General features: G+C 37.3%; 1 protein-coding gene across 2 annotated transcripts; it reads right to left on the reverse strand.

Moving 5' to 3' along the window:
* Positions 1-3,103: 3,103 nt before the first annotated feature.
* On the reverse strand, positions 3,104-52,945 carry LOC131032441 (uncharacterized). 2 transcript variants are annotated; one of them, XR_009103448.2, is made up of 5 exons: positions 52,226-52,945; positions 26,180-26,404; positions 25,584-25,970; positions 3,325-4,035; positions 3,104-3,221 (listed from the first exon to the last, which is right to left on the reverse strand). XR_009103448.2 is itself a non-coding variant. In XM_057963412.2 (4 exons), the coding sequence occupies exons 1-4, from the start codon at positions 52,736-52,738 to the stop codon at positions 3,544-3,546; spliced, it is 1,617 nt and encodes a 538-aa protein (XP_057819395.2). In that variant the 5' UTR covers positions 52,739-52,945; the 3' UTR covers positions 3,104-3,543. The 2 variants fall into 2 exon arrangements, 1 of the variants encoding a protein (XP_057819395.2); XM_057963412.2 differs by having other exon boundaries at positions 3,104-4,035.
* Between the last annotated feature and the right edge of the window lie 19,144 nt (positions 52,946-72,089).

Raw genomic sequence — 72,089 nt, forward strand, 5'->3', positions numbered from 1 at the left:
GTGCAATAAACATTTTGAAAAATCCAATTATACATTTAAGAGCAAAACATTTCAATCGAATATCACTACTTAAGGGAGAAAGTTGTTGAGAAGGAAGTTCAATTGGAGTACATTTCTACAAAAGAGCAGGTTGTAGACATTTTCACTAAGGAGTTGGCAAAGAATACATGTGAGTTTCTTCAAGAGAAGCTTGGGGTTATTGCCCCTCCTTTTAGCTAGGTGCATTGTGGAGGTCCATCTTTCTAGGGGGAGCTTTTATGCTTATTTCTTTTCCTAAATTGATGTTGTGGTTGCTCTCAGAGGGAACAGTGGTGTGTGTAGTGTTGTTGTGGCCTTTGTCCTTGATGGCAAAGAGAGAGAGGTAGAGATAGAGTTAAAGAAGTTTTTGTTTTGGGGGGAGATATAGAGTTAGAGCAGTATTTGCAACATTTTTGACAAAGCAGTATTGTTTTGCAATTTGGTCAAGTTTTGGTTGCATGTTGAATTTAATCAAGTGTTGTCAAGTGTTGCCATCAATGACAAAGGGGAGATTGTTGGAAAAATGTGTTGCTATGGTTGTCATTGATGTCAAACTTGTTGTCTGGATACTTATTGGTTTGGAATATTTGTTGGTGCAAATATATCTTCGTGTTAATGTTGCAATTGTTCTATTGGTTGTTATGGAAGTGTTCGGGTCCAAAAAGTGTTGTCAACATTGTTTGATGATGTTATCTTCTTTGATTATGGTTTTGGTATCATGGATATGTTGATTCTATGGTCTGAAAATATGTGTTCTCTGGAAGTTGTGGTATATTTCATAACAAGTTGTGATACTCTATGCTAGACCTATCTTTGGATCTGGATATGTTTTGTGGAAGGTAATTTGATGTGTTATGGGTCTCACCGTAACATGTGGAGATTCGGATTAAAGTTATTTGCATTAGAAGATATGTTTTGCTCGTTAATTGCTTATATGGATGTGTAACATGTTGGTATGTTGTTGGTTATGTTCTTGGTGATTGTGGATCAATGAATTAATCTTTGGAATATGTGGTTTGGTCCTCTCTCTCCTAGAGTGGATCGATGTATGTGTTTTTGGTACGGAAGGCATATTTTGGTTCAAGTCGACTTTGTTCAAACTTTGATTATCTATCTTATATATAAGAAATGAATGTGATTGAATTATGTAAAGAATGAGGTGTTGAGTGTAGAAAGAGTGGAAAGAACAGTGTAGAGAATGTGGTGTGCAAAATTCAATGAAGAGCAGAGAAGAAGAGATGTGTTCAAATGATATGCAAATTGTTTTGAGACTATGGAAGATGTATGAGACAGTGTTGATAGTTGAGATCTTAATTGTGTATGATGATGTTAGTCGCTTGATGTGGAGTTCAAGAATAGCTTCATAATCAGAAAATCCTTCTTTTCAAATCATTTTTGTATACTTCTATTTTTGAAGTCCTCTTTTGTATTTTACCCCAAGGGCAGTTAATCGTAGTTTGCAAGTCCGAAGCACTAAGCTCTTTTCATTGTAATCCGATATACATAGTGGATATATTTTGTGGGCAGATACTCACCATGGTTTTTCCCTGTTTGAGTTTTCTACATAAAAAATCTTGATGTTCATGTGTTGGATGTGTTGTTGATTAATTGTTTCTGTTGCATTAAATTTTTGTTTAGACTGATTTACACCCCCATCCCCCAGCCCCTCTTAGTCCTGCCTTGGGTTCAACAAGTTTTTCATGTAAATTTGGTGTTATGGTTACTTGTTTTGGCTTCTCTCTTTCCTTGTTTGAACATAGATGCTGAATGAATAATTAATTAAAAGTTTTTAAAAAAAAAAAAATTGTTAAAACTGATTCAAATTAGAACAAAACAACATTATTTTCAAGTATCAGTAAAGAGTTTTAGCTATCATAAACCTTTTCAATAAAATACCTAGTGCCAATCAATTGATATGATCACCGGTAAGTGATGACTGACCTCGTTTTCTATAACTTTTTTTTCTTTTTCATAAAATAAAAATCTTATAGAAGTCCACCGATTTGCATGAACCTGTGCCACTAAAAGCTCCCTCGACCCACAATTGCAAACTCCATAGTTTGCTTTTGTATTATCCAATTAGCTTTCCCTTGCTCCAAACACATTGTAGATCGACTAGTGTATGCTTTGAACCGTAGAAAGAAAGAGATGGGGTTACACTACACGGACAAGAAACGGAATAGGAACAAAGAAAATGTAGCAATATCTAATAAAGATACTATTATACCGAAGTGCATATACTTGAAAAATATATCACTGCATGAAAACCCATCAAAACATTCTTATCAGCTATTACCATTATTCTGAAAATGGTCGCCAAGGTTGTTGCATTTCACTCCATTATCTGAAAATAACGGGCTTAAGAAAATGATGAAAATTGTCAATAGTCCAAATAAAAATAACTTGATATTTTCAAGCATTGTCAATTTACACCTCATCCCTATATGTTTATCACACTTTTTAAAGGTCAATTGATTCATCTCCCTGGAATTTTTTACGTACAAATCAATAATTGTAGGGTGGGGGAGAGCGGAGGGGAATTAATATTTTTCAGTACAACCTTTCTCAGTCAGAAAAAGCATGTACTCATGTTATCCCAGAAACAATCGTGTTATGTATGAGATTGTCCAACAAAACATTCAGATGACGGGAAATAAATTGGACAAAACAGTAAGCTAAGTGAAATTTTCAAATAGCTACCCAACATCAGATATTAGAATGAGTAAAACAATGGCATAAAATATCTGCAAAATTCTCTACCATGAATTACGAGACCATCCCAATATTATCAACAATTACCAAACATAAAGATGCACATATGAAATTGAAGGATTCCTTATAGATTAACTAGACAAACTAGGGTAAGTTTTTGATGGAATTGGTGTAAACAATTTGATTATCTTAAGCCAAAGTGTTCAAGTTTTAGGAGGGTTAGGCTGTAGCAAAGCAGCAGTAGCTAATAGTCTGGGAATTATTTCGACCCAGAGAATTGTATGCTGTTTAATGGTATATGTGAAGTGTATGAACTCATAAGCGGCAATATCCAGGCTGTTCCATGGCAGATAAATTTAATCCAAGTTTGAAAGGATGTGAAAAGGCAAAGAAAAACTTTATAAACACTGGAATAAGCTTCCATTTAAGATATAGGTACCAACGAAGAATCCAGTCGGCTATGAGTGCACAAAAAGCTACCAGATTTTTATCTGCAGAATATCCAGAACTTACAGTTTAGAAACTGGAACATAATTGGAATGTACAGTCCCAGATTCTACACTTTCAAGTGCACTAGAAAAACATAATACTTACACTTGGAAATCACCAATTGATATGAAAGTTAAAACTCCATTGCCAGGTCAAATTTGAATCTCTTTAAAGTTTTGCCAGAATAACAATCAACCTGTTACTATTCAATTAGCTGAAGATACCCTCCAATTAATCTGTACACTCTGTATTAAACAATAATGGTTTCTAAATTCTAACAATATTACTATCATCCTCTGCTTACCATATCTAACTACAAGGGGATTAATTTGCTCGGAACTCCAAGAATAGACTCAATTCTTGAAGCAACATGTCATGAGTTCCATACAATGGTTTATTTTTGCTTAGCCAATCCCTTTCTGCAACTGAAAGTCCAGCATTGCGAGTCCCACCTAGAAGCATCTCATCTTTAAATACACTTACAATTTGATAGATGCCTGTGCGAAGCACATCAGCCATTGCATAAGCTTTTTTATGTAAAGTAGACTTCTTTTTTAATGCAAGCCCCTGTTTTTTCCCCGTCTCAATAATTCCACCTCTTGATGGTAAATTCCACCTGATGCTTGCAGGCCCCACTAAACGCATAGACTGGATGTTGCTCCGTTTGCCTAGGTACACCTCAACAATAAGCAAGCATGATAATAATGTAGAAACAACTATACCATTATAGCCACTCAGTTGAGCAACTCCAAATCTGTCTTCTTCACGCGAGCAGGACGTCAAAGAAGCTACAGTTCTTGCACACCATGAACAAAGCTGCAAAAACAAGAGATGTTGGATAAAAATCAAGTCAACGTTAAAATATTAAAGTCAAGTAAGTTCACAAATCATAAGCAAAGTTATTTCATCCTTTCACTATTAAGTGAAAATTAAAAGTAAAAACTAAAAAGAAAATGATAAAGACTTCTATCATCCTCTGAGAACCACATTTTACTGACAAATTGAAAAAAATTACTTGGTTCTCATCGTTCAAATTGAGATGTCTATTTGATATTTAAGAACAAATTATGTGATAAATCAACGTGCAATTATACACAAATGCACTCTTGATTGGAGTAACATGGATGGAGGAAAGGACAAAATAGTTGAGCTGGAAATATGCACAGCAATAACATAAAAACATTCAGAGAAAACTTCTTAATCCTATTAATGCACCCACTCTCTCATAGTTTTTACAAAGGCCTTCCTAAGTCCTGTTGCGACCTATTTCACACATCGCCCCATTGCAAATGGGAACCCCCAGTAGTTTGCTTTTTAGGGTTTTGTCTTAGCGTTGCAATTTCATAAGTCTCTATTTTCGAGAGTTTAGAGTGAGTTTTTTTAAGAGTCCCCTTGAGCCAAATAAAGAATTCTTGCCCCAATCAGTGCCTAGACATCACCAAAGCACTCAAAAGGCACGAAGGACGAAGATCGCAATTGCTTTGAGTCAATTCTGACACCTTCCTATTTTTTAGGAATTCTGCTTTTTTGCTTTTTCGTTTTTTTATTTTTGGCACTTTGGGCACAATCCAGGAAGCAGCTTTTTGGCTTGATTTTTGCTTTTTTGTTTTTTTCTACTTTTTGTAAAGTAGATTTAGGGTTTGGTCCCTTAGGTCATGGCATCAATGCCCATGTCTTCAGAGTCAAAAATTGTGCCTCTGAGTATAAAAAGTAGGATAAAATCTCCAAGCTAGGGCTTAGTTCCAGATGTCCCAGAGGAGCAACATGGCAGAACAAACAAGAAAATGGTAGATTAAACTTGAAAATGGCAGAGATGATCAAGGAATTCAAGAAGCATGGCACATAGACCTATGTCCAAACCTTCATTAAGACCGCCCTAGCTTGGGAGTTGGCATTGTCCAACAAGCATCAAAGTCCGCCATGGAAAAGCATCTATCAAATTCGTCTAATGATGAGCATGGCTGGAAGACTACTCAAAGTCTGCCACATGAAAAGCAACATGCCAAGAGAGCTTGAACTCCGACCTGCAGCAAGCAAGCATGTCCAAGACATATTCAAAGTCCAACCTGCACATAGAAAGGATGTCCAAACCAAGGCAAAGTCCGCTAGGCATGTAGAAAGCATGGCAAAGAAGCCATCAAGTCCGCCTTGTCCAAAGCATGGGTGAAGTCCGCCAAGAGGAAGGATGTTCAAACATACGGTGAAATTCGCTCTTGCACATGTCCAATCACCTCTAAAGTCCGACCTAGGCATATAAAAATGTCCAAACAAGTATCAAGTTTGCCTTAAGGTATGTCCAATGAGAGATGAAGTCTGCCTTGGTAAAATTGCACAAGATTGAGCATGACAAAGACTATCTAAAGTCCACCTTGGAAGAAGATGGGACATGGCATGAGGATTAAAAAGAAAGCATGGTCTAAACATTGGTTAAGTCCAACCTCCCTTATGTCTAAACAAGATGAAAATCCACCTTAGCCTAAGCATAGATGAAGTTCGCCTAGGGAGATTGAAGAATATGTCTTAATAAGTTGGAAGTCTGCCAAGAAGAATGTCCACTTAACATCAAAGTCCGCCCAAGGTTAGGAAGGGTTGGAATTCAAATGTCCAAACGATTACAAAATTTGCCCAAGACATAAAGGACATAGCCAATGAAGAGGTAAACTCCGCCCAGCAAAGAGGAAAGATGTCTAAACAAGATGAACATGCAAAGCAATTTCCAAAGTCCGCCAAGCAAGATGAAAGGATTGTCTAAGCATCTACAAGGTCCGCCTAGGAAAAGTTGATGGTGGCAAGGTAAGAAAATTAATCAAAGAGAAATGGCATAGAAATTAGAAAGTCCACCTTGGCACTAGCACTCTCCAAGTCCGCTTATGGAAAGATGAGCACCAAGTCCTCCTAGATGGGAAGATGAAATGGCTAGCCAAATGATGAAATCAGGCTAGACATGAAGATAATCAAGTTCATCATGAGAAAGAGAAAATCGCTTAGAGCAAATAAATTTGACTCAAAGCACATGGATAATTCACCATTGATCAAGATGAAGGGGTTGGAAAATAAAATACATGGAAATATTTTTATATTTTTCCAACACTTAAATTATTTTCAAAGGGAGAATAAGATCAACACTTAGAAAAATTTTGGAGAATCATCTAAAAGATTCTATGCCAAATCGCCTTGGATGAAGAATAAAACTTTCCATTTTGGAAGAAATAAAACAAGGCTAAGTTCCATGAACTTGGATAAAAACAAAAAAACAAAAAAAACAGGAAGCTTCTAAAAATCGAACTTCTCAACTCCATATCAACTCAACTTGTCCCTTTCAAAATTCATTATCAAGTTTGAAGATTGGAGTTTGATTTTGGAAGAAGTTTTCTCTCTCTTGAAGTTTTGGAAGATTGAATTTTGAAGAAGTAAAATTTTCTAAGTGTTGGAAGAAAGAAATAAAGTGCTTTTTCTGAGTTCAAGACGGAATTTTCAGAATTGAAGGTAGATTTTCAGTCACAAGATCAAATTTGAAGATCCAGAATCCAAGTTTGACTGATTACTTCCACCCTCCTCCTGTCTTATTCATTCATTTCATGAAATTTACCAAATACTTGGCCAGATTCTTCCACTTTCAGTCTGATTATTCACAGATATTTAGCTCTTTGACAGGCTGAAAGTAAAATTTTCAAGTAAAAAGGATCAAAATCAAAGTTAGAACCTTTGAATTTTCTCGAAAATAATGTTAAATTTTTATGTCTTTTGCAGGTTGATGACTACCAAAGGAGCACCTTCGAGAAAAGCACAAATGAAGTTTGCCAATAAAGGGTTGCAGCCAAAATCGAAGATCAATTCTAAATGGAAGAATGTCACAGACACCAACCTCAAGCACGTTGATTTCAAAGAATTCAAGAAGAGAATGTATGGGCACGATGGGTACCTGCCAACACCTATTGCCCGCCAGATGATGAGAAATGGCATCATCCAGGCAACTGGATTTTCACCAGCCATGGAATGTGCAAAACTGATGGTCGAATGTGCTATTCACTACAACGCACAAGAAAGAGAGATCATTGCACCTGATGGAAGAGTTTTAGCTCATCTTGGAGATTTAGCCATTCATGAAGTGTTTGGGATACCAAACTACAACAGAACTTCATATAAAACCAAAGAAGACACCCAAAAACTTTATGATGGCCAACCTGACCTCTGTGCAACAAATGTCAACAAGTCATGGTTAGAAAAGCCTAGGGCTTCCCTCAAGAAAGTGCCAAAGAAGCTATTGCGCACAGACTTCAAAAAAGAATATGGTGACATCATCCTACTGCTGAACAGAGTAATGGGCAACCCTCAGGGTGCACCATTCGAAACATGGATGTATTACTTCATCGATGAACCTAAGGCTAAGTTCGATGAACCTGGATAAAAACAAAAACAAAAAAAAAAACAGGAAGCTTCTAAAAATCAAACTTCTCAACTCTATATCAACTCAACTTGTCCCTTTCAAAATTCATTATCAAGTTTGAAGATTGGAGTTTGATTTTGGAAGAAGTTTTCTCTCTCTTGAAGTTTTGGAAGATTGAATTTTGAAGAAGTAAAATTTTCTAAGTGTTGGAAGAAAGAAATAGAGTGTTTTTTCTAAGTTCAAGACGGAATTTTCAGAATTGAAGGTAGATTTTCAGTCACAAGATCAAATTTGAAGATCCAGAATCCGAGTTTGACTGATTACTTCCACCCTCCTCCTGTCTTATTCATTCATTTCATGAAATTTACCAAATACTTGGCCAGATTCTTCCACTTTCAGTCTGATTATTCACAGATATTTAGCTTTTTGACAGGCTGAAAGTAAAATTTTCAAGTAAAAAGGATCAAAATCAAAGTTAGAACCTTTGAATTTTCTCGAAAATAATGTTAAATTTTTATGTCTTTTGCAAGTTGATGACTACCAAAGGAGCACCTTCGAGAAAAGCACAAATGAAGTTTGCCAATAAAGGGTTGCAGCCAGAATCGAAGATCAATTCTAAATGGAAGAATGTCACAAACACCAACCTCGAGCACGTTGATTTCAAAGAACTCAATAAGAGAATGTACGGGCACGATGGGTACCTGCCAACACCTATTGCCCGCCAGATGATGAGAAATGGCATCACCCAAGCAACTGGATTTTCACCAGCCATGGAACGTGCAAAACTGATGGTTGAATGTGCTATTCACTACAACGCACAAGAAAGAGAGATCATTGCACCCGATGGAAGATTTTTAGCTCATCTTGGAGATTTAACCGTTCAGGAAGTGTTTGGGATACCAAACTACAACAGAACTTCATATAAAACCAAAGAAGACACCCAAAAACTTTATGATGGCCAACCTGACCTCTGTGCAACAAATGTCAACAAGTCACAGTTAGAAAAGCCTAGGGCTTCCCTCAAGAAAGTGCCAAAGAAGCTACTGCACACAGACTTCGAAGACGAATATGGTGACATCATCCTACTGCTGAACAGAGTAATGGGTAACCCTCAGGGTGCACCATTCGAAACATGGATGTATTACTTCATCGATGAGATCACCTTAGGAGTTAAAATGTTCAATTGGTCCCGAATAAATAGTGATAATTTAGATGAACAGTTGAAGAGCTTAGAAAGGACAAAATCATTTTACATGAGCTCCTACATTGTCTTCCTGTTGGCCAGAAATTACAAATACACAAGATTGATTTGCAAAGGTGTAGTAGTCAACGGGGAGAATAAGTTCAAGTCATATGACTATTACCCGCAGTTGCAACTTAGTGAAAAGACCCACTTCAAGCGGGTAAATGATGCATTCCTGATGTATATCACAAGGACACTACAAGGAGGAACTCATCAAAGGCTTTCTCATGAAGCCAAGAGTTTAATCAGCAAGTATGGATCTTGGTTTATCCAATTTCCAAAATTCACATACATAAGAGTTCAAGGTTTTATTGGTTGTCCTTATCAACTTCCAATCTATCCTACCAACAGAATGGTCCTACTTGAGGTCCTTAGACAGTTGGAGACATATCAGGGCTTCCAAAGAGCAAAGCAGAAGGCAGCTATTTCCTTTCCTTTCTTCATTGGAAATATGTTGGAGTCTTGCCCAACGGCACAAGCAGTTGGGAGTGTCAGACTTGAGATGCAATGGTACCCTTTCACATTCTACCGGTCTAGGGCTGATTATGACCCTCACAAAAATATTGGGGCAGTAAATGGAGAAAGGTACAGACATAGAGTAGACCTAGAAGATTTTTGGGCAGGGGTTGCTGATGAGTTTGACATCAGGAAAAGACTATGGTCCAAACTACTAGTAAGCTTGATCAGAACAACTGAACTTTTTCATGTGCCGGATTAGTTGGAAGATGACGGAGAATACACTCAGCCTCGCTTTGACTAGAATGCAACTCTTCCTCCTGTGAGTTGGTCTAAACCAGAGCATGCAGATTTGGCTACCTTAATGAGGCCAGTGGTCAAGTATTCTAAGTGGTGTGTCGATCAACAAGTTCATGGGCTAGGACGAAAGAATATAACCTTGACTTATAACCCAATGGGTGAAACAGAAGCATATTCTTAAAATGCAGAAGCATCTCAAAATGTTGAATCCAATGAAAGCATTAACTCTAGGGAAAAGAAGAAAGAAGTTGGAATCTCTTCAAGGACAAAGGGCAAGACAGTTATAGATGAAGGACCTGCTCAAAAGAAGCAAAGGCAAGAACCATCTCGTTCTACCGCATCTAGGAATAGAAACAATGTATTAACTATTGATGAATCATTAGCTGAGATAAAAATTCCTTCTCCGGTCCATGTGGAAAATGTAGAGTCAATCCAGCAGGAAGATGAATGTCATGTCCCCTCTTCAATGACAGGCTACAAGGAGTCAAGTCCTAGCCTACAGTATTCCCCAGGCTAGGATTAATAAATTTAACAAGGGAATGAGTGAATAATTTTATTAATAGCCCAATAAGCTAATGATTGGAGATTAAATGTTATAACTCATCATTATGACTTAAGTTGGAGACACATTTAAGTTACAACGTTATTTCTCCTAGGCAAATTATTATGGGGATCAATTTAATAATTTACACATCATTGGAAATTGTGCCTAAGTTTCTTAAAGAGGATTCTAGATGGATTGATGCTTTTGTTGAAGCTATTATTTAAAGGGAGATCGATGCTTGATAATGAAATGGATATTCTAGGCAATGAATTTCAAGAGGGAATGATTACCCCTCTTCGAGGAGGCCAAAATATGCCATGTGAAGAGAATGATCAGGAGGAGGAAGGCATTGAGCAACCTACGATCCCTGATTGGCTGAAAGAAAGACTGAAAATAAAAGCACCAGTGGAAGTTCAGGAAGAGGAAGATGACACGGCCAATTTCTTGGCCAAATTAGGAGAGGTTGCTGCAAAGAAGCCTGCCAGGAAGTTTTCCACAATCCAGAGAGATGAGACACGTTGTCGAATAGTTCAAATCGTTGTACCAAAAGTGAACAACTCAAAAGAAGATATAACCCATCAAGAGTATGAAATTACCACCTTTGACTTGGGACCTACTACAAAGGGTCAGGGGGTAGAAGACTTAGACAATTCAATTGCATCCATGAAAGCCAGAATAGACAAAGAAGTAAGAAAGAAAACAGAATATAAGAAGGAAATTGAGCGTCTAAAGGAATACATTCGGCACCTGGCCAAGCCACTTAACCAAGGTGATGCAACTATCCCTCTACTTCCGAATCCTTCACAAGGAGCAACTGAAAATCTTGATGAAGAAAAGGTAATAGCCAGAGAAGCCAAAGAGTGGATTGCTAGCAAAAGAGAAGAAGCAGCCACGTTCATGGATAAATTGATGTTGACATTTGGACAAACCTCCTTCTTACTTTCTCGAATTGCAAACATGACAGAAGCATGGGTCGACCTCCAAGATATTCAGGACAGAGTTATACCGTGCCTTAGAGTATTGAAAGGCATGCATAAGCAAGAGTTGATTGATAAGGAGATAATTGCAGTAGGGGCTGCCTATGATTTCAATGCATGGCATTGGGCATTAGTTGCACGCAGCGAAATCTTAGAGAAAGTAAAGGCTGAAACTGTTAAGACCGAGGAGCAAATGAAAGAAATAGGGAGTAAAATTCTCCTCTTAACTGCTGATTTGCTTGAAAAAGAAACCATCCGGGAAAGTGATATGCAGCTGGAAAATCTCAAGCTCAAAACTCGAGATTTTCTTCACAGTCATAGGACCAGTCCTGAAGCAAAATTTGACCAAGGCATCAGAATTCTTGTCCATCCGAGATGCCTTCCAAAAACAAGAGCTAGAATGAGAGATTGTATTTGCCAGACGACTTGGACAGATGGGAATACACGATCAATATGCTGCCACATGTCACCATGGAAGAGGTCGGCTCAATTGTGTCTAGATTCATTGAACATACTGCTGCTCACGAGGATAAGGATGTGCCTTCCTAGGAGATGGCTAATTACGCCACTGGTCTAACATGCATTTGTCTCTAGTTTTAATTTGGGAAACTCTATCTAGGGTTGTGTTGTCTTAATCTCAATCGCTGATCTTAGATTGATCTCAACCTTTCATTAGTTTTCAAAAATCTATATAAACTCTCATTCTCTCATTTCATTGTTGTGGAGAGATTGATGAAATTGTTGCTCAGAGCTACTGGAATAATAAAAAGTTCATTTGCAGATTTGCTTTGAAGTCTTATTGTTATTAAGTGGTTGCATGGTTGCATACTTTCTTCAACAGTAGAATAGAATATAATAGTGTTGCTTAGAGTAAATTTGCTTTCAAATTTGTTAGATGAATGAAGGATTTGATAGTTTAGATTGGTGAAACTCTTGCTCATACTTTCTTTGGATGGATAATTTCCGTTCAATGTGTAAAGTTAGCCTGAGCTTATGATGTGGATGCCTTAACTTTTACTTGGAGTAAATATTGTTCGATTGATGGTATTATTCACAAGTATAAAAATCTTAAGCACAACCTTAGAAGATTGCACCTGCTTTGTGTAGATGTCCAAGTGTGGTGAAACAAAGTGTCGTTATTGATTTTTCCCAATCTTTACCGTCTCTTGAGTTCATAGGAATAGCTTAGAAGGAGCATAGAAAATCTGAACCCTTATCCTTTTTTTGGAGTCCAAATCTGAAAATTCAAAACAAAAAAAAGAGAGCATTCATGGCCATATTCGTCTAAGTCCCAGCTTGTGAATGATATTGGTCAAGCGTAAGTTCCCCTTGTATTTCAGCATACATAACCAAGGAAGCTATCCAACATAAAGTCGCTCGTTCGCACATATAGACCTTGGAGTCGCCTTGTGATCTTTCTCGCAATCTTCACACAAGTAGTGATTTTGTTCAGGAGAGAATAGAGTGTCCTTGGATATTTTATTCTAATGTTCGGTGAATGATAAAACGTACACCACCAAGTCCTAACCCTAATATGTATTTATCTATATGTGTTTTTATTTATGTGCACATATGCATACACAAAAATGAAAATATACACAACTACCACAACAATGCAGCCTTCTCATACCTATAAGGGAAATAAATGAAGATTGCCACTAAACTCTTCAGAAATGCAGGGACAATTACATTTAAAAAATTAACAGCGGTTGAGTACGATTCTCTTAAAAAAAGGTCGCAAGCTCTTATTCTTTTGAAACAACGCCCAAGTCTGCACACTGGCTCACAGGCTCCTTTAATGACCTTCAAATATAATTATCAATATTAAAAAAAAAGCCCATCAAATATCCAAGCCATGAGCTCCATTTCCCAATGGTGCATTTACATTTGAAGTTGATATCATAGTCGTTCCTACGTCTGAGATATGGCCATCTTTGCTGCCCACATTGCATGTCTGCGCATCATCTCCATAACTACTTTCCATGTCACTATGCTCCTTTTCTATCTTTGCCAAAATTATAGGACCATCCAAATTCACATAAAGCCCTCATTGTCTGCTGAGCAACCTTCACAAACTTGCCCTGATCAAAATGGTCTCCAAAGCAATTATTGCCTTATATAGGTTCATGCACATAGTGAAATGTAACATCTTAAGGACACGTTAAATAAAGTAATGCAAGCTTTCAAAATGGAAAAAATGTGATACAGTAACATAAGCAACGCCCGTTTGCCCCTTCAGTGAGGCAGAATTGCATCCAAAGATTTGAATCTGAATTTTCAAAAATATGTAGGAATTGGTTGGGAGATCCCTTGTCAACAAGAGCTGAATTATGTCATCACCCTTAAGGCCATCAGCGAATATTTTGAAGACACAACTTGCAGGCTCCCATAAACAAAAAAGCTAGAATCATTAGCCTACAGACCTCACACAAACCTAATTATACATTGGACTGCAATTTTCACGCTACAATTTTGGCAACTCACAAGGTGTCTCTAGCATGTGGAAGATGAAGAAGCCCAAAAGCATGTGGTCTTAATCCATTAAGCATGAAATAAGCAGAGAAGAAGAAATACAACAACCTTCAAACCTAAACTGAAAATTCAAAAAACACCTACATTCTGCCTGGCTGCTCCACTACCTCTCTTCTTGTTGGAAGCATTTATTTGAGAAAACAAACTAATCTAGGTTGCAACAACTTATTTGCAAAAAAAAAGGCCTAACACTGCCAGCAACCTACTCAAACTCACTCATTTGTGGGCATGGAGAAGTATCTGCCTCTCCTGATAATAATACTCCACAATATCAATTTTGAAACAGAACTAGACAGAAATTGTAAGAAGAAAAATAGCAAAACTTTATACCTTTTCAATTCCCTGTGCTCTGCTGACTGAATCCTTAGTTGAGTCTGCCATTCACCATTATTGGAATGCCAATTTGCACCAAGCAAGGGATAGGAAAGAAATTTTAGGAGCTGAAGCTCTTGCTCATGCTTCCAATTAAGCATGTATAGTGGCTTAACACTGCTCATTGAATGCTCCTGTTTTTTGTTCTCATTGTTTAGGGAATGCCAATATTTGGCTTGAAGTGGACTGGACTTCCCATAAAAGTCTTGAATCTCAATGGAATACCGGTGTTGTTGCAAAATAACAGGAATGTGTTCCAAAAATGAGGCTTCTCAGTGCTGCAATCAGACACTACATACATATGTTCCCCTTCATCTAAAAGATGACTATATTCCTCCCTCAAAAATAAAAAATAGATCCATCTTCTGTGTATCCAAAAGTTCATCAGCAGTCCCTTTTTTAATATCCTCGGAAAGGGGTGGTTTTATACCAAGGCCAAAACCTTGTTGCTAAAGCCATCTCTTCACATTTCTTCATCAACATGAAGAACATACTCTGTGGAAGATAGAAAACAGGTCCTTGATATGCTTCCTTCATGGAGGCAGATGTCTCTCTGATACATACTGCTACAATCATCTTCAAACTGTGAAGATTTCTCACGAATTCCCTACCAAGTCAGCTCTTCTGTAGTAGGCAAAGAGTCTTGATCTTAACTAACATCTTCTATATACCAAGAATCAACCTGCTCTGCTACAAAAACTGAAGATAAAGCTGCAATATCTTATCTTCTCTTACTAGGGCAAAAAATGCTACCATTTGCACACTCATCTCACATGAGGAAAACTTGATTTTATACCACATGCTTTTCTATTTTAAGGCATGTTCAAAGCATGAATTTGACTATTTCCATTCCACTGCAGCAAGTTCAGAAAAATAAGTATTTTTCAAATAAGACCTTGATATATTTGGGATACCAAGCTGCCTTTTGAAACCTATCAACTCATTAGAAAAACGATATAGTTACACTACAAGCTTCTAAAAGGGTTCTACCACTAATAAATGGATCATTAAATTAATTTCAAAATCAAAAGCTTTTAGACAATAGCAAAAACCCAAATCTGGTAAAGGACGGACATCAATAGGTAGTCTCTCCCATGTCCACTTGAATCTGAAATCAAAAGCAGGTGTGGGCTCCACGAAAGCTCTCTTTACTGTGGTGAGATGCTAGATCAATGACAAGTTGCCCACCCTTTCCTTAAGCTGTTCGTGAAACAAAGTTCCAAGTCGATCCCAGTCTGTAATGGAATAAAGTGCCAAGCCTTTCAACCAATCAAATTCTCTTCCCTTCAAAGATGAAGCCAACAATCTAAGAGCCACATCTGAAGCTACAATATCATGTATCATACACAAATTTGCTACATATGAAATGTGGTCAATGAGGTACATAGTCATCTCCATTCAAATCAGGCAATGCTGTTAAAGCTGATTTAGGAATGGGGATTCCCTTGTTGTACTTACAACGGTCCAGCAAAATTCAAAGCCACAAAAGGCAAAATTCTAGGATTGGTGATCATATTTTAGATTGAAAATGATTGAGTTGTGTTGTGACCTTTTTCACACATCGCCCCATTGCAAATGGGGACCCTCCCTTTTTTCCTTCTTTCTAGGGTTTTTGTTAGAGCCTTGCGACCTTCAGGCATTGGTATTGCCAAGTTTGTCAGTTTTGAATGGTTTGAGTCTTATGGATTGAAAGTTAGTTTTTTTTGCAAGCCAAGTGATAACTGAGTCTAGACACCATCAAAGTGCCTAGAAAGGCCAAAGGACGAAGAACACAATTGATTTGAACGAATTCTAACAACTTTCTAATTTTGGAAAGTTTGCTTTTTTTGCTTTTTTCTATTTATTAGGAAGTTCCGTTTTTGGCATTTTTAGCTCGATCCCCAGAATAGCTTTTTTTAGAAAGCTTTCCCTATTTTTTAGAAATGTCTTCTTTTTGCTTTTTCGGAGTGGGGTCCTAGGGCTTGCACCGGTACCACTGACTAGCATCAATCGCAATCGAAAATTTTCAAGTTTTGACCCAAAAAACTAAGTTCCTACATTTTAGGGGTCATGGCGCTTCGGATGGGTTACCTGAGTATAGGTTTCAAATATCATGCTAATCTAGCTAAAATTGATTAAGTTATCAAATTTTAAAGTTTTCCAAATATTTCTCTAAGTTTGGCTAATCGTGTTTGGTGTCTAATGTTATGTCAGGAACTCCAAAACTCTGCCCCATGATGGAGACTCACAAAGTCCACCCTACTCTTGATAACATTGGAACATGACTCACAAAGTCCGCCCTATGGATGATGTTGATGGTGCAAGGAAGTCAACAAAGTCCGCCCTCCATGGTTCCTAAGTTTGATAAAGTCTACCCCATGATGGAGACTCACAAAGTCCGCCCTCCAAAGTCTGCCCAAGCAATTCCGCCCATGAAGAAGGTCCAAGGAGGCAAGGAAGTCTGCCCAAGGTGATGAGTGAGGGTGCCTAACTCCAAAAAAGTCCGCCTTCCTAAGATCATGGATCAAAGGTCCGCTTTGCAATGAAAGTTTAAGGTTTCTCAAGTTTCTCAAAGTCCGCCCTAGGGGTGAGTCCAAAGCAAAAGCATAATCATGTTCCTCTTGAAGTCCGCCTTGAGGTAAAGTGTCATCAACCCCTCCAAAGTCCGCCCTAAGGTGAGATAAGGAGCAGGTAAAAAGTGCATAAGTCTCACAAAGTCCACCTAAGGAGATGGTAAGTGGTGTGTGAACATGAGAAAGTCCGCCCTCCTACAAAGACCAAGTGCATAAGGCAAGGAAAGTCCACCTAGGACTAGTTTGCAGTGGGGAGTGAAAGGCATGAAGTCTGCCTTCCTACTTGGGAAGAGAACAAGTAACACTCAAGCAATGAGCCATAAAGATGATAAAGTACACCCTTGACAAATGTGAAAGGTGCACAATTTTTGGCAAAGTCCGCCCAAGAATGTAAGAAGCAACTTGTGAGAGGTGCAAGGAAATGATGAAATCTGCCTAAGATATGAGCATGAACTTCACCAAGTCCGCCCTCCTTGGTGCCTAAGATGAGCAAAGTTCGCCCTTGGTTGAATGTAAGGTGGATAAGATCAGTGAAGTCCGCCCTGAGTAAGGTACATGCAGTTAGTAAAGTCCACCTTGGAGGTATTGAGAAAAGAAGCAAGTGAAGTTTACCTTGAGGATGAGGAAATATGGCTAAGTGTATGAAGTGGTGCCAAGAATCAGATCAAGTCTGCTCAAGAAGTAAAACATATGGTGCATGAAATAGATAAAGTCCACCCAACTCATAAGGAATGGTGCACACATCCCTCCAAGTCCGCCCTACCTCAAGTGCAAGAAGAAACACTTCAAGTAAAGTCCGCCCAGCAACATTTTGCAAAGGGAAACAAAGTCAGTCAAGTCTGCCCTCATGAGAAACATGCTAAATTTAGAGAGAAGGAATATTCCTATGTGATATCAGCACAATCTCTTGATCAAGTTCAAACTAAGTGCAGATTTGGAAAGTTTTTGAAAGAATAATATGGAGGATCAAATTCGATTTGCAGACTGAAAACCAAAATAGAAACTTCCATTCAGACTGAGATTTATAATTCAGTTCAACTGAGATTTAATTTAGAAACTTTTTCTTGCATTTTGAAGGACTAAAGACTAAAGTAGAAACAAAATTCAAGAGGATCTTCTTTGTTTCTAAATGAAGAATTCAAACTCCATACAAATACTTCATTCATCTCTTTCATTTCAACAGTTCGAGTTTGGAGAGCAAGATACTTGAAGAGAAGATTATTTCAGAGCCTCAGGAATAGTTCAAGGATTTCTTTTTCAAGGCATTTACAAGAGGGAGAAGTGAAGATTTTCACACCAAGCATCCTTTCTACTCATTTCTTGTCTAGATTTTGAAGGTGACAGGGATATTCGAGGCAGATTGGTTAAGTTTTTCAATCTAATTTTCAAATTTTGATGGAGTTTTCATGGAAAATGGAATTGGTTTTCACAACTTAGTTTATTTTTCAGACATTTCCCTATATCCAAATCTGATTTCATTTCACGAATTTTGGGACTAAGTTGTTCATTTTCAGAGCAATCAAAGGCAAATTTCAAGTCAGATTGAGTTTTCAAGGGTTTCTAAAGTTTCTAAGTGTTTGCAGCTTGTTGAAAGCTAAAAGTGTTTGGAGAATCAGAGCATACTTGGCCATCAAACCTTCAAAGTTTACGCTCAAAATGAGGATTCTAATTTATTTTCTTTTGGTTTTGCAGGTTTTGGATGATGGCTGAACACGATAAATGCCTGAAAAAATGAACTTTAGATCACATCAATTCATATTTGTGAGGAGTTATCCAGAGTTTTTTACCCTTCTCCCACACAACATAAATTGGCAGCTGAAGGCGGGATCATCGCAGAAAACACGAATGGAGTTTCGAGCCAAATTCAGAATTGAAGACAAGTCCACAAGCAAGGTTCGTCCGAGCATAAAGATGGCCAAAATTTGGCTAAGTATGAGAAATACTTCGCAAAGGGATTCTTCCCCAAATTCAAGGTAATTGAAAGAATCTCAAGGCATCAAGAAAGAAAAGTTCTTAGACTTGGAAAAAATATGGAAAACTTAAATAAATTTCCAACTTCTTGAAGGGTTTTATCTCCTGAAGAAATTTAAAAGACAAGCTCCCAATCAGAATCAAATGGTGACAAGAAGAAATCAAATTTTCATACTTAGACAATTTCTTCACACAAAATGGAGAATTCAAAAAAGACATCCAACATGCTGAGGTGGCGCCTCGTCATCTTCCAACCAATCAGATTGTTCCAATCAGCATGTCCAGGTTCAATGAACCTAACTTATCCAAAAGCTTCTAGAAAGGCACAATTTACAATGCAACAACCTTCTATTTTCATTGTTGGTTCATATTTAACAAGAAGGACAAGTGTCCCCAAGTGTAATTTTCTTATTGGTTGAGGGGTAGTTAGTTTTGGCAAACCCTAATTAGGGTTTGTAGCTTTCAATCTGGGCCCTTGATCACTCTTTGATCTCAGTCGTTCATTGTTTTCTGGAAAACTATATAAGGCTACCTCCTCTCATTTGGAGAGTGGTGAGGTTTTTGACATATTGTTGCGTGAAGGTCATTTTTCAAATAATACATTGCATGTGCGCTTTCTCTTAAGGCTTTGTAATCTATGTTATTTGAGTGATTAGCATGGTTTCAATTTCCTCAACACATTAGTTAAAAGTTAATTTAGATTTGCTTTTAAGTTGTTAGAGTTGAATGAATGATAAGTATTAATTAACGGTGTATCTCAGCTCATACTTTTGGTGAATGGATGATTTCCATTTCACTGTGCAAAGTTAGTCTAAGCCTAGCCCCTATGTATGCCAAAACTTCGATCATAAGCACAACCCATTGAAGATTGCACCCACTCTATGTAGTTGTCCTTAGTGTGGCGAAACAAAGTGTGGTTTCCCGAGAACACCTAGTTAATACCGTCTCCAGAATTCGTAGGTTTAGATCAGCTTTCTTAACCCTATCCCCTTTTCCTTTTTTTTGATTGTCTAAATCTTGGAAAATCCAAAAAGAAAGAGAGAGCCTGAAATTGACAAATTTATCTAAGTCCAGAAGCTTGAAAGACATTTGTAAACGTAAGTCCCCCTTGAGATTTTCAGCATATACTACCCAAGTACCTATCCCACTAAAGTCGCTTGTTCGCACATATAGACCTTGGAATTGCCATATGATAAGCGATGATTTTTCAAGAGAGGATAGAATACCTTTGGGTATCTTATTCTAATGTTCGGTATATGATAAAACGTACACCAACAAGTTGAAGCCTGAAGGTCACGCATGGTCTTTTCAAACACAGAAATGGAATATTGCAACTAGTGGAGTTGCCAAGTGAATGTTGTATGCTCCTCAGAGCAAATTTTCTATGATTCTCCATCAAAATCACAGAATTTAGAACTAAAACTTTTGTTTTGTAGAACAAAGATTAAGGCTGCAAAATTCCAAGCCACAAAAGGCAAATTTCTAGGATTGGTGATCATATTTGAGTTGAAGCCTGAAGGTCACGCATGGTCTCTTCAAACAGAGAAAGGGAATATTGTAACTAATGGAGTTGTCAGGTGGATGTTGTATGCTCCTTAGAGTAGATTTTCTATGATTCTCCACCAAAATCACAGAATTTAGGACTCGAACATTCGATTTGAGGAACAAAAATTAAGGCTTCAGCCTTGGATTCTATCCCACTTGATGTGCCAAAAATTGTACTCTCTTACATATTTGCACGAATGCATTTGCAACATCAGTGTCATGTGGAGAGCATTGGCAATGGGAATCCCTACAAGAATGAGACTTTGAACTGTAGGAGAACCTCCAGAATTGAAAGGTTGGTTCCTTGCCTATTCTAGAACTTACGTAATTCTGATAGGGAAAAAGAATTCAAGATGTTAGCAATAAATGGTGCCACAACTGCAAATGAATGAATGTTGCAAATGTTCCGTTACTATTCTATCCACTAAGACAATCAGTTGAACTGGAGAAATTAATACCACAAAACCAACTCCAGTGAAACCTGTCACTTGTCTGCAAGGTCATTTTGATTCTAACAATGATAAAACCCTAGTTTAGTATCTTGGCAGTGACTTTTATTTTCCTGCGAGCTCATCGTTTTACAATAAATAAGTTGAAGCCTTATATTTAATTCGAGGACTAGTTTGAAAAGCAACAGGTTTTTGATTTATTTTATATTAAGGAAAGGCTTTTAAGTACAACTGCTAGCCTGCAAGCTTTATTTTTACTCGCAAGTTTCTTTATGTTTCCTGACCATTGAGATGGCACCATGTAGCTTGCAGTACCCTCTCATGCAATTCTCCAGCCAATGGTGCTAACTTTCCTCTAAAAACTCTTGCAAACACTTTCCAAAAGTGGGGGCCATTGGACATGCATTGAATATGGTGGCTGAATGCTCTTGGCTTTAATTTGACTCCAAAACTTACTATTACCTCATACAGGCTTTATATTATTTATTCAACTTGGGGGAAGAATTAAGCTTTAACATGTGTGCACTATTTTTAACATAGCACAACTTATTTTTTGTCCACCTTTGATATAAAATACCAGAGGCAGGTCCCACACTCTGCTAAGTTAGCAGTACTAACTCTATCACATCCCTTTCAAACTCTGAATAGTGTGGGGACCATTGGATTTATAAAATTTCATATTAATGATGGTTGAGACCATTCTCTTAAACAGACATTATGGGCTTTTATTCCTTTAAAACAAAACCAAGTCTGGACTTTGCAGCACAGTCCTATGATTCTCAACATTGAATGAAGCCTATCATATATCCTAGCCCTGGGCTTCATTTCGTAATGGAGCATTTAATTTGAATATAATATCATCACCATTCATGCTTCTGACATAGGGCCACCTTTACTTCCCACACTGCATATGGCTTTGCATCTCCTCTATAATTACTTTCCATCATAGTTCCCAAACTCGCCTAGACTCGATGAGTCTCAAGTCGGGTGAACCTAGGCAAGCCCCAGGGGCCTAGACTTAGCTCGTCCGAAGCCAAGGCAAGACTCACACAAACTCAAGACTCGACTCAGACCTAGCCCAATGCCTGGACTCGGCCGGTGAGATAGCACTTAAAAAGTGCCAAAAAAACATGAACTTAAATGTTTTAAGTTGTTTTTTTTTGTTGTTGTATATTGCCTCTACAATCCTAAAAGTGAATTCATTTCATTGTGTTGGCAAAATAGGAGGAGAAGAGTGAGTTGTGACGAAAAATAAGATTGATTTTTATTGGTTTTTTGTGTTTTCTAAACAAAAAATTCATTGTTTTTTTTTTAAACATTTCAATTCATTTCCTTTCAAAGAAAAAACAAACCCTACATTTTCTTTTGGAAGTTACAAACCCTACATATTTTTTTGAACAAACCGTACATTTTATTTGTAATAAAGCCCGTAAATTTTATATTTATTTAATAAAATTAAAAAATAAAATGCACAAATGTTCATTTTTTGTCATTATGTCTTATTGCGGCAACCTTGAGCTTTTGAAAATCATATTTTTCACAATGTCTACTCTTGGAACCCCAGCTATAAAGGACCCAGCTTGCAAATATGCTGAAATTTTTGAAGGGCAAAAACAAGAAGAGGCAAAATGCAAATATTGCAAAACAATTTTTCATGGAGGCATAAATAGATTGAAATAACATCTTGCCCACACGCGCGGCCACGATGTTGTACTATGCACCCTAGCACCTCCTGAGGCTATTTGTGAGTACCAAATGCAATTAGAAACATTAGAAATACAAAATGAAATGTAGAAGAGGCGAAGGGAGGAGTTGGCGAGCATTGGTGGTGTTGGAGAAGCTTCTTCCAAGCCTCCATTTCGTCCTCGTTCTAGTGCTTCTGCTAGTGTTGATGCAAGTGCTTGTGCTAGTGCCAATGGTAGTGGGAGTATTAGTATTGATCCTAGAGTTCGTAAATCTAGGTGGCAAATGTTTGGACCTAAAACACCAAATCTTTAGAGGATAGTCATTCGCATTTTGAACCAACCATGCAGTGCTTCCAGTTGTGAGAGCACACATACACTCCAAGAGTCGCAATAGACTGCCTGTGGAGAGGTTGAATGATCTAGTCTTTGTTCATTACAACCTATCTTAGACAGATAAGTCTTGGACTATGACTCCACCCTCATCACACTAGGGAAGGTTGATCCAAAATCTAAGTGGATAACTGAGGCTACGGATCTTGTCTTTAGTGACGAGGACCTTGATTGGGTTGACCAAGTAGATAGAGACGCTAAGGCTGTAGCCATTGCAGAGGAGGATAGAGCACGAGCAGACATAGGTGCAACTAATGTTGGTGAGGGTGGCATGAAGTCACAAGCAGAGATTATAGTTGTTGAATCATCTAGGAACTACCTTAGACGCATTCATAGGAGGGATGCAAGCTCCTCTGAGCCATAGACTTGAAGTTATTGTTTTAATATTGGTTTGGAACATTTGATGTCATGGATTTCATATTCCATGAGTTTTGTACACATTTGAAAATGTTTATATCATAGTAGCATTAATCTGGAAAACATCACGATTAATCTTGAATCGCCATGGTTGCCAATCTTTTCCCAAAAAATTACCAAAAAATCGTTGATCAATTTTCAACGACTTTTGACGTGTTTGATCGAGGAAAAACACGTCGACAAGAAAAATAGCGGGTAAACCCTAGACTGCCTCAAAAATAAAAAAACAAACCACCAAGTGTATAAAATACATCACACAATTGTAGAAGGTCGTCGACAAGCCGCAGAGGAAAAAATCAAAGGCTTTCCGACATGAATAGCAATGTTGGGTCACATGAAATCAGGTCGAGGGTTTTTTTGAGATTCTGCAAAGTTGGTCGCCTATGTTTCCAAGGTCGTGCGAGCTGATCAAAGGCTTTTCGATGTAGAGGACAGCACACACAACCTGGAGGTATGTATAAAATTTATTGATTTTTTTTATCAAATTTTTTTTGTAAAAATCTGTTTTTTTTAAACGTAATTTCTGTATAAAGTATAAACAATATAAAATTTATATGATTTTATTGATATTAATTAGATATTTATATTTTTTATTTATTTAATATTTTTTATTATTATTCTTTATAAAATCATTTATATTTATACATTTATTTGTGTTTTTATATAATACTTATTTTGAGCTTGATTTCAAATATCATTTTTAACTGAAATAAAAATAAATATATATTATTTTATTAAAAAAAATTATTATTATTTAATAATAATATATTTTATTAAAAAATATTATTATTAATTAATAAATATTTATCTTTATTTAAATTAAAAAATAATATTTGAAATTGATTGAAGCTGAAAATAAGTATTAAATACTGCTTTTTGTTTTTTATGGGTATATGTTTTAATATGATTCTACAAAGATCTTCATAAAAAATATTAAAAAAATTGAAAAATATATAAATTTTTAAATTAATTGGAAAAAATAAATTATTTGACAAGCATTTATAAATGTGAACTTATTTTGTAGTGTTAAAAAGTTATAAACCACACTTTTAGAGTAAAACATTTATTAGGCTGGTTGTAACTTTAAAAAAATAGATTAGTCCTGGTTGTAACTTAGAAAAAACTATCAGTTATTTAAGTTTATTGCTATGGAAATGTCCTTAAATATAAAAAATGTAGTTATTGACTTTTTCTGCAATTTTTTACGTTTTTTTGTAAATCCGATTTTTTCCCATTTTTCCCCGATTTTTCAAAAAATCTTATACTTCTGTTTTGCCAATTAATTCCCCAAGCCATTAATGATACTATGGTTTATATATCTATGTTTGTTATTTCCTTCAACTACAATTTGTGTTTATACTTATGTGATCGATGTATACTTGTGTATGTGATCAAATTAGCTTATATTTGATGGAGTTATTGTGTCTTAAAGGTTTATTTAATAATGGGTGCATGAAATAAGTTTTAATTCCTTTAAAAAACTCTAAATTTCTTGGGTTTTTCACTTTGGTGAGTTTGCACCAAGTCCTTTTGCCGAGTCCCGAGTTACCCTCACCAAGACCATGCCGAGTCCTAGTCAAATTTCTATGCTTTCCATTGACCATCAAAATGGACTTCAAAAACTTAACCAGATCAAAATGGACTTTGATGTAAAAATTGCTTTCTTCAGGTTCATGCCCATTCCAAAACACATAATTGCCAATCACATGCATTCCTCCTTATGTAGCTTTGTGTAGTGAAATGTATCATATTGAAGACATGTTCACAAAAGTTATACAAGCTTTTGGAACAGAAAGATGTGATAAAGTAATATAGTCAATGCCCATTTGCGCCTTCAGTGAGGCAGGATTGCATCCAAAAATTTGAAATCTGAACTTTCCAGACTATGCAAGAATTGGTTGGGAGAACAAGGGTCAGTATAGCATCATCACCCTTGAGGCCTCTAGAGAAGATTTTTAGGACAAAATCTGCAAGCTCCAAGAAACAAGAAAGCTAGATTCATTAGCCTGCAGACCTCACAAACCTAATTATACATTGGAGTACACTTTATGCACTTAACAACAAATTATATATGCTTCTTTTTCTAAATCAGCTTCTTTTAATTTACTTATAAAGTGTATTTTTTTGGTATTTTTTAATTTTTAGACATTCTTTTAACTTATTTTAATAATCACCCTCCTGCCAAAACCCCACATCCCCCAACATCCCAAAAATCAAACCAAAATAAATTGTTATCCTAGAACTTCAAGAAATACGGCTTCCATTATCCCTTGAAGATGGATCCAAAATTAAGATTCAAAGTGTCAACCAAAAATCCTAGAAAATAAATTCAAAGACTTAAGTATCTTGTTGACATTATTAAAAGCAATTCACATCATTTTACTTTCAACAAGGTTAACATTTATAAAACTTGTTACAAGTTCCAACGACCCAGAAATGAATCTATTTTGAGGAAATATGAGCATCATCTTAGAAAATAGAAAAGTGCTAATTATTAACAGAACAAAACAAAAAAACAGCTTCTAAAATTAAGTCAAGGAGTACCTGCAAATCATTAAAGGCTTCTTTGACATTCTCATGTACCGGGTAATCTGTTGGTGAACGCATCTGATGAGATAGTAAATCTGCTGTCTTATTCACAGAAGTGCCATCCAAACCTTCACTCAGCCTTGTTACCATTTGTTCCAAAGGTCTTAAACATGCTGATATGATTCTCTTATATGTCTCCCCAGTCTCTTCAAAGAAGGCAGTTCGACGCCAACTATCCACATTATTTTCACATACCATACAGAGATCAAGATAAGCAAGATATTGAGGCAATGATCTTTCACTATTCTCTTCCAATGCCACAAGCAATTGCTCAGTTGGATTTGTTTCTGCAGCAGCTGAACCATGGGGTGGGGCAAATACATGCCTTCTGGTATGCACCACCTAGAAACATTAAAAGAAAGAAATGAAATAACCACAAAAAATTGATGCCTTGGTAAAAGTTTATTTCCATTACGGTCTTTGATATCATCAACCTGCTCAAAATACTGCTCCCAAAAACAAAGTGAAAAAAAAAACAATGAAAGCAACTATATGTAGCTAAAAGCACAAAATGGTTACAGTAATTATTAGGTGAACTTAAAAGAGCAAACCTGAATTAGATGATGAATCAACTCCCAGCAAAAGACAACGGGATATGCCCCCAGAAAAAATACAAACTGCAAATACAAAAAACCATTTCCACTCTCTTTAAAATGGAACCTGCTGTGCATTAAAAATATTAAGATTGTAGCACAAGGAAGTGCAGCAAGTGATAGCTTTAGTGCCCTTTTCGCTGCTGAGGGGATTCCCATCTTCAAACTGAAGAACAGAGGGCGCTGTCAAAACAAATCAAATCTCAATTAATCAACTAGAAGAGACCTTCAAAGGTGGTGCACAAAATCCATTAACAAGTATCAGCGACCAATGGGAAGCAATCTAGAATTGACAAAAGATCCCGTGAGAAACAAATAACATAATGTTCTAAATATCTATTATTGTAATGGAAAGAAAAATTACTGTCATAGACTTCAGACTAAAAATAGGGCAGAAAAGAACTAACCAAAATGAAGAGAATGGCATGGAAACAGGGACAGACAGCTGTGTGTGTGTGTGTGTGTGCACACTCAAATAGTTTAACTATAGATTCAACAAAAACCAAATTTAGACATTCACTTAATGTATTAAATTTAACATTCAGTGTTCAAAGTTAATTGATTCAAGTGTAGCACAATAAAAAATAGATATTTCATTTTTTTCATTACAACAAAACCCCAAAGCTATAAAATCATAAATGACAAAATGGCCACCAATAGCCAAATCAGTAGGATCATAGATATATAAAAAAGTATAGTACTAAATAAAGCTATGCCACATTTGGGCTATGCATATCAAAATCAGCCTCCTACTCTAAGCCACTCTATATAAAATTAAAACTCATCCAATGAGATCCCAACCAATCCCTGCTGTATACAGAGTTGAGAATACAATTGATGATAGTTAAGAAATGCCAATTGTCAAATCATATATGTTATAGATAAATTAAAAAGCTATCTATCATACTAGCATTAATTAGTATCACAATTGACTCAGCAAATCAAAAGGATAAATGGAATTCAATTACTCAGGATGTAATCAGAAAAAACTCAAGACAAAAACTCTGTTTTTCCCTCCCATGCATCCCAAAACAACTTTTATTTTTTGCTTTTCGGAACTAAAACAAGTGTTTAGGAAATCAACCTCCAATGGGGTCCAAAGGCAGCATCCGTCATATGTTCCCTGTCACAATCCAAGACAAGTCAAAGGGCGGAACCCCTCATTAAGACCTTTGAGGTAATATTCATGGCACACATCATACTCCACAATTTTACCGCTTTTGACAAAGCTGAAAAGCCTTCAAAAATTGCTTAACGCTTCAGTTAGGATTTTGAAAGGGGCATGGGAGGACATGTGGGCTCACCATATTCTTTCTTAATGGTTTTCTTAAATGACTTGCCTTTTAATCGAAAATTAGGGACATCAAATCATAAATATTTCCAACGATACAATGGATGGTCAAACATCCCCAAGACAGATGCAGAATGGAGGGGTGCGGAAATGTTCCCATTTAACATAGGATATTTCTGCGAATAAAAACATCTTGAGCAAGACTATAATGTGGCAACTCTCAGCCATCTGGTAGATTGTAAAGGTGAGATGCCTAAAGCATCTGATATTTAAAATACAAGGGACTTAATCACAGTCAAAAGAACAATCTTCAATCTGGTCCAACATGCCCCATAGGGAAGCCTCAAATGAAATAACAATGTGTTCAAGTAGTAAAAAGGGAGAAGACTCCAGGCATCCACCAACTTGAAGATCCATATCACAAATCAAGCTCCTATGGTTACAACTACAAACAATGTATTTGATTTGGCTGCACAAGAACTCTTTGACAATCTTTAGAGGTCCATTGGTACTTAGCCAAATGTGGAAAAGCTGAGATGATGATTAGGAGAAAAGTAGTAATTTGTGCCAAGCCTTCAACAAAAATTCTAGAATAGGATCTCCAGGTATCCAGGGAGACACCACTTGCACAATAATTGTGCTTTGTCCTACTTGTTCTAGCAATTTCTCACAAAATGTCCCGTTCATTACACTGTCGATATTGTGTAATCGGACGTCCCTTGGGTCGTAATGTGTTTGGCTTTGAACTCCTCTTTGATTTCGATAACAGCCCAAAGATGCATCACGTGGCTTCAGGGGAGTGGATTTCTCTCACTATGTAATGAGTACATGTGTAATTCTAATCTTCAAATTATATGGCACTCTTTACTGAATGACCCATACCTAGCAAATCTAGAAAAACATTTTTCTAAGACAGTTACCTTTGGTATGGCCTTCATGCAATACACCATAGTATATTAGTTTCTTCGCTGGTTTCTTTCATTGCCTTCAATTCTTTCATTATTTGGAGCATGTCCCTCTAAAACACTTGTACTTGTTGACATAAGAACTTCCATCTTCCTTTGTCTTCCTTTTACCATGCAATGACATTTTATCTTCACTTTCTATGTCCATTGCCCAATTGTAAGCTTTTGCATAGGAAGAGAGTGGTACCACCTTCATACTTTTTCTTAATGACAAAAGTAGACCTTTAATGAACATCTTTTCTTGAGACCATCAATCGGTTCTTTTTCTAACTTTACAAGCAATTCCTTAACTCTACAATTGTAAGCTCATATGTTTTCATGATTACCTTAGGGGGGGTGAATTAGTGATAGCAAAAACAATAACACTTTAAACCAGACCGGTAAAAACATTTAACCAGTTTACTTAAGACTCTGCATACAATCCAAAGTGTTATAAAAGCATTCACAACAAGTAAAACATTCACCATAACACAAGTATTTATACGTGGAAAACCCAACTGGGAAAAACCACGGTGAGATGGAACTCACAAGTTAACTATCTGCAGAAATAGGTAACTGACAGGTTAAGGTCTACAAAGTGCTATGTTAGGAGCGAATCCTATTAAAGATCCCAAGCCCTATTAGGAGCTATACCTGGTTAAAGGTAACCTCAATCGACGATTTAGATCCAAGTTAATGAATCACCTTGTTAGAGGATTTCTACAATGAAGTTTGTTAGAGTTTACCCGATTAGGGGATTTAATTGTTGTAGTGATTAGAAAACAACAGGTGGTATGATCTAAGAATAGCACATTCTGCTTGTATAGATCCTTTTCTGCTCACTCAATACTGCATCACCGACCTACTCTGCAACTCCTTCAACAAATCGCATCAACTCTAATTCATAACATCACTTGTATCTTGCATATCAAAATAATTCATCAAAATGTTTTTTTATCAACATTAGATTTCATTTTGGCTCAAGAACCTCAACACAATTTCCTAGGTTTAGTGAATCTGGACAATCTTCCTTAACACATTACAAATCACCACCAAAAATGTCGGTTGGTGATAACACATCACGATTGGTGATAACTCATCACACAATCTGTGGAACCAATTGGAACATCGATACCAGTTGAGTGTTGACCGCTTCCAACTCACATACCGATTGTCTCCATTCGCCTCCTTGCCTCTCTTTGTTGCACCTCGAAACTGGTGACAATGGAATTGTCCAAAACTAATTGTCTTTACTACATATACCGGTTGTCTACATATACAGGTTGTCTACATATACAAGTTAGACACCTTCATACCGGTTAGACTTACTCTATACATATGATACCGGTTTGACCTAACTAAGACAATCAAAACATATGTGTGCCATCAATGACAACACATAAAGTCATCCAATACAAAATTCATCATCGTGCCAACAATCTCCCCCTTTGGCATTGATGGTAACACTTAGGAAAATTTTGTCAGCTAAGTGTGCTTACAAAAATGTATAGACTCCCCCTTAACAGTACATACAAAATTTTCACATCACATTCATATTTTTACTCCCCCTTTGACAACAATGCCAAATTGAAAAGTAAAATACATATATTAGATCAAAATTTGTCATGAAAAATTGCATATATATAAATATAAGAGTTTTTAAAGTGTGTACAATGCAATTCTTAAGAAAATGTCACTGAAATGAATCTTAAACTGTGCAAGATCATTATCCCATGTTTCTAACAATGTTTCAGTGATCTCAACATTTGTCAAAATTTGTGCAGCAAATTCTTCCATGGTATCCACTGTGCTCATCTCCGGGGTAGCCAAAACTGCTTTTGAATCCTTGTATGCCCTCTGTAGAATTTCAACTTTTGGAATCAACTGGTACTTCAGTTCTTTCAAGGATCTGATTCGCTTAACCTATTCAAAATCATAAACATCTAACAGATGTTGCAAAGCATCAACCAATTTGCCAAAATTTAAAGCAGAATCCTGTACTGGTATATAAGCATCACTTATCCTCTCCAGTTCCTTTTCAATATCTTCTCGCTTTTTCTTCAAATCAAAATAGAAAAATGAAACTTTAGATATATTAGCCAAAATTTTACCTCTAGTTTCTATACCAGTTCTCAAAAGATCTTTATTCACTGATAAACCAATCTTGCCTTTACCAATTTCTGAAATTAATTGCTCTCCCCTCTTCTTCTTGTAATCTTTTTCAGCTAAGGCATGTGTTGCCTCTTCAAGTGATTTCAATTGGTCAGTAGCATCAGCAACCAACTGTCCAAGCTTGGCAATAGGGGTAGACAAATTACTTGACAAAATGTTAACAGCAGTTTGAATAGTTTCTACTTCTTTTCTCTGCTCTTTCAACCTTTTCTTTTGAGCTTGGGATTGCATAACAGTAGCAATCTGCATCAGTTCCGATGCATTCAAATTGTCCACATCTATAGGACCTTTTATGCTGATTGGGTCATCATCATCATCATCATCATAGGTTTTCTTCTTCTCCTTTGCTTTCTCCTCTTCATCCTTTTTCTCTTCTACCTTCTTCTCTGTATTCTATGTTTCTGTTTGTTCCTCCTGTGTGGTTGTAGAGACCAGTGGCAATTGACTTGCAACTTTGTGTTCTTTTTCTGGTGGTAGTTGTATGTCCACACTTGGTTCAGTAACCGATGCTTCCTCTGCTATTTGTTTCTTAACAATATCCGGTTGTTGTTCTATTTCCTTAACCGGTTTAGTGTCATTACCGGTTGTATCAACAGTATCCTGAATTTCTTCAGTTTCATCCACAAAGAATATGACCAGTGGAGAACTTGTGTCATCCTTATTCTTGACAAGGTAGACTACATCCGATGTAATAATTTCTTCAACGTCCAGCTCCAATGGAACTCCAATCTCAATCTGATCAAGCTTACTATCATAGCCTTTCAATAGTGCATTCATCCTCTGAATATCTTGTGCAATTCGATGAGTATCATCTTCAACATGCTGAATCTTTCCGTCCAATAGTCTGTCTCCTTGTTTTAGAATAAAAAATTGTCCTTTATATTTAGCAAGCAATGCTAATAATTCTTCACGAGACAACTCAAAAAAATATTGAACAAAAATTCTATCAATAATCTCTTGGTCCTGATCTAAAATCAACTTCCATTTATTTTCAAGAATTGAATATAAAGAATCAGAAATGTCCTTTTGAATATCTTGTGGTAACCGATTATTTTGACACAAGTGATTGATTACCTCTTGAACAACTTCTTGTTTCTCACCTTCATCAAAGGAATCAAAATGTTCTTTTACATTATCAAACCGCTTTCTCCTTAAGGTTTCCAGAGTCCTTTCAAAATCACTCATTGGTTTGAAAGATACAACATCAATAGGAGTACTTTGCTTGGGAATTTCATGTAGGTCTTGTTTTACAACGTTGAGAATGATCCCTAAGGATTGTTAAGAGCAACAAGTGAAATGGTCAAGATACTAAGTGTCGATCTGGTGTCAAAGTTGTCAAGAGCTTTTGAATGTTGCATTTGTGTCTAACTAATTGAGCACTAAGACTTTAGCACTAAGGGGAATTGTTGATTGTAATTAGGGAATGGTCGATTCCAATTGCCTTGGGCAACATTGGAATCCGCCCAAGGGGCCAGCCCCTTCTTCAACGTGTAGGGTTGGGCCCTATATCTCACGGCACTTCATAAAACCCCACGCTACATGCAAGATAACGTGCTAACATGAATAGGACCGACCCTATAAAGCATTTCAATTAAAGAGATACAAGAAATTAAAGGTTATTAATTTATCATAGGCCGACATAAATGGATCTTGCATCACATATAAGTAAAGACACATTCACCTCATTCAATTTACAATTAATATCCTTCCATGCGAAATATACATCTGCCAAAATGCGAAGTTGAAAAAGCAATATTAGCGAACTATATCTGCCATTAAAGGTGCGAATTTCAAGTGCAAACATCATCATAAGGAGAGCGAACTGATCTAGGTCAAGGTGCTAAGGTTGCAGTCCATTAAAGGTGCAGACTTCAGATACAATATAATGCAGACCTAGGGTGTGGACCTGATTGTTGTTTGAAGTGTTAAAGGGGGCAGACTTGAAGGCTTGATGCTTATGAAAGTGCAGTCTTGTGGAAGACCTTATCAGCCCTAAGTACAGACATCTTCAAGTACTTGAGATAAGTGTTGCAATCATTATATGAATATAATCCTTAATCAGATCTGAGGATCTTTTCTGGCTGAGTTTTTCCTCCTAGGAGGTTTTCTCAAGGTAATTGTGTTTTGCTCTTATTCGTTCATTTCTATGCTATGCCTAGATCTAGAAATCTCTAAATTTTAACAACAAACAAATTAATTAGAAACTAAATCCTGATTTCTAAGTTTTACATTAATCTATATGTATAATGTTCAACATGGTATCAGAGCTAGGTTCGTACTAACCAGTGATCAGATTTAATCATGTAATTTCAGTCTCTTGTTCCTTCCTTCTTTGGTGATAGGTTAGTAAATATAAGGATCTCTCAATAAAACGACTTTGATGTCAATGAAAACATTAAATGTTAAATGAACATATCTTTTATTTAGTCCTTGTTAAACCGAATATTATAAGAGGATGCTTGGTTAATTAAGGTTGTTGTTAAGGGCTTATTATTTCGTTTGGGCTGCAATTTTATGTAGTGGTTAAGATCTGATTTAAATAAGAGTTGCAGATCTAATGGTGAAAGGGTGTGTCTCTTGCCAAAGAGCATACATGATGAGGAGGTGTGACCTCTCCCTCGTATTGAGAGATAAAGGAAAGGAATCAAAGCATCCAGTGATATCACCTCGGATCGGATCGGATCATAACTGTTATTAAGTTACAGGCAGTAACATCTTTGTTCTAGGTGGTATGCATGGGGATGTGCTTAATATGTATGCTTAATATATGATACCTGATAATGTTCTTCTGCAGAATTTAATAATAATATTAATATGGACTGCATTATGTATGACAGTTATACTTAATTTCATATATATTCTTAATACATGACAAGTTAGTGTACTTATAGCCTAATGCTTGTTACTACTGTCAGTATTTAAGAAAGTTGGGAATGGAGTTGTTTCCAAAGAGGGGCAATCTAAATCCAATCAATAGGATGATTCTCAAAATAGGATAAGGATCAGCGTCCTGTAAACTTTAAGGGTATGGTCCCAAGATAGGGCTTGGAACCGTAAACTTTGAGGGAGCCTATTGTATTTTGGTCTCTGAGCGCTTTGGTAACATAGACATCCCCTTCTTCCTTAGAACTGAAGTAGTAACGTAGGTTGACACTTGCATTAAGAATTATGGATGATAAAATTAATTATCTAGCATGATATAATTAGTTCTCTAGTATGGTAAATGAACAATTTACTTATTAATAATTGATAAAATTAATTGAACTATGAAAGATCACAAATTTGATTCATGTTAAGATAGATTTTGTCTTCTAATCAATTTAGTTGAAGTCATAAGTATTTTGAAATAGATTAATTATGGCTAAAATAGGCCTAAACCTAGTAGGGGAAATTTTGTGTACGTGCCTGTCTGTGACCTGATCAATTAAATACTAAAATTAAATATGGAATGTGTGCCCACATTAATTATCTAGTACTTAATTGTTCCAATGAGAGATCAAAACAGAGAAGAAAAGTTGAACTTCATATTTATAAAGACATTGAGAACTTGAATATTTCCTCTCTGTTTTGAACTTCGTTTAATTTATGTGTGCCTTTATATATGTGCGTAAGGGAAAATAAGCCAGTTACATAAGTATCACAGATAATTGAGTAAATGAAGTATTCCTTAAATAAATGTCATAAATAAGTTTATTGTTCACAATGCTTGATCCAAAGATTAATTCCTTTGATGTATTTGCTATTGGATGTCTAGAGGTTTGATCTAAATCCTTTATCAAAATTATTTTGATTATATATACTGCAGCTTACTAATTGCTATTGATTCATGGAAGTATAGGCTCTCACTATCATTGCTTGGTTAGTATCTTCATTAAGTATACTTCACTCTCCTTGTAAACATTCTATTAGTACTTCCTCACCTATGATCTGATTGAGTTTTGACTATCAATTGAATGATTCTATAATAGTTACATAAAACTGACTTTTCAGTTGAGTATTTGCTATCATGAAGTTTGAAGTATTATGGAAATTAATAATATACACTATATCCTCAATTGCTGACTTAGAATTATTCTAGTTGATAACTACCGTACGTTTTGAGCTAATTGTAGACTCTATTAGGTCATACTAATGGTTGTATGCATAAACCTCAAATCTGTGGAAACCCTGGTGAGGCAGAAAATGATCATGACTTAACCCTTGTGAGTTTCTTTATGAAAATTAGATTTTTGTTATAACCTGTATGGTGATGTACAAGTTTTCAAGGTTGTGTGTTACAGGTTGGCTCCTTTTTTTTTAATTTGTGTTACATAAGTATTGTCTCAGCATTCTATGTATCATTGGTTATATTGTTAAAGGGATGCATCTAACTTATCATGAACGTTGTGATCCTCACCCAAAGTCATTTTTATATAACCTCATATAGTAGGTGATGTATGCCGAGGGCCAAGGCCATACTGACATCAGAAATCCATAAGCTTGGATTGATGTGGCTTCAGAGGGAACTTTGAAATAAGGCATAAGGATCTTCACACTCAATTAGAAGAAGTTTGAGGATATGTCCTGATCATAATTGAGCCATGTGTCCAATTCATAAAAGGTGAAGTTGGCATTTCTCATCCTTGTTTATGAATACTTATGATCTATGATGCTTGGCTATCAGTCTGATATTGAGGATTAAGAGGGAGCCCTATGATCTTCAATAAAACTCTTGGTATGAAAGAGTACTTGATAAGCCTAGGGTTTTGTAAAGATTCTAACCTATTCCTTAAAGTATTTGAAATGCTAATTCTGATTTCTTATGTGGATGATCTAACTCTGACTGATAAAGATAGCCTTATGATTTAATATAAGAAAGAAGTAGCTCAGAATTGAGATGGAAGATCTAAACCTAAAATGCATTACTTCTAGGTTAGAAGTGTGGCAAGGATCTAATGAAATTATTCTAAGTCAAGTTTACTATTGATATGTTAGAATCATGGATTGTAAACTTATATGGAAACTAACTTAAAGAAGTTGAGTATGTCTACAGCCATCTATGATCTTGCAGATTCATCTGAATAGAGACAGGTTGATTGGTGAGTGCTTCAGGTAATCAAAGCTAAGCCTATTGTTGCAAGTGTTGCATCAAGAGAAATAGTGTGGTTTCTCAAAATTCTTGTTATGCTGTTTTGATTTATTATCAGGGTTGTATAGAGATACCTGACAATTCAGTGTTTTATGGCAGGACAATCCTGTGTTGCAGATGTTCTCACCAAGTCTCTTGAAGCTTGAGTACTTCAAAAGATAGACTTGGAGCTGTGGAGAACACTGCCTTGGTTGAGAAGGAGTCTCAACCTCAGTGATACATTGTGTTGTATCAACCACCCTCTGCGGGCAATGTAAGGTGGTAGTGTAATCTTCTCAGGGAGAAGAGTAATTGTTACCATCCTCTGCGGGCAATGTAAGATGATAGAAAAGATTCTCTCCACCCTCTGCGGGCAATGTAAGGTGGATCCAGTCTATGCTCGTGTGCGAGCTGGAATACTATGTTATGTAGTTTCATTCTATGCTTGTGTGCAAGATGGAAGACTACAATATTCTGATTATGTTTATTCCATTCCTTGCTTGTGTGCAATATGGAGGATTATGTTTATTAGATTCCATTCTATGCTTGTGTGTGTAGTGACGTTTTCACACATCGCCCCATTGCAAATGGGGACCCTTGCTTTTTTGCTTTTTGGGGTTTGTTTTTTTTTTAGGTCTTTTAGGGTTTTGTCAGTTGGCTTTTGCATTTTTGAGTGTTGTCGGGGAGATCAATAGGATAGCAGGTCCTGCTGGAGTGAAGTCCTGATCCTAAAAATTTGGCTAAGTCTGAGAGTCCTGATCCTGAAATTTGACTAAGTCTGGAAACTGAAAAACCTCAAAAAACTAGATTTTGCAATATAACTCCTGGAGGTCTGAAACCACTCTCAAACATCCTGAAAGTATATATGGAATATAACTTAAAGTATAAGTTCTTATACTTAAATGTTATATTCCATAAAAATTATCCTGATAGAGAGTTCAAAAAGTCAAATTTCGCTCCTGTCCTTCACTGAGGACCCAGAGCGAATTTCGCTCCTGTCCCTCTCCAAGGGTCCAAGGTGAATCGCTCATGTCCCTCTCCAAGGGTCCAGGGCGAAAAGGCTTATTTGAGTCATTCCTGACCTCGTTTGGTTAAATTGAAACATCAAAGGTATGGTGGAGGACGAAATGAACATTATAGAGCATCCAGACTTGATCAAAGACAATGAAATGATGGAGTTTTTGTCTAGAAAGGTAAAAGCGCTCCGCGCTCCGCGCTCCTGTCCCTCACCAAGGGACCAGAGCGATTTTCTTTATATACAAATTTTTAGACCTTTCTTAGACTTTAACTTTTATTCATAGCATGAAGTAAGGTGAAATCTTCCCTAGCAAAGGAATTTCATGGTGAAAAGTGAAGCATTTTGGCCTAGAAGACAAAATTCGCTCCTGTCCCTCACTGAAGGACCGGAGCTTGAATTTCAAATTTGCACTGTTCTTGCAGGATCAAGACAATTTTATGATTTGAAGAGACCAAGGAAAACATGATTTATCCATTGAATATAATTTGGAAGGCTAACAAAGGACGGATAAGCTTGGATTTGCAAAATCGCTCCTGTCCCTCACTGAAGGACCAGGGTGAAAATCTCTGAACATCAATTTTGCCTTGCAAAAAACGAGTTGAACATGCACTGAAGGGACGAAAGGGATCATTGCTAGCCCCACAACGTGAATTGGCAATTAAAAAATGAAGGATTGAGGACAAAAGTGAAAAGGCGCTCCTGTCCCTCTCCAGGGGACCAGAGCGAAGTTATTGGCATTCACTATTTTCTACTTGGGCGTTAATATCCTCCAAATCGCATGAAATGCCAAAATCATCAACTTCGAAATATTTGAAAAAATTAATTAAATTGGCATTTAATAAAGGTGCATGGGTATTTAATAATTAATTTTAAGCCTTGGAAGATCGATTTTTTTTATTATTATTAAGGCATTTAAAATTAATTTTTATTAAATTTAAAATTAAAAAAGAGAGCGCTTGAGGTATCATTTTCATTATTTTACTAAGTCGGCCTCTTCCTTTTTAATTTTATTTATTTTTTTGACCTATTTTCATCAAGTCGGCCTATGGGGAGGTGAAATGGTGAGCGCTCTATATATTTGGGGCATGTTTTCATTATTCAAATCATTCACTCATTGTTTCAAGTGCGATTTGGAGAGGCAAAGAAGAAGTGCGAAAGCTGGCCTATTTGGAGCGAATTTTCCTCAAGTATTGAAGACTAAAGGTGGTGGAGTTGATGCTTGTGAAGACTAAAGGAGGCGCATTTTGCTAAAGGGAGTCTTGATCTACATTTTGCCTAGCGAATTCTCCTATTTTTGCATCATTTCGTAGAGTTAATTCTCAAGAGGAGGTATGGCAAAATCATCTTGACACCCTTATTCAAGGTTTGATTTTTTTAGACATTTTTTTTAGAAAAATCTAAGTATTGTATGGTTAATTAGGAAATGATAACTCAAGATTTATCATGAAGTTTCCTAATTAAAATCTTGAATCTTCCTTTTAAAGTTTAATTTTTAGATTTCAAGATATATTACTAATTTTGAAATGTTGTGTAGGTATCAAGATGGCGACTCCAAAGCCCGGAGGATCTACAAGTCGGCAGGTTCTCATCAAGGACGATCAAGCAAGGACAAGGGCGACCTCCTCCAGCCTAGCATCGACAAGGACGGCCTTCTTTGGACTAACGTCATCAAGGGCGACTTCTCCAATCCAGTATTCCAAGGCGAGGTACAACAATCATCCTGCACATCAAGGACACAAGAAGTTAGAACAAGGGTTCGTTGAAGAAGCAGATAGTTCCAAATGAATTAATTAAAGCTAGCTTCTCAACAACATCAAGTTGAATATTTACTAAGTTACAAGTGTCAGACGAGGTGGCATCCTAGTCATCACTTCTCCAGTCAATGTGGTCCACCTCAGCATTTCCAGATTCAATGTACCTAACTCATGGAAGGTGGCACAAACTCCAATGTACCTACCCCAACTATCCATTGGTGGAATTTTCTAGAGAGGACATGTGTCCAAGCAATACAATTTTATCATTGGTCAAGCATTAAATGTTATGTAATGGTTGTAACAAACCCTAATTAGGGTTTTCATTATTGAATCTTGGCCATTGATCTCAAATTGATCTTAGCCATCGAATTGTATTGTGGGCACTATATAAGCCCCGACTCTTCATTTTGTAAAAGAGATAGGAGTTAGAAAATAGTTGGAAGTAGTTAGAAGACAGATAGAGAGTAGTTAGAAGGTGATTAGCTAGTTGATAGAATAGCAATTAGAGTAGAGTAGAGAGAGAAGGCAAAGATTGTTGCCAAGATGTTGTTGTAAAAGACTTGTAACTTCATTGAAGAAATGGTGAAATTTATGGGTCGATTCGACAATTTGCACGGTCTCTATACTTCTCGTATTTGGTTTCATGTTATTAGATGAGTGGAAGAAATGTGCTTGATTGATGGTGGAATTCGTATATCCATACTACTAGTAGTTTGTTGATTGCAAACTTGCCTTGTGTAGTCAACTGGAATCATTCAGCTTAAGCTTAACTTCAGTTGTCGCTTCTTCATTGATATGCATCAACCTGATGGTGTCTATGCCTGTAGTGATGATTTGAACATCATAAAGCTTTCCTTCGAAGATCGCACTAACCTTGTGGAGATGGTCCTGCGATGTCAAAACAAGACTTAGTTAGAATTCCATCAAAGATCATTCATTGCTCTTACATTCTTAGTATTAGGATTAGATCCTTTCCTCGCCCTCATCTTTTTTCTTTTTTTCAAATCTAAGCTAGTAAGAGCCTGTGTTCCAGCAATATTCAAAGCAGATCAGACGTTCAATCATCGAATGTAAGTCCCCTTGTGATTCCAGCAAATCACATCATACCACAGAGAGATTATCCACACGTAGAGACCCTACATACAAGAACCTTGAAGTCATCCTGATTGATCCTTTTCCGCGATATCTTCAGCAATCAGAGGCTTTACTCAAGAGAGGATAAGGTACCTTTAGGTATTTTATTCTGTGTTTGATAGTGTACAAAATACACGTCAACAGTGTGCAAGATCGAGGACTATGTTTTCATTTTATGCTTATGGAGAACAATGATTATATAACTCCACTCCATGCTTGGGTACAAGATGGAAGATTATGACGTTACATTCTTCTTTGGGAGAAGACTGAGGTAAAGACAATGAATGATGGATATGCGTGATCGATGGCATGGAAAGACTCCATGATGTGCATGAATAATTGTGCATGTATTCATGACTTGCAAGTGTGCATGTTAAAGTTTTGAATTCACCCTCCACAAGTAGTACAAGATGGATACTATGGGATACTATTTGTGGCTACTCGTTGTGATCCTCTCTCAGGAATATTTGAAGTTGACAGCGAAGTTCGGATTACAATTTAAACATTGCATGTATTACTTAGGGCTGGGCCCTAATCTTGTAACCTGGTTGTAAGATTATCCTTCTCCCTAATTAAGAGGGAGTGTTGATTGTAATTAGGGAATGGCGGATTCCAATTGCCTTGGGCAACATTGGAATCCGCCCAAGGGGCCAGCCCCTTCTTCAACATGTAGGGTTGGGCCCTATATCTCACGGCACTTCATAAAACCCCACGCTACATGATAAAACCCCACGCTACACGCAAGATAACGTGCTAACATGAATAGGGCCGACCCTATAAAGCATTTCGATTAAAGAGATACAATAAATTAAAGGTTATTAATTTATCATAGGCCAACATAAAAGGATCTTGCATCACATATAAGTAAAGACACATTCACCTCATTCAATATACAATCAATATCCTTCCATGCGAAATATACATCTACCAAAATGCGAAGTTGAAGAAGCAATATTAGCGAACTATATCTGCCATTAAAGGTGTGAATTTCAGGTGCAAACATCATCATAAGGAGAGCGAACTGATCTAGGTCAAGGTGCTAAGGTTGCAGTGCAGCAAAGGTGCAGACTTCAGATACAATATAATGCAGACCTAGTGTGTGGACCTGATTGTTGTTTGAAGTGTTAAAGGGGGCAGACTTGAAGGCTTGATGCTTATGAAAGTGCAGTCTTGTGGAAGACCTTATCAGCCCTAAGTATAGATATCTTCAAGTACTTGATATAAGTGTTGCAATCATTATATGAATATAATCCATAATCAGGTCTGAGGACCTTTTCTGGCTGGGTTTTTCCTCCTAGGAGGTTTTCCCAGGGTAATTGTGTTTTGTTCTTATTCGTTCATTTCTATGCTATGCCTAGATCTAGAAATCTCTAAATTTTAACAACAAACAAATTAATTAGAAACTAAATTCTGATTTCTAAGTTTTACATTAATCTGAAAGTATTAAATTCAACAGGAATGAGGATCATTACAGAACCTTCTTAAACTCTAACCTTGGTGTATAAAATGCAAAACTCGGTGAAAGTCCGAACTTGCACAAGATAAGGAAAATGTTGCATTTGGCAAAACTCCGACTTGCATCACCATTGCAAAACCTGGAAGAACTCTGACTTGCACTAATGCAAAACATTTTGAAACTCCAACTTTGTGTACAATTGCAAAAAGTTCCTAAAGTCCAACCATGACAAAACATTGCAAAATTCATTGAAGGAAGGCTTTGTCTAACTCCGACTTGTGCAAAAGTTTTGTAAGGTCCAACATTGAGGGTTTAAAAATGCACAACTTGACAAAAGTCTGATCAGCATATTGTGCAAAACTCATTTAAACTCCGGCATTAGCATGTAAATGCAAAATGATTCAAAAGTCCAACATCCAAGTGCAGATCCTCATCAAAGTCCACCTTTGCATTAGTAAAAATGCTGATTCACAATAAATTCTGCCAAACAGGAAAATGTAAAAGTGCAGCAAAGCCTGACATGGAGTGTTTGATCAATGCAAAACTTATTTGAACTCCAATTTTGATCAATGCAAAACTTATTTGAACTCCAGTTTTGATCAATGCAAAGTTGATTACAACACCGACATGAAGAATCCTAAAAATTGTTGATCTCCAGCAAAGTCCGCCATGTTGCTAACTGCAAAATGTTGATCAGCAAAATTACAAATATGTTCCAAACTCCAACCAACTTTGAGACATTGCAAAACATTTGAGAAGTCCAACCTATTTACAATGCACAGCCTCTTAAAATTCTGATCTCCCAAGGAAAATGCAAAGTTGAATCAAAGTCCGATCTGCATGATTGCAAAACCTTGTAAAGCTACGATTCAACAATGCAAGAATGGTGTAAACTCCGACTTGCACAAAATGGACATCTTGTTTAAAGTCCGACCTAGGCTTGCACTTAGTGCAAAACTTGATACAACTCCGACCAAGGTAAGATAAAAAAAAAATTCAAATTTTGTTTAAACTCCGACTTGGGAGTGCAAATCAAGATGAAAGTACAACCTTCATAGTGCAAACTCTGCCCTCTCAATGTAAGAATATTGGAAACTCTGATCGGCAATAGGCATTGTGTAAAACCTTCAAAAATTCCAACTAGCGTTTGCATCAATGCTAATCTCTTAGTAAGTCTGATCTTGTGCAAGATAGAACAAATGTTAAATGTGGTGAAACTCCAATCAGCATTAATGCTGATCTTCATCAAGGTCCGACCTCATACAATGCAACATTGATTCAAAGTCCGACCTTATATTGCAAAACTGATTCAAACTCTGACCTTATTTGCAAGGCAGAGAATCAGTATAGATCAGACCTTGCAAACATGAAAAACCTTTGGAAGATATGGATCAGACTTTAGGGAGACTAAAATCAGAACTAGGACACCAAAATCAGACCTAAAAATGCATAAGAAGAGCAGACCTAATTAAGGATTGGATTGAAATTGTGAATTGTGAGGGTAACTCCAGCAATTCAATCTTTATTTATATCTTTTGATGTCTAAAACATACTCCAGCTGACTTGATAATGGGAAGTAAAACAAGTGATGCATGAAGCTGACCTTGGTTTATGCAAGAAAGGTAGAGAAACCCGCTCAGCAACATAAAATGCACAAATCAGCCTTAAAGAGAAAGGTCTAACAATTAGGTGAGGGCACAGGGTATAAATAAATCCTCAAAAACTCCTCATTTGCATCACCCAATCATTCAATTCAAACAAGAGATAAAGGGCAGACTTGCAGAAAGAAAATCAGGTTGTATTTTCTGATTTATAAGGTATTTTATATGGTATAATTTCAAATTCTTTTCTTTTTGCAGGTATTGATGAAAGGATGGGCATTTTCGATTCAAAGTGAAGAAGTTAACTTATACCTCCCTACACCTTCATGACATCAAAAACCATCAAGATAGAGATGAGAGACAAGGTGGTGAATCAAGTAACATCAAGGGCTTAGCAAGGGCAATCATTAATGAAGAGTAGAGAGGCACGCGTTCAAGACTACATTATGGAAATCACCTTACAAAAATCAACACATATGATAAGGTTGAAGAGGTTGGACAATTTTGAATTTCCTTAGGAAATCCAAGAATCATTGCCAATACAACAATGAAGTCAAGAACTACATCGAGGCAAGGTAATCAAGTTAGAACTACAAGGTGGAGATCAAGGTCAAGTACATTGTGAACAAAGATCAACCATGGGTGTTGCATAGTCTACATCAAGTATCATCATGCCTAGAGGCACCATGTAAAAGAGGATCAAGGCTTAAGCATCATTAAGTCAAACTAAACACCGTGGAGTTACATGCTACATCAAGGGACTATTTCACACCAAGGGTCATAGTGATAGAGTCAGGATGTTCAAGAACAACACAAGCATCACCAATAAGAAGTGTATCTCAAGGTCAAGATTCCTAGTCAGAGGGTTGAAATGCAAGTGTGATCAAGGAGAGAGAGATTCAGAAGAGTTAATCAAAGTTAGAAAACATGATCAAAAAATGATGCAATATGGGAATATGCCCCATCAACATCACATCAGGCAATTAGAAATGTTGAGTATCAAGAGATGTTGCCCCATCACAAACACTTTGTGATGATCTAAAAGGTAAGCTGAGGTGGCATCCTATTCACTTTCAAATCAATCAAGAGATGCCACATCAGCATGTCTCAGTTCAATGTACCTAACTCAATCTAGGTGGAGCAAGTGACACATGGCGCTTCATCAAATATTATTTTATATTATTTTATGTACCTAACCTCATCACTCATTGGTCAACATTCAAGGAAAGACATGTATCCTATTCGTTGTAATTATCTCATTGGTCAAGAGAGAGCTTGTTGTAACAAACCCTAATTAGGGTTTCATTATATAATCTCGGCCATTGATTCTCGCGATGTCTATATAAGACATCACCTTCTCATTTGTAAAGGTTAATTGACAATAGTTAGCAATTAGAGTAGAGTAGGAGGAAAGTAGATTGTTGCCAAAGCTTGTTGTAATAAACATACTATTTTCATTGAAGGGATGGTGGATTTTGGTGTGCTATTTCAACTTGTTGCATGGTCTCTACTTCTCATAGTGTAAATGTTTGTTAGATGAATGGAAGATTTCATTGTTGATGAATGGTGAACCTATGTTCATACCACTTGGAATGTGTTGATTGCAAATTGCAATGTGTGGTTAAATTGAACTTGATCAAAAAGCTTAAATTCAATTACTTAATGCTCATTGTTCATAATGTTGGTGTACATAAGGTGATATGAAAATCATTCACTTGTCCTTAGGAGATTGCACCATCTTTGTGTAGTTGTTCCTGTATGGCGAAACAAAGCTTGGTTTGGTCACGCCAAGTCAATAATGATATCTTACATTCTTAGGATTAGTATAGACTTTCTCAACCCTTATCTCTTTTGGCTTTTATTTTCCCAACAAGTTAGTAAAGAGTCCATGTTCCACGCGTTCATAAAACATAAGTCCCCTTGTGATTCCAGCAAAATCACATCATATCACTGAGTCTATCCACAGTATTTAAGTCCAATAGTTTGAATCGTAAACCTTGGATTTGTTTTGATTGGTCACTTTATTTAGCATTTAAAGTTTCTTTATTCAAGAGAGGATAGAATACCTTGGTATTTTATTCTGTGTTCGAAGTGCATAAAAAAAACATCAACAGTAAAGTACTAAAGTCAAACTCTAACCCCTAACGAGCCAACATGAAAATTTGTCAAAGTGTTCAAAGATTCTTGTCTTCAACGATCGATGGTTGAAGGTTTGTCTTGCTTTTTGGCATGAAGTATGGGCAACCCTTGACCCCTAACTGGCCAACCTATGTGTCAAGTTCAAATTTTCTTTAAGGTAGAAAAAAGGCTAATGTGTTTGGCTGACCTAGCACTGGTCATATTTTTAAAAACGGTGGCCAATCTATGTATTTATTGCATCAAATTATGGAGAAGCTTTTTAGAGTTTTTGTATGTGTGGTGGAGGGCGAAAATATTTCATCATTTTGAGAGCAAAGCATAATAGAGTAGTTCTATTTCTGATGCAAGTAGATGTTTGAGAAGAAGATTTAAGTGCAGAATATGAAATAAAAATATATCATTCCGATGAGCAGATTGTTGAAGCAGAGCTAAATGCTCAACATACATTGAAGAAGTAATTTTCAGAAAGCAGAAGAGATTGGTGCCTCCTGAACAAAGAAATTAGTATCTCTTGCTAGGTTGGTGCTTAGTTGTGGGGATTGGTGTCTCTAGTAGGTTGGTGTCTGAAAATGTTGTAAGATCCTTTTATCATTTTGTGTGGTTAGATTTGGATAGTAGTTCAAAGCAATCCTTCTCTGTGGTTTCCTCCAAAATGGGTTTCCATGTAAATCTAGTGTTCTCAATTGTGTGAATCTTGTGAGCTTGTTGTTATTGCTGATATTATGGTTGTTGTGTTCTAATAAAGTGAAAAGATTGCCTTATACTGATTCACATGACAGGAAATGCCTTGATAAATGGGTGAGAAATGTTGATGTATGTGATTAGCAACGGGAGATATCCCAAAGCTATTAATACACTATATTTTATATTTGCTAGGTGGGCTGACATAGATAATATAATTATTATTATAATATAATTATATTATAATTATTGTGATAATATAATTATATTATAATTATTGTGATAATAGAATTATTGATAATATAATAATATATTGATATTATATTAATATTAATTTGTGGGGCCATCTTGGGAGAGTGGCGTCCCTTGATGAAAGGGCACCTCTCGCATATATAATGAGATGTGCAATCTCATTCATGAAGAGAAAAAAACGAACATACAATCCAAGTGCAGATAACAATATCATTAGGCAGATCACATATGAATGTGCTCGGGGGAGACAATCATGCATTGTCTATGGTTGGGAGGGCAACAATGATCTGAGTCATTGCCCGTGGTTAAACAAGCACCCAATCAACATGTCTGATTGCTTACATCTCTGATCATCAAAATTCAACATGGTATCAGAGCAGGTTTCGAAATTTGATCAGAGATCTAAGTTTTCTTCACAGTAACGACAAAGATACTGGTGCCTCGTGTGAGATACAATGGTGACGCCTCTACTACGAGCAGGGGAGGAGATCACCCGTGCGCAATATAATGGGGGTTTCGTCGAGGAAATGGAAAGCCTGCAACAGTTTTGAGTTGCAAATCCTTGAGCAGTGAAACAGGCAGCACAGAGAACTTTCGAAGTAGAAAATGGCAACAGCAGTGTAGCAGCCGCGGCCACCAAGACAACAAAAAAAAATACGTTGATACCAAGCGCAGGGACGACATCCGGCACGCCAACATCATCTCAGCGAAGGCTGTCGCGGATGCGGTTCGAACCTCCCTGGGTCCCAAGGGCATGGACAAGATGCTCTGCACCTCCTCAGGCGATGTGATCATCACCAACGACGGCACCACCATTCTCATCAAAATGGAGGTGAACAATTGATTGAAAGACAATGCTTAAAGTATTAGTGAAGGCAGTTATCTTTTATTATCAATAAGATCGATAAACATAAGACATCGATTTTAAGAAGACTTCTATTAAGTATCTACAACGACTAGAGTTTGGAGCAGTTGCTTCATTAGATGAAAGATGTCAACAAATTTAATAAAAATGATCACTATGCAGCAATCATATGCAAGCAGTGACCATGAAGAATGAAATAACAGAGTTCAGTATCGTATGATTTATGTGATTGACCAATTCATAATGTTGACGAAGAAAGGTATACGTACCGGTCAGTTTATTAACAGTTATCCGAAGTATAGCATTTCACATACAGCCGACTCAATTATGAGACAAGTCAGCGACTGAAGGTTCGATTCAGATTAATGCATAGTGAATATCTGACGTCAGCACATAGAAAATCGACTCAATACAGTCAATGAATATCTTTCATATGCAGCGCTTTGTATAAAATAATAAATGACAGAGATAAATGAAAGATGCAGTTAATAATATGCGTTAGCGACCATGATGCAATAAGAACAGTGACTCAAGGACGTGGAAATAAGAAAAAAAAAATCAGATATCAACAATAATTTAAGACAGCATTGGTTATCAAAGTTCGATCCATATAATAAAGGAAAGGGCATTACATGTGAAGTCGATGTATTAAGAAAATACTCAAAGAATATTTGATTAGTTTGATGCCAAAAGTCACGATGATTAACATGCTAGACTCCTTAAATAATGCAGCGGGCTGTCTCCATAAAGTGAGTTAATGCAAACAAATAATTAATAAGAGGTACGATTAATGTATGATCTTGTTAAGAGACAAATTAACTCTTATAGCAGTAATCAGATGTGTTCTGAAAGGCTATGATTTCATAAAAACAATCGATGATCAATCTGTGATTTAATCTTCAAGTTAACGAAAGAAGACTAACAAAAACATTCACCGATTAGTATGGTTGAGTTTTGAAAGAAAAATAATTACTCGTGGAAAGGTGTAATGCATTAAAGGAATGCAATTTTGCCTCTAAATAAAAAAAATAAAAAAAGCCGTCCAGGTTTTGACGGCCATGGTTATTCCTGTCAAATTGATGGACCATGACTCTTTGGTGAAAAGTGCGAGCACTTCTCTGAACAGTAAGGTTGTCAGCCAGTATTCTACCCTATTGGCCTCCCTTGCTGTTGACGCCGTCCTAAACGTTGTCGACCCTGTGAAGCCTGACATTGTGGATTTGAGGGACATCAGAGTTTTGCAAAAAAAATTGGGCGGGAATGTTGATGATACCGAGATGGTTAAGGCTTGGTGTTTGATAAGAAGGCAAATTTATCCCTTAGTGGAATCAGGGTTTCAGTTTGCACGAAAAAGATTTGCGGAGAGATTTAACAATTGAAGATTCATAAAATGTCAGGTCTTGCAAGCAAGACAATTTATATGAGTACTTGTTAAGAATGGAATGTCTTAACTCTGGCAGCCATATTACATTATGTTGCTGGGTAACAACATAGGTTTATTAAGGCGTGTGTATTGACAAAGTTTGTGGGACAGGGGATCCTCTTATTGCTGGACAATTCAAGATTGAGTGGCGATTCTCATTTGCTAAGCGTAGGATATTGTGACCACTGTTGGTGTGAGCCTTTGGACACCAATCATTTGAACAGTATGAAGTTTCATTCTAGCAAGGCATGTGAACCGAGGCAATCGCTGGAAGTTGGGGAGCCTCTGTCTTTGAAAATTCACTTACTGATTTGAAAGAGAAAGTGACGGAAGTGTTATAGAGATGGGCTAATACATCCTTCCCTATTCCTTGTGAAATTGTGTTTGATCTGGAATTGGTTGCATGGGATGGCAAACACTGAAGGAGGCAAAGATGAGTCACAGCTACAGGTCTAGCACAATGGTGGTACCAGCAATAAAGAGATAAGTATTTCGTTGTTTGTTTGTACCTTTAATTTGTTCATGAATTTTATGTATAGTATAGATTCATGCAATAACATTGGTAATAGTGAATCTCGCATTGGTGTTTCTATTCAGGATAGATTAGTTCTATGAACTATTTGTAATCTCTCTCTTTGAAATGCTTTCAGGACGAACCAAGAAGCATAAGAGATTGCATTCAAGGAAGGAAGACCTTAATAATTGCTGCAATGAGATTGAGTTGGTGGCTGGAGACGTTTCTTCAAAGAAGAGGGATCAACATTCAGAGGAAGTTTGATATTTCATCAAAGGCAACCTTGGACAAGAAGGTCAAAAGGTTGATATCAACTTCAGAGGGAGCTTAACATTTCAGCTTCAGAGGGAGCCTGACATTTCAGGTTCAAAGGGAGCCTCGTCATCTTGAAGTTTTTGGTTAATGCATTCTTCTCAGTGAGAGAAGTTTGAGGTGCAAGCCCTTGTTAATGCATTTCTCCTTGAGAGAGACTTGAGGTGTAAATCCTTATCTCCACCCTCTGATATGGTTCATGGTGGATGCCATGTGTGTGACGCCATGACAACACCACGTGAGAGAGTCCGTGGTGATTTTATTGTACTTGTGTGTTTACCTTCTGGATGAGCCATGATGAATATCATTGTGAGGTGACGATCTCACAATGATGAATACTTGTGCATCTTACCATCATTGTGAGGTGACGATCTCACAATAATGGTTGATATCTCTTGAGGTAATATCTATGGATAAGCCATAATGGTGGATATTACGTGAGGAGATATCTATATATAAGCCATAATGGTGGATATCATGTGAGGTGATATCTATGGATAAGCCATGATGGTTGATATCATGGTGAGGTGATATCTATTCTTCATCGTCCATGGGAGAAGCCATGATGGTTGAAATCACGGTGAGGTGATATCTTTCCTTTCCACATATGGGAGTAGAAATTGTGGTCATATATCATGATGAGGTGATAAGCTATCACAATGAGATGATAAGCTTCTTTCATACACATGAGTGTAGTCATTGTGTTAGTCATCACGATGAGGTGATGTGTCTCGTAGATCTAGCAAGATATCTCCCTAGCTAAAGAGGGAGTGTTGATGTATGTGGTTAGCAACGGGAGATATCCCAAAGCTATTAATACACTATATTTTATATTTGCTAGGTGGGCTGACATAGATAATATAATTATTGTGATAATATAATTATATTATAATTATTGTGATAATACAATTATTGATAATATAATGATATATTGATATTATATTAATATAATTTGTGGGGCCATCGTGGGAGAGTGGCGTCCCTTGATGAAAGGGCAACTCTCGCATATATAATGAGATGTGCAATCTCATTCATGAAGTGAAAAAAACGAACATACAATCCAAGTGCAAATATCAATATCATTAGGCAGATCACATATGAATGTGCTCGGGGGAGACAATTATGTATTGTCTATGGTTGGGAGGGCAACAATGATCTGAGTCATTGCCTGTGGTTAAACGAGCACCCAACTAACATGTCTGATTGCTTACATCTCTGATCATCAAAATTCAACAAGAAAGAATTGGCATGATGGGACTAAAGAAAATATCATTAATGGGAATTCCTCCTACTAAAATCAACACTTGCATCTTGGGAGAGTGGCGCCCCTTGATGAAAGGGCAACTCTCGCATATATAATGAGATGTGCAATCTCATTCATGAGGTGAAAAAAACGAACATACAATCCAATCCAAGAAGGGGCCATCTTGGGAGAGTGGCGCCCCTTGATGAAAGGGCAACTCTCGCATATATAATGAGATGTGCAATCTCATTCATGAAGTGAAAAAAACGAACATACAATCCAAGTGCAAATATCAATATCATTAGGCAGATCACATATGAATGTGCTCGGGGGAGACAATCATGTATTGTCTATGGTTGGGAGGGCAACAATGAACTGAGTCATTCCCGTGGTTAAACGAGCACCCAATTAACATGTCTGATTGCTTACATCTCTAATCATCAAAATTCAACAAGAAAGAATTGGCATGACGGGACTAAAGAAAATATTAGTGGAATATTAATTATTATCATTAATAGGAATTCCTCCTACTAAAATCAACACTCATTGGCACATTATTTGAAGATGCCAACCCAAATCCAATATTGTGTGTTCTTTTGCACAATTGAAAAGAAGAATATTAACATCTAGAGGGAGCTAAAGTGTTTGGAATTCTGTCTCTTCCTCTTGTAGATTTCTTGTGACTCCTGGGCTATGTTACCCATTTTGTGAGATTGAGAAAAGATTCCTTTCATGTGGTAATTGACTGTAAATATACATGGTTGCATTAGTAAAGTACTCCCATGCATGTTGAAGTGTAATTGTAAAAGTTATTGAAAAGTAGCACTGATGTATAGATATTTTGACATTTATTTGAATGTGTAAGGAGTGCATAATGACCTCGATACGGCAACAAATCTCTGTAAATCAGCAACGAGATAGTGGCTTGGGGAGATGATTTCTTATTGTTCAGGAATTTGTTCTTACATCGGGTTTCTCCAGACCAGAAGTTGTGTTCTGCTCCATTTTCATGCTTGCCTGTGCTCTATAACTGTTTTTGCAATCTTTCTTATGAATATTTACACTAACTAACAATAAAATGAGGAGATAAAAACTGTTCTATCATCTATGCATGTTTTGCATTATAATCAGCAACTATAACAATCATATTGCGATTGGAATATATAAGCTTTGTGTTGATTTAACAAGTATTGAAATATACACACTATTTAAAGATCAATTATTTTGGCATTTTTTGAGATTAACATAATTTGTCCCTTTATTTCGTTAGCTAGCTTTCTTACATTACAGATATAAGAACAATAATTCAATGCTACTTAGACAGGTAATTTGAATAAGTCAGCCGTAATCCAGAAGTGTGTATTATTTTCCAAAAATTATCTGGAACAAGAATTTCAAACATTGCTTTTTTTTATTCTATTCGAGTCAACTAACTCTTCCTTATGTATGTATTGGAATATGGCAGTATTAAAACCATAAAACTGAATGTGCATTTAATTTATAAAGGAGTTTGTAGAGATGCCAATTTACTCCTCCGGACTCCAGATCAATGGAGATGGCAAATAGTATATCATAATGCGTTTATGTGGCTTTATTTGCTATCCAACAGTGTGTATTGTTTTCCGAAAATTATCAAGAACGAGAATTCAAACATATATCGCTTCCTTTTTCCTCTCTTCCACTCAACTATTCCTCCCCCTGTATATAGTAGAATATAACGGCATTAAATCGAAATAATTAAATGTTCACTTAATTTACGAACGAGATCATCTTGTAGCATTGCCAATGTAACCATACTCCAGACCAATAGAGATGGAGAAGGATTATCATAACGTGTTTTTGTCTTATTAGTTATATCACGAATAATTCTTGGAAATATATACTTGCCTCATTATTATGCACAAAATTTAAACAATTTCCTAGCAAACACTGGCATATGAGTTGAACAATCACGAAGTGGGGAGAAACAGAAAAATTTTAAATGAACAGAAATAACCCCAAATTATCGGAAGTTTAGGGTTTTAACTCGAGAGTTAAGCTTTTTCTGTTTATTTTTCAAAAAAAATGGCGCTTGAAAACAAGGCAAAGAGCAACAGACCTGAATGATTGGAAAAGAGAGAACCCAAAGGCGTTTATAAATGTAATGAAGGCCATAGACGAAGCCCAGGGCGGCTCCGCGGAAAGCAGCATCAAAAGGGCTCATAAGACCTGCTGCTACAGTCAAGAGCGCCAGCAACCCCACGAACGCCGTTATAAACACAAAGAGCACCCAGTCCGCCGTTGTCTGAGCCCTCTGCCGCAGACGTAGAGCCCCCTCCCTCCTTCCCCAGCCCGCTCCGATAACCGCCCCCATAAAACCCATCGCTAACTCTAACACCCCTGCCGCGGCCTTCTCTTCAGGGGACATAACGATATAATGGCCAAGCAAAAGAAGTGCCATACTCATCTGGAATACACAGAATCGGAGAAGCCCTATGCCAAACGACGAGAGGGTTAGTCCCTCCGAAGAGAGTGTGAAGCCAAGCACCGCGTTCCATGCCGTCCATATGACCGTGGTGAGAACCTGCTGCCATACCAGGCACTTCATCCATCGCTTCTGCACTTCTGCCATTACAGCCTTCACAAACAAAAGGGCGGGATTTCCAAGTTTTAAGTATGAATGAGGATTGTATACGTGTTTTGGTCTAAATAATTTGAAAAGGATTTGGTACAATTTAGTCTTTCAGTGGCACCCTCCACGCTTCCCTCTTTAATCGAGGTTTCTTCACACAGTAGTTATCTGTTTGCATTGTTGTAACTATACACACATCAACAGGTTCCTTACATTTTTCACTGATTTGGTGATTTTTTCATATTAAATATTCCTTAACGGTGAGAACGGAGATTTTTTTAAAATAATAATTCAGATTGATTTGGCTCTTAATTATAGTTATATCAAATTTAATAAATAATAGTTGATTATTAAAATATTGATAAAAAAATCATAAAAAGCAAAAAGGGTGCTCTCTTCATGGAGCAAAAAAAGACAAACTTTGGCGAATCAACGAAGGGCAAGTCATACGGCCAGCAACACAAATCAACTTTTTCGATCATTTCACTGCAGCAAATGTGATCCCATTAGGGACTACACAGAGTCAGCCAGGTAAGATTGTCAACAAAGAAAGGGGTGAGAAGAAGCAGGGGAAAAATCAATGGGGAAGAAGAGAACAAGATCCAAATTGTCCACGATTATGGATCCAAAGGCAATTAGACTTGGATTGAACTTCAAGAAATCGGATAGGAAGTAGGGAGTAATCCGCAAATCAGATCTTAGGGGCAAGGGTTTCTTCAAAAATAAATACAAACAGTTTCGAAGCGATCCACATTCCAAACAAAGAACTGGGAAATAGGGTAGTTAGGATGACATGAATTCAAGAATGGACCCGGGATGGTATGCTCCTAAGAAGAAGAATTATAGATCCATGGTAATTCCATCAAAAATCTTAGAATCTATATGGGGACATCTACAAGAATGTGGTTTATTCGTCAAATGGACCGAAATAAGCAATTTGAAGGAAATGATTGTCGAATGGTGGGAATCACAATTCAAAGGTCGGGTAAGAGCCAGAGCCCTAGCAAATGGTTTTTTTCTGTTAGATTGCACAAATAAATATCTTAAAAAGGAAATCTTATATGGCAAACCAATATTTCTCAAGGATTTTTGTTTCTACCAGATGGATTGGGAACCAAACCTCGACCTAGCCATTCATAAACCAAAGAGATATCCAAAATGCATAAGACAAAGAAATTTCCCTACAGAATATTCGAACTTAGAAGCATTAGGATCTCAAATAGGTATAGAAGAGGATTTCTTCTCTAGTAAACTTGGAGCAAAAGCTAAAATATTAATGGACATGGACAGTGAACTTAGATTTTTGGATAACCTAGAAATTATCATAGCAAAAGGGAAATGGAGACAAAAAATTGAAGTAGATTTAAATGAAGTTGGGGGGTGTTGTGTATTAGGGCTTGGACACATAAGTAGTTGCTCAACTTAGGGATGAGGAAAAACCTAAAGAAATGATTGTACTTGCGGATACTCAAGGGAACAACATAATAAAAGATCAGACAATGCAAATCAATCTTGGAAATCTAGATCTGGAAGAAGGGGAAATAGTAGACATAGAAATGAGGATCTTAGAGCCAAGGGAGGACATAGTTGTCAATTCTATGTTGGCATTGTGTTGTCATTGATGTCAACCAGTATAGGACAGTAACCGGTATGGGAGTATAGTTGATATACAATCACTGATGTCAACGGGTATGCATGAAGTGACCACCGATGAAGTGACATGTTGATGGTTGAAGAAGGCATAGTGATGCAAACAGGTAATGTATGAATCTGGTATGAAAACATGGCATCAGAATTGATGAAGAGGCAAAATGATGACATCTGTAAGAGAGCAAGATGTTGGGATGTTGATTGTGATGAAGAGACGGAATGTTACAAAAATCACATCAACACCAAAGGTGAAGTATGTGCAAGCCACCGGTATGTTGTTAGATGTCAATCTACAGGACTCCCAATGGTAAGTGGAGCTTATCTCCTATTATGCATGGAATGCATAATAGTCCTCTGAGATAAGACAGAAGAGTAGAAGGCAAGTGATTGAAGGCTCTCACTAGATCAACCGGTGAAACACTAAGTTGCCTTAGGTGCATGAGATTAGGGATGTGTACCGGATCTACAAGGGCAGACATGATGTGTTGTCAGAATAGAGAAGGAAATATATGTTTGTCACTTTGACAAACCAGTTGATAGGAGAACTGGTCAATTAATGAAGAAGGCGAGTTTGAGCAGTTGTAGACAGAGAATGTTGTCGTAATAAAGATTATTTTTGGTGCCACCGGTGTGCATGGTATCTTACCAGTATACATGCAGAAGATACTACCGGTATAGATGACAATTGGTAAGCTGACAAAGTATAGATGCAAAAGGCTCCCATCTATTGAAGATGTGCATGAGGTAGGTTGGCAAGAGTGCTGACCGATTTAGGTGTTCCATCGGAAAAGAAGCAAAGTGCAAGGTGAAGACAGACTGGTTAGGGTAAAGCCGGCAGAGTTTGTGAACCGGTAGATGAACCCGATTGTGTGTTATTGGTCGGTGACCATGTCGGACCAACATAGTGTGCCAAGGTGGATGTCAACTATGATGACACATAGGAGATAGGTGTCATGCATACAGTGTTTAGTGAAGAGTTGTCGGTGAGGTAGATGGTGATTGGTCGACATTAATGTCGATAGCATGTTTCACGGGTCGACACCAGAGGGGTGTGGCTTGAGACTAATCAGAGGACAGAGATATGATTTGATGACTTCATGATCGAGGTCGAGTGTCCAAGTGTTAATTAGGGTAGGTGTAGCTATCTACATGATCGCTTCATAGGTGTTTGACAAGTGCAGACCGAAGAAGGTGTCGTGTTTGCCAGATAGGGCAAACGTGTTCTGAATGCAGCAGGATTGGCAGAGTTTGATTGATCTGTTGCATGTGGTCGATCTCTAGACGAAGATCTAATTGGATTTGGTATGCCTCGGGGTCGATGAAGAAACCTTAGCGAACCAGAAGTTTGAATGTCGGTCATGGCGGGAAAACTCAAGTATAAGTATGTTGACTCATGACTGAAGAAGATTGATGATGTTGCGGGCCAGATGATGATAGATAGAGAGTGAAAGAGCAGCAGAGAATCCATCGACAATCACAGAGGAGATTGTGTGATTGAGAAAGAACCGGTTAGAAGAAGAGAAACAACAAGAGTGAGGTAATCGGTAGACTATCATTAAGTCTGACAGAGGAGTGCACCGGTGGTGATTGAACCGGCCAAGAAGATACAAAGAAGATTGCAAAAAAGAGAAGAGCACAGTGAGAGTCAATGAAGAATCGATAAGCTGAGAACCGACAATGATCAGATAGGAGACAACTGACTGAGTGAAGAAGACTGATGGTGGATAGCAGCAGTGTGACAGGAAGAAAAGAGAACTGACAGAGAAGAAGAAGAAGAGGCTGGACCGGTAAGGTTGCAGCAGAGAGTGAGTTGCAACAAGAGATAAGGTTGCAGCAGTGAGAAGGTGAGCAGAGAACCGATAGAGAATTGGAGAGAGGAGAACCAGTGGAGAGACTTGCATGAGAGTTACAAAGTTCTTTTGTAACAAGGAGATTACTTTTGTACTTATTATATGATCTTGTATTAACTGAGTTGGAGCTCGGTGCAGGGGTTGGTCCTTTAAAATCAGGGGTTGGTGCCCTAAAGAAGGAGTGGTACTCCTTGGGTTGGTGCCCTAAATGTTGTAACCAAGGTTTTCATTGTGAGGCTAGATTGGAGCAGTAGTCTCCAACATAATTTCTCACTGAGGTTTTTCCCATCTTGGGTTTTCCTCGTACATCTGATGTTATGTGATGTCCCTTTTATGTGTGGTTGCATTTGTGTCTTTCTCCCATCTAACCCGTATGTCTACTTTATGGTAGATCAGTTAATCGATATACACACATAGAATAGAAAAGGGTTAAGATTGGAAATCACTAATCCACCCCCCCTCTCAGTGGCATCTTGTGTTCAACAATTGGTATCAGAGCCTAGGTTCCGAGTTGATAAGCTTTCTCCAACTCGGGTAGATTCTAGTATTTGAACACAATGGTTTGTTTAGTGTCAATCCCTACTCTCGTATTTCATGGTTCAAACTTTTTTGTTTGGGGTTGTAGGATGGAAGTTTACCTATCCTCTTTAGGGTTTGATGTGTGGATGTTGGTTGTTAATGGCTGCCCTGGTAAAGTGAGTCCTCCCATCGATTCAGAAGAAGAAAGAAGATATTGGTGTAATGATATAGCAATGAAGGCTATACTCTATGGGTTATCAGATGATGTTTCCTCACAGGTGGACATATGCAAATCGACAAAAAGCCTATGGGACAGATTGAAGAAGCTCTATGAAAATGAGCCTACCACTGCAGAACTGGTTTGTGAAGACAAGATGAGAAATGCAACTCATGTATCTGTAGACGATGAAGGTAGATTTGTTAGCAGCAACAACAATGACGAAGAAGGAACTCACCTCTTCATGGCTCAAGAATTAGAAGATGAGAGGCACACATCTGAGAATGATCATGCAAATCATTCCTACCGACAAGATGTGTTTGGCAGTGATAGTGAAGGTGAAGAAGATGAAGCAGAAGTTGATCTTGAAGGAGAACTTGTAATTTCACTTGAAGAACTTAGTAGAGTGAGGAATGAATGCAAGCTATTCAAGAATTTTGCAGTTGTGGAACATAACTGGTTGATAAGATGCCTTGAAGAATCTAAGAAATGTCTCTCAGAGTTGAAGACTTGACAAGAAGACACCAAGGAGTTTCGGTGTAATGATCTAGCATATGAGCTAGAGGCCAGGGATAAAGAGTATCAGCAGCTAAAAGGAGAAATGGAGAGTCTCTGAAATGACTTTGAGAAATGTCAAGATGAGCTCAAGGTGAGAATTCGGTTTGATGGCAGCAGTGATGCCTTGGACAAAATGCTAAAGAAGCAAAAGCATTCCAAGGACACTGGAGGATTAGGAAGTGGTGTCAGTGAATGCTCCACCATCAATGATGTCACACGCAATGACATTTTGTTTTTCTCATCAAATGGAGATAACAATGGATAGACCTTCACTGTCCATAATTCTCCCCGGAAGAAGGTTGATCTAACCACAACCAGTGAGGACATGAAGCTAAGGATGAAGACCGGTGCTGCAAAAAGGAGGAACAATATGGATCCCAAAGGAAAAGAGAATATAGGAGAAGGCAGATTCACCAGAAGCAAGAACAAAAGAAGACAACATAGAAGACCTCCTACCGGTAGAAGACAAAGAAATGCTACTGCCCATAAGACAAAGCAAGTGTGGGAAAAGAAGAGGTTTGATGGAAGAGCTGCAAAGCGTGGACAATCCAAGATCCATCCCTGGAGAAGCAGAAATGGAGATACTAAACCGATAAGACCTCCCCATGCATGGCAGAATAAATTTGTAATTCATATGCCACCCTTTACCGGTTACTGCTTCTCATGCAAATATTATAGCCATAGGGTAGTTGAATGCAAAAAGATGTCTAGGAATAGACATAATGTTCTTCCTAAAAATAATAATGTTATCTGCCAAAGATATAATGATTTTGGCCATAGAAGCCCTGATTGCAAAAAGATGGGATTGCAATCACACGACAGTCAGTATAGCAGCTATGCTCAACATAGAAACGGATATAGAGCATATGGAAGTTAGAGACAAAATATTGTGCGGAACAAAAGGAGAAGAGGTTTTGTTCCTGCAAGATCAAGTGGTCCACCGGTTCCGGTAGTTGGTTACAATAGCATGACCAGAAGAAGATGGTCAAACCAGTTTGACAGTAGATCCTCCAATCATGCGTATGACATGTGTTGGTATTTGCATGAAGATTGCATTAATGAAATGTTATGTTGTCATTGATGTCAATTAACCGGTAATGATATTGTTGTAATGTTGTTTTGTAACCGATAGAAAGAGCTAGTGAAGGGAACTGTAACTGGTAGGTAAGTTTGTGGAGTGAACTGGTATTGCTAAGTATTGGAGACTTGAACCCGTAAACCCTACTTGTTGATTTGGTAAACCCTAACTGATTGAATTGGTTGTATTGGTTTATGATCTGATGATGAGTGGTAATGATTATGACATGTATGCATATTGTATGAAGAGAGTTTCAAAGTGTTTTTAGCACATTGACATAACAGTTTTTGTCTAGGGAATGAGTGAGTATATTGCATGTAATGCAAAGCGCGTGATGAGTTACTGAGTTCAATGAAGCAGTGATCAAGGAGCAGTCGAGGCTTTCTTGAATGATGTGCAAAGATTGTTATGTAATCCATCGGTCATACTTGAACCGACTTGTTTGTAAACTCTATGAGAGAATTAGGTTTTTGTTGTGTTACTGACCTATTGATTTGTTTATAAGGTTGATGAGTTGTTTTGTTTCAAAGTTGGCAAAGTTTTAGTTGAGTGTGTGGTTGCCAAACCGGATGACGTATCTGCAGTTTGTGTAAAGGCAAATAGGAGCATGAAAAGGATCTGAACAAGCAAGTGTAGTGTTATTCAAACAGATCAGCAAACCCCTGTTGTTTTCTAACAATTATAGTAGTTTGAAATCCCCTAACCGAGTAAGCTCTAACAAGCTTGGTGTTATTTAAATCCTCAACCAGGTGGTCCATTAGCTTGGATTTAAAATCCTCTGCCGAGGTTACTCCTCACAAGGTATTGCTTCTAACAAGGCATTAGAGTCAATCCCTTAACCGAGTGGTCCCTAACAAGATCTGTTCTTAATAGGAATTTTTGTAAAGCTTTAACAGGCTTGGCTCCTAACAGGGTGAACTTCAGAAGAGTTCAGATAGTTATCTTGTGAGTCTCATCTCGTCGTGGTTTTTCCCATTTGGGTTTTCACGTCAAAAATATTATGTCAAGTGGTGAATGTTTTTGTGGTTATGTTTTCTATGGTTGATTTGCTTAACTACTTAATACACTTTGATAAGTCATGATAACCGACAACAATATGAAATGAGTTTTACTTATGTCAGTAAAAGTATTTGGATGTTTATGAGTTTCAAGTTGTTTACTGATAATCTATTGTAACAGTCAACCGGTTTATTCTGACAGTGATATTGCATTTATAGTTCAGTGGTTTAACATGTCAGTTCTAAGTTTACTTTGAGAGGTTGATTATGAGATTGGTGAAAGTTTATATCAATTTTTTTATCTATTGATTCACCCCCCCTCTCAGTAGTTGACTGGATCCTTATTCTTTAATCATACCATCAATTAGTATCAGAGCTTCTCAGGTCCTCTAAGGTCTAAGCCTAACAGCTTGAGGTAAAGATCTTGTAGAACATGATGAAGAAGGAAGGTATGAAGTTTAATAGAGGGAATTGTAGAATATGGAGTGATAGAATGAAAATTTATATCAAGAGTCTAGGAAATCAACACTGGGAACATGTTGGTACTCAATATGTTGCACCTAGTGGTATTATGACTGATGATCAGAAGAAAGAGCAACAAGAAAACAATCAAGCACTGGATGCTATTATCAGTTCTTTGTCTGATGCAGAGTATGTAGATGTCCATGGTCTGGAGACTGCATATGAGGTATGGAAGAAACTTGAAGAGATTTATAGCAGTGATGAACATGTGAAGATTTCCAAGGAAGAGAGTCCAAGAGGAAAGTTTGATGACATGCAGATGGTTGAAGGTGAGAATATCCAACAGTATGGTCAAAGGATAAAAGAGATAGTTGGTGAGATCAAGAGTGCAGGTGGTAAACTGGAAGATGCCGCAGTGGCTAAAAAGGTGTTGAGAACCCTGGTACCGGTCTACGCTATTTGAGTTGCAGCCATTCAGGAGCTAAAATCTATTGACAAAACTAAGGTAACCCTTGACTCCGTCATTGGTAAGCTTACTGCTTTTGAATTAAATGGTTATGATGGTAGTATTCATAAATCTGAGTCTGCTTTTAGAGCTTAAGTTTCTAACCCATCTATGAGAAAAAGTAGAGATGTAAGTCATAGTTATGAATCTAGATCCAGCAGAGAAGTTGATGATGAAGACAATTTGGTTGAGCCTGAAGCATTGTTGGCCAAGCAGTTGCCCAAAGGAACCGGTAAACATATAGGTAAATTAGCTTTGAAATGTTTTGCATGCAACAAGATTGGACACATTGCAGCTAATTGTCCTAATGGTGATAATGAGAACAAGCGAGAGAAGTTCAAGAAGTACAAGGGAAAAGGCAAAAGAGATTGTCTTATTGCAGTTGATGGTGGTATCCTGATGAGGAATATGAGGGTGATGCTAATGAAGACATTATGTTTGTAGCCATTAAAGTGGAAACATGTGATAAAAAGGGTTTAGTTTCTCACATGGATAATTCTGATGATTGGATCATTGATAGTGGTTGTTCACATCACATGACCGGTGACCAGAGCAAATTTCTTTATTTAAAGGAATTTGTTGGCGGAGTTGTAAGATTTGGTAATGACTCACCCTGCATGGTTAAAGGTAAGGGAACTATTTCTCTTAATGGAAAGAGCAGTGCAAATGATGTCTACTAAGTTGAAGGTTTAAAGCATAATATTTTGAGTGTTGCTCAACTCAATGACAGAGGATATCCATTGGAGTTTAAGAATGGTATTGCAAAATCTATGGGAGAAAAGGTGAACTGATTGCAACTGGAAAGCAGACTAATGGTAACCTGTTTTATCTGAATCCTAAAGTCAACAACTGTTTAATTGCTAAAGTAGATGATAGTTGGCTTTGGAATAGGAGATTTTGTCATATAAATTTTGATAACATTGTTAAAGTGAGTAAGTCCAAGACAGTGAGAGGTCTGCCTCAGTTGGACAAACTGGTTAATGCTCTATGTAAGGAATGTCAGTTGGGAAAGATGACATCCTCAACTTTCAAGAGCAAATCTTTTTCAACGGAACATCTATTGGATTTGGTTCATACAGACCTCTGTGGACCAATAAGGACTAAAAGTATTCAAGGTGATAGATATTTTATGATCTTCATAGATGATTGCTCAAGGATGATGTGGGTCACATTCTTGAAGGATAAAACAGAAGCATTTGGTAAATTCAAGGCATTCATGGCCTTGGCTGAAAAGGAGAGTGGTAAGAAGATAAAGTGTTTGAGGACTGACCAAGGCGATGAATTTACTTCTATAGAATTCACTAGATTTTGTGAAGAAAATGGTATCAAATGACAGCTTTCTGCATCGAGGACACCACAACAGAATGGTATTGCAGAGAGGAACAACCGGTCAATCGTTGAAGCTGCTAGAACGATGTTGATACAAGGAGGTGTAGTGAAAAATTTCTGGAGAGAAGCTGTCAGCACAACTGTCTACACTATAAACCAGATTTTGGTAAAAAGAGGTAAGGACAAGACTCCTTGTGAATATCGGTATGGTAGATCACCTAATGTTAGTTATTTTAAGATATTTGGCAGCAAATACTTTATTAAGAGAGGTGACTATGTTAGCAAGTTTGAGGCTAAAAGTGCTGAAGTTATATTTCTTGGTTATTCCACCAAGAGTAAGGCCTACAAATGTTATAACAACCGAACACAAAGAATCATTGAGAGTGCTGATGTTAGAGTGGATGAGTATCCTGAAGTCTCAGGGGAAACCGGTGTGGAGAAAAAAGGATGAAGACCCTTGCATTTTGTTTTTGGAACTAGAACCTATCAAACTTGAAACCGGTAAGGAGAATGTTATTGTACCCGTTCAACCAAAATAGGTAGATTTAGAAGAAAATGATGACAATGAAGAAGAAGAATTTGAAGATAATGATCATGTTATTCCAAGGTATGTGAGACTCAATCATAATCCTAACCAGATTATTGGAGATAAGGATGCTGGAGTGTTAACCAGAAGAAGAATTAGATAGAATTCTTGCATGATCTCCACTATTGAGCCTAGAATTGCTAAGGAAGCATTTGGAGATGATCATTGAGTCAAATCTATGGAGGAGGAGCTTGATCAAATTAAGAAGAATGATGCATGGACCCTAGTACCCGGACCGGTAAATAAAATTGTGATAGGTACTAAGTGGGTATTCAGGAACAAGTTGAATGAAGATGGTGTAGTAGTTCGCAACAAAGCTAGATTGGTTTGCAAAGGTTATGCACAAGAAGAAGGAGAAGATTATGGTGAGACTTTTTCACAAGTGGCTAGACTGGAAGGTTTCGGAACCTTACTTGTATTTGCAACACATAAGGGATTCAAAGTATACCAGATGGATGTGAAGTTAGTATTTTTGAATGGAATACTAGAAGAATAAGTATACATTGAGTAGCTAGATGGTTATACTTTGATTGATGAGAAAGACATGGTATGTAAATTGCACAAAGCATTATATGGATTAAAACGAGCACCAAGAGCATGGTATGAAAGACTTCATTCACACCTGATGAAGATAGGTTTTCAGAGAACCAGTGAAGATAGCAACATATATCTCAAATCTGAAGGAGATAAGATACTAGTTAGTGAAGTGTTTGTAGATGATATCATATTTGAAGGTAATGATGACATGAGTAATGAATTTGCAAATGAAATGAAAAGTGAGTTTGAAATGTCTCTAGTCGGAGAGATAAAAAATTTCGTAGGTTTGCAAATACAACAAATGAAGAGTGGTATTTTCATCACACAGTCTAAGTATGTGAAAGAGGTATTAAAGACATTTGGTATGAATGACTGTAAACTAGTTGGGACACCAATGGTTACGAGTTGTAAGCTGTCTAACGAAGGTGAAGCCACATTTTTTGATGAAAAGTACAAGTCAATGATTGGAAAATTGCACTATGTTGTTCACAACAAACCAGATATAGCTCATGTAGTTGGTGGAGTTGCTAGATTTCAGAAGAATCTGAAGGAAACACGTTTGATAGCAACCAAGAGGATTTTTCAGATATTTGAAAGGTACTATTGACCATGGATTATGGTATCCATATGAAGGAAACTTTGACTTGAAGGTGTACACAGATGCAGACTGCGCAGGTAATGTTGACGATAGGAAAAGCACAACCAGTGGAGCATTCTTTCTTGGAGGAAGACTTGTTTCATGGAGTAGCAAGAAGCAGAGTTGTATATCACAGTCTACTGTTGAAGCTGAGTATGTTGCAGCTTATATGAATTGTATCCAGGCTATCTGGATGAGGCACATTTTGGAAGGTTTCAAGATGAAGTTTATAGAACCTGTAAAGATCTTATGTGACAATACCAGTGCCATAAATATTTCCAAGAATATTGTTTTGCACGCACAAACCAAGCATATTGAATTGAAGTATCATTTCTTGAGGGAAAAAGTGCAGAGTAAAGATGTGATCTTGGAGCATGTTTCTACCAAGGATCAACTTGCAAATATATTTACTAAACCTCTGCCTAAGACTACTTTTGAGTATCTTAGAAGTCGGCTAGGGGTTGTACCCCTTCATGAGGTGAATTGAGAATGATGTAGAGTACATCAGTCTCGGGGATACTTGTAGAATTTCACAGCAGGATTGGTGTAGGAGTGGAGTTATTCCACAAGGGGAGCATCAAGTTGCAGGTTGTTGATGCTGAACAGTGAAGTTTTACATTGCATGTTTTACTTTCAATTTGGCATTGTTGTCAAAGGGAGAGAAGAACTATGTGATTATGTGGGAGAATAATTGTATGTTTGACAGAGAGAAGATCTACAACCAACGACAAGCTGAAGACAAGGAGAGTAAATGGTAAAATGTAAACTAGGATTCCTATTCACAATCACAACAATCAATGGTATTGATATTTGTATTTCCATCAATGCCAAAGGGGGAGATTAATGGCATTTGCATGAAGATTGCATTAATAAAATGTTATGTTGTCATTGATGTCAATTAATCGGTAATGATATTATTGTAATGTTGTTTTGTAACTGGTAGGAAGAGATAGTGAAGGGAACTGTAACTGGTAGGTAAGTTTGTGGAGTGAACCGGTATTGCTAAGTATTGTAGAGTTGAATCGGTAAACCCTATCTGTTGATTTGATAAACCCTAACCGATTGAATTGGTTGTATTGGTTTATGATATGATGATGAGCGGTAATGATTATGCCACGTATGCATATTGTATGAAGAGAGTTTCAAAGTATTTTTGGCTCATTGAGATAATGGTTTTTGTCTAGGAAATGAGCAAGTATATTGCATGTAATGCAAAGCGCGTGATGAGCTACTGAGTTCGATGAAACAGTGATCAAGGAGCAGTCGAGGCTTTCTTGAATAATGTGCAGAGATTGTTATGTAATCCAACGGTCATACTTGACCTGACTTGTTTGTAATCTCTATGAGAGAATTAGGTTTTTGTTGTGTTATCGACCTATTGATTTGTTTATAAGGTCAATGAGTTGTTTTGTTTCAGAGTTGGCAAAGTTTCAGTTGAGTGTGTGGTTGCCAAATCAGATGATGTATCTGCAGTTTGTGTAAAGGAAGATAGGAGCATGAAAAGCATCCGAACAAGCGAGTGTAGTGCTATTCAAATAGATCAACAAACCCCTATTATTTTCTAACAATTACAACAGTTTGAAATCCCCTAACTGGGTAAGCTCTAACAAGATTGGTGTTATTTAAATCCTCTAACCAGGTGGTCCATTAGCTTGGATTTCAAATCCTCTACTGAGGTTACTCCTCACAAGGTATTGCTTCTAACGAGGCATTATAGTCGATCCCTTAACCGGGTGGTCCCTAACAGGATTTGTTCTTAACAGGACTTTTTGTAAAGCTTTAACAGGCTTGGCTCCTAACAAGGTGAACTTCAGAAGAGTTCAGATAGTTATCTTGTGAGTCTCATCTCACTGTGGTTTTCCCATTTGGTTTTCCACGTCAAAAATATTGTGTCAAGTGGTGAATGTTTTCTATGGTTGATTTGCTTAACTACTCAATACACTTTGATAAGTCATGATAATGACAACAATATAAAATGAGTTTTACTTATGTCAGTAAAAGTATTTGGATGTTTATGAGTTTCAAGTTGTTTACTGTTAATCTGTTGTAACAGTCAACCAGTTTATTCTGACAGTGATATTGCATTTCTAGTTCAGTGGTTTAACATGTCAGTTCTAAGTTTACTTTGAGAGGTTGATTCTCATATTGGTGGAAGTTTATATCAGTTTTTCTATCTACTGATTCACCCCCCTCTCAATAGTTGATTGGATCCTTATTCTTTCATCATACCATCAACATGAACACAGTTTGCTTCTACAACCATGCTTCCGGTCATGATACAGAATCCGCCAGAGCAAGGACCAATCAACAAAAGAAGGTAAGACCTACTTCCAAGATTGAAAATGGGAAGAAGAGTGAGACCAAGTAGGTTTGGAGGAAGAAGGAAGAGAGTAGGACCATGGGTCGACACTGTGCATTCAATGCACAAGTGATATCTCCTAAATCTTAAAGGAGATGCAAGACCTTAGGGGGAGTAGTACATTGACCATGTCATTCACCCCCTCATTGGAAGAGGACAAATGGAAGAACAAATTATTGTCGGTGTGAAGGAAGGAAATGAGACGACAAGTGTGTGTAGTGGTTGCCTTGGCTACACACCTACATATGAGAGATGGATCACTATTGCATGTGTCAATGGATGTCTAATTTACAATTGGGACCAAAACAAATTGACACAAGAAGACAAGAGTTAGAGGAAGGTGCTCTGGTAGAGATGATGGACCGGTGCAGGTAACCAATATGTGCAGTATGATACTGGTATGTATACTAATTGGTATCTACAAGATGTAATTCAATGAGGTCCAGGATCATTGCATTAACTCTAGTAGCATGGATTGAGGTGGTTATGTCTCAGGTGGTATTGGAAAAGACCTGAATGACATATGATGACCTTGTAGTTAATCATGTATGCATGCATCTTTTTGGGCTAACCTATTTGATTTATGACATGATAGTGATATTGTATGGCATTGTGTACACCTAGGATCATGTCATATGTTGTGGTGGAAATCATGGAGCCGATAGATCATCAGACTGATCACATATGCACAACTCAACCGGTATAAGGGGCAATTTGGCTCCATTTTTGAACTTGACAGGCAATGAGAACCTGAGATGTATGACTCAGGGGGAGTTGACAGTCATATCTTCTGATTGTTATCAGACTTGCTGGACAGAGAGGGTGTGCAAGTGTCTATGGCTATACCAGTATGATTGTGTCTTTGGAAGTGTCTGGGGTTGTGAGATATTACAATGCTTATCCAATTGAAATAAGAATGGCTTTTGTATATCAAAGGGGGGATGATGCAGCCTGACCGACAGGTATGTTGTATTCACTGACACGTGTGCCTTCACTGGGTTTCAAACTTGTATATGCATGTTGTAATCACATAAATCTGTCCACTTAATTAAAATGAATATTTAGTATTTTTTTTAATTATTTAACCATCAATCAATAATTAATTAAATTAATATATTTAATTAATTCATCTTAACCCTCTTCTCCTATTAATTAAATAAATTATTCAATTTATTTGATTTAATTCACTTAACCAAATTCAAACCATTAATTAAATAAATAAATCATATTTGTTTAATTAAATCTTCTCTCACATTTAAATAAATTAATATTTATTTAAATCCCCCAAAATCCCACCTCTCACATTTAAATAAATTAACACTTATTTAAATCACCTTTATCCTCCACCCACTTGTATTTTCCTACAAATGCAAGTTGCACAACTATTTTAAATAAATCATTTATTTAAATCACCTTTATCCTCCACCCACTTGCATTTTCCTGCAAATGCAAGTTGCACAACTATTTTAAATAAATTATTTATTTAAAATCCTATTTATCCTCACCCACTTGAAACCTTTAATGGTTTCCCTTAAAGTCTTCAAACTTAATGGCTTTAAAGTCTTCAAACTTGATGGCTTCCTTCTATAGTCTTCTTAAGACTTTAATTGCTTCCCTTAAAGTCTTCAAGCCTTTAATGGTTTCCCTCAAAGTCTTCAAGCATTTTAATGCCTTATCTTCCTTTTTCTCATTTAAATAAATTAATATTTATTTGAATATTTATCCAAATGCAAATTACACCATTTAATTGAAATAAATGATTTTATTTTAATTGAAAATACCAAAATTCCTCCCACTTCCATTTTCCTACAAAATCCACTTGCATGCCTAAACCCCTTCTAGATTCTTCTAAACCCTTCCTAATTAACCTAATCCATCCCCTAAATATTGTCACATTCCTAAGAAAATTGGAGTCACTTCTCAAAGACTCCAAAGTCTTTGAAAAGCAATTAATGCTTTGTGTGTTCAACAAATTAAACTCTAAAGTCTTCCAAACCACTTATGGCTCTTACATGACCATTAATGGTTAATTCCACTTGCACCCATGGTTAAAGACTTTGACCCCTAACTTAACCCTCACGTAACCCATGTGTCTCTTCAAAGCATTTATTTCTTTGACTAGGGTAACCATCATGTCCCCTCAAGCATTTAATGCTCCTTATCTCTCCTCTCAAGCCTCCTCATGGTGACACTTGTCAACATGGGATTGGGTTGAAAGTCTCACATGGATTGAATATCTTTCAATCCTAACCCTTGTTAAGATTGCTCAATCTTAACCCTTCATTTCCCCATTTCTTCTATAAATAGAACCCTTCTCCTCAAGCAAAGAAAGAAGCATTAGAGTATTGTTGTTATACTGGTATTAGCATAGAGCTTTTTCATAGCATCACTATCTACACTTGCATAGCATTTGCTTATCATATTCAACCATCTTGAATCTCCATATGGCATCCATGGCTAGTGCTAAAAGCTGAGAGCTACACTCATTTGGGACTTGGAGAGGGGAGAAACAAGGGAGAAGCATCGAAAGGCATCATGGAAGCATCTTAGGGAGGCTCTTCTCCTTTCTTTTATTTTGTTAAACTTCTTTCATGCTTTTTGAAATCTCTTTTGATATGTTTGGAATGGTTTTTAGTTCTTTGTTTTGTTTTTATGGTTGAAACTAACTTATTAACATTGACCTTTGTTGTTGCCTTGTCCCCATTTCCATGACATCACATGTGTTTTCGGTTTGTATATACACTTGGTTGCTGAGCAATTGGTGTTAGTTGGTGGTTGAGCCCTCCAATGTTGTGAATTGAGAGGATGAAAGGTATGATGGTCAAAAGAGGATAAGCATCCGGTAGAGTAAAAGGGAGAGAGAAAAGTGTCAATGCCCGGTTACACAAGGAGGAGAGAAACCCTATCAGTGCCCTTTGCCATTGTTGTCAAAGGGGAAGAGAGATTTTGTAGTATGTCACATACTACATGTGTGATAATTAATGGAACACACAAAGGGGAGAGAGATAATCTGTAGTATGTTGGATACTACATGTGTTGACATCAATGCCAAAGGGGGAGATTGTCGACATTGTGTTGTCATTGATGTCAACTGGTATAGGACAGTAACCGATATGGGAGAATAGTTGATATGCAGTCATTGATGTCAACTGGTATGCATAAAGTGACCATCGGTGAAGTGATATGTTGATGGTTGAAGAAGGCATAGTGATGCAAACAGGTAATGTATGAATCCGGTATAAAAACATGACATTAGAATTGATGAAGAGGCAAAATGATGACATCTGTAAGAGAGCAAGATGTTGGGGTGTTGATTGTGATGAAGAGATGAAATGTTACAAAAATCACATCAACACTGGAGGTGAAGCATGTGTAGGCCACCGATATGTTGTTGGATGTCAATTTGCAGGACTCCCACCGGTAAGTGGAGCTTATCTCCTATTATGCATGGAATGCATCATAGTCCTCCAAGATAAGACATAAGAGTAGAAGGTAGGTGATTGAAGGCTCTCACCAGATCAACTGGTGAAACACTAAGCTACCTTAGGTGCGTGAGATAAAGGAAGACATGATGAGTTGCCGATACATAGAAGGAAAGATATGTTTGTCACTTTGACAAACCAATTGATAGGAGAACTGGTAAATTAATGAAGAAGGCAAGGTTGAGCAGTTGCAGATAGAGAATGTTGTCATAATAAAGATGAAGTTTGGTGCCACTGATGTGCATGGTATCTTACCAGTATACATGCAGGAGATACTACATGTATAGATGACAACCGGTAAGCTGACAAAGTGCAGATGCAAAAGGCTCCCATCTGTTGAAGATGTGCATGAGGTAGGTTGGCAAGAGTGTTGACAGGTTTAGGTGTTCCACCAGAAGAGAAGCAAAGTGAAAGGGTGAAGACAAACCAGTTAGGGTAAAACCGACAGAGTTTGTGAACCGGTAGATGAACCCAGTTGTGTGCTATTAGTCGATGACCAAGTCGGACCGACATAGTGTGCCAAGGTGGATGTCGACTATAATGACACATAGGAGATATGCATCATGTATACGGTGGTCGATGAAGAGTTGTTAGTGATGTAGATGGTGACTGGCCAACATTAATGTCGATAGCGTGTTTCACAGGTCGAGAGCAGAGGGGTGCTGCTCAAGATTGATCAGAGGATAGAGATCTGATTTGGTGACTTCATGATTGAGGCCGAGTGTCCAAGTGTTAATTAGGGTAGGTGAAGCTATTTGCGTAACCGCTTCATAGGTGTTTGACAAGTGCAAACCAAAGAAGGTGTCGTGTTTGCCAAATAGGGCAAACATGTTCTGAACGCAGCAGGATTGGCGGAGTCTGATTGATCCATTGCAAGTGGTCAATATTTGGACGAAGATCTGATTGGATTTGGTCTGCCTCGAGGCTGATGAAGAAACCTTAGCGAGCCAGAAGTTTGCACTTTGAATGTCGGTCATGGTGGGAAAACTCAAGTATAAGTATGTCGACTCATGACTTAAGAAGATTGCAAGGCCATATGATGAAGGATAGAGAGTGAAAGAGCAGTCGAGAATCCATCAATAATCACAAAGGAGATTGTGTGATTGAGAGAGAATCGGTTAGAAGAAGAGAACTGACAAGAGTGAGGTAATCGGTAGACTATCATTAAGTCTGACAGAGGAGTGCACCGGTGGTGATTGAACCGGCCAAGAAGAGACAGAGAAGATTGCAGAAAAGAGAAGAGCACAGTGAGAGTCAGTGAAGAATTGATAAGGTGAGAACCGGCAATGATCAAATAGCGAAGAACTAACTGAGTGAAGAAGATCGGTGGTGGATAGAAGCAGTGTGACAAAGAGAAAAGAGAACCAACAAATAGCATAACTGATAGAGAAGAAGAAGAGGTTGGAACGGTAAGGTTGCAATAGAGAGTGAGTTGCAGAAAAAGATAAGGTTGCAATAGTGAGAAGGTGAGCAGAGAGCTAACAGAGAATTGGAGAGAGGAGAACCGGTGGAGAGATTTGCATGAGAGTTACAAAGTTCTTTTGTAACAAGGAGATTACTTTTGTATTTATTAAATGATCTTGTATTCACTGAGTTGGAGCTCGGTGCAGGGGTTGGTGCCCTAAATGTTGTAGCTAAGGTTTTCATTGTGAGGCTGGATTGGAGCAGTAGTCTCCAACAACATTTCTCACTGAGGTTTTTCCCATCTTGGGTTTTCCTCATACATTTGATGTTATGTGATGTCCCTTTTATGTGTGGTTGCATTTGTGTCTTTCTCCCATCTAAACGGTATGTCTGCTTTATATTAGATCAGTTAACCAATATACACACATAGGATAGAAAAGTGTGAAGTTTGGAAATCACCAATTCACCCCCCCCCCCTCTCAGTGGCATCTTGTGTTCAACATTCTATTGGAATTAATCAAATCGATGATAAAAAGGTTACAAATAATGATAAATTGAGTGAGAAAAAACTCATCTTTCTCAAAAATGAAGTTGAAGCCCTTAAAAAAGAAATAGAAGGAAGATTGGCAATAAAACAACAAGAGAAATATCGTTGTAATCCAAAGGATAGGGGAGAAAGAGAGGAAGGTGGTGAAAATCCAATCAAGACAAATACATGTGAGGATACCGAACAAACCCCTCAAGATGTTTATGATGAGGAAGATATTAAGAAAACAAACAAAGGTATTGGGATTTCTTAGGTAGAAGGGGTAGAAGAGGATAAAGATGAAGGCAAGAAAACAATAAACTTGGAACTTGAAGTGGTACGTGAATTCCTTGGAATTTTAAAAATCCCCAAATAAGAAGATATTGATACAATTAAAGAAAAAATAGGTATTAATTAAGAGAATCTTGGATTTGGATGACATGGAAGAGGTGAAAATGAGGCTTTGTTTGAAACCGAGGGTCCTCAAGAGGATGAGGAGGAAGAGAAGGATGAAAATAAGGGAGTAGGACTGATCCAAAATATGGCAAACAAGAGTAAACATGACTATGGCAAGTTAATAGGGAAGAGAAGGGGTAGAAAATTATTATCAGAGTTAAGATCAAAGGATGAAGAGGTCAGAGATCGGGCTAAGAT

Source organism: Cryptomeria japonica, chromosome 11 (genome assembly GCF_030272615.1).
Source record: "Cryptomeria japonica chromosome 11, Sugi_1.0, whole genome shotgun sequence".
NCBI lineage: Eukaryota > Viridiplantae > Streptophyta > Pinopsida > Cupressales > Cupressaceae > Cryptomeria > Cryptomeria japonica.

Excerpts from the sequence above, each read along its gene's own strand:
- LOC131032441 (XM_057963412.2), bottom strand. The coding sequence starts at position 52,738 with ATGGCAGAAGTGCAGAAGCGATGGATGAAGTGCCTGGTATGGCAGCAG. Across the intron at positions 25,971-26,179 it reads TGATTCATCATCTAATTCAG|GTGGTGCATACCAGAAGGCA; the intron begins GTTTGCTCTTTT and ends TAATGTTTCTAG. Across the intron at positions 4,036-25,583 it reads AAGCCTTTAATGATTTGCAG|CTTTGTTCATGGTGTGCAAG; the intron begins GTACTCCTTGAC and ends TTGTTTTTGCAG.